Raw genomic sequence first — 72,089 nt, forward strand, 5'->3', positions numbered from 1 at the left:
CATGTATGAGCTGGTAGATCGGCTATATTTTGGAAATACTTTTACATTGGTAGTATATTTGGTAAGTATATTTTGATGGCAGTACAAGTACAATTTTGAATACAGTCATTATACTCTGAGTAGGCTACTTCTTCCACCACAGAGCCAGGCAAACCTAGAGATTAAAATAATAAATCCAAGTTTATGATTGATATGATTTGAATGTAACTGTATAAAATAATGACAGAATAATGAATCACTTTTCTATCAGATACCATATTATTACAGGTGTGTTTTGCTCAAATATTTACAAAAAGTCACATTACAAAAGAACATGTATACAACTTAAAAAATACTCATATTTAGCTTTCTCTATAACAAGTGTTCACTCAAAAACCTGACAATGTCTGATCTGATGAATCACAAAGTTATGCCAGCATTAACCACAGAAGTGCCATAGGGGATGCAGTAGTCTCATTATTGGATTGTTAAATAAAAAAATACATTCACCACTGGATTTTCATGTGTATGCTAACATTGATAAATATAGCCTTATTAACTAGAAAACAACCAAAAGAGGCTAAAGTCACCATCTAGTTCTTGTTGCGTCCAACTTTCATGAGGTCGGGTATACGTATATCTTAAGAGGAAGAGATTTTAGAGGAAATCACATTTCTTCCATGCATTGTAAATAGCCTACGAGTTCAGTATACTGTACAGGCATAGTCTACAGATTGTCTATTCGACACTCAAAGCTCACTTAGTGATAAATATAGGGAAAAAGAGGAGTTGTGTGGTTTTAAACCATATTGTCAGTAATACGAGGTTTATATTTTTTAGGCCAATAGAATCGAATTGCTCCAGATCACACAGGGCTATTACATTAGTGATAACGGGTTATTATGATGAAGCTGCCATGCTGGTCCTTACACAAAATCGTTGTGAGCGTGTAGATTCGCTATTTTCAGTGTGCAACATGGCACGCAAACAAGTATAACTCAGGATTTTGTGGGGCTAGAAAGGGAATGTTTTGAGGGAACTATTAGAGCTGGAATTATGTGTACAGGCTATTGTATATTCACTGATGAATTAGCACATACAGTACAGTGTACTCATGTATTGTATATGGTTAACACATAATATTGCCCAAACTATAAATTCAAATAAAGTACCTTGATTAAACATCTACAAAGCAAATTTAAAACGGAAAGCAATGAGCAGATGTAATGGCAATCCCCACAATTAGAATTTGAGTAGTTTTTATCCTTCAATTCAATTTTATTAAAGTGTCAAATCACAACAAGTTGTCTCAACACACTTTACATGTTGAGCAGAGACACAACATCCCACCCTGAGAAAAACTCCCCATTAACTTGAAAAGTCAAGCAGACCCAGGCTCTAGGGTGGGCTGCCATCTGACCATTACGTTACATCATGAAATATCTTGTGCGCAAAGTTGATCTTTTGGCCTGAGGGTGGCACTAGAGGAAAGGTACAGTAATCGTGTAGCTCAAATCGGTCTCCACCATCATAAGGTTCATCCTCCAGTGAGCATGAATGCATTCATCAAAGTTCATGGCAATCCACCCATTCGATTTTGAGATATCTTCTATGCAAGTGGACATTTTGGCCTAATGGTGCTTGCGACCATGCGGTCACCAAAATCTGTATGGTTCATTCTCCGGGTAACAAAAAGGTCTGCAGCAAATTCCATGGCAATGCAGATGGTCGTTTTAAAGATATCTTGTTTGGGACAAAAGTGTTGGACAGACAAACCAAACGAGCAAACACATTGTCATTGCCTAGGCGCTGGTGGGGATAACCTCTTTCATTATTGTGGATTGGATTTGCAAAAGATTCCATATCTGCAATGGTGAGCTGATTTCCAAACTATCAAAGGGCAACCACTTTTATGTCATACAAATATACCTTGTTTATAACATAAACTAAGTTCAACTAGATTCTGACCACAGAAAGGACTTACACACTTAAACAGACTCAGAGATGTATGGAAAGTTTAGATACAATTGGTCATTCAAAACATCCTCCCATTTGGAAGAAAATAAACACATATTTGTGTACAATTGGAAGTGTTCAATATTCCAACTGTATTACCACAAGAACAAGATTTTTGTGCATTTTAATTGGTTTAAATATTATGTCTCAAGTGCTTGGTTTGCTCTATTGGAGACACCAACAGTGGCTTGTGGACTAGCCAAAACTTAATTGTCATGGTGGGAATTGTAGGGAAGGTTTCCAATATGCCGTCCACTCTCAGCCACCTGCTGTTGTTCAGTCTTAATCACAAACTCAGTCCCTGCCAGTGTGTCTTTCTGCAAAGCGTCCTTCAGCATGACACAGAACTCGTACCTACTAATTTGCAACACTTTTGGAACAGTGTCAGCAAATGTCCAAATCTCAGATACTTAATGTCCTGCAAAACATCCCAGTCCTTACAGTGGTCTCTCAGAAGGTGAAGGCGTACACTATGGTTTAAGTACAGTGACAAACTTCTCTTCTGAATCACTTTCATTTGCTCCGGTTAATAGCTGAGATCTGAAAGCATCAACTGCAATGAGATTTATGTCAGGCAAAACATCCATGTACATTATGGTTTATACTGTATATACACAGAGTTGATTGAACAAGACATTGGACTTAGCTAATAAGTGTACCAACACACTAAATGCAGAGCAATAGACCTGTGTCCTGCACGAGATCCCCATATACTCATATTCCCCAAAAGTTAATATAGTGAACCCTAGCATCAATATTCTGGGGGCGAACATTCAGCGAAAATAGGCGATACAAGCTCTCAGCGACATGCTGTGAGCTTGTATGCTCTAGGCTATTTTCGGCGAAGAGATTTAGTCTGGATGATACAACTGGCAGACTATAGCCCTGGGCGATCCCAGTCAACTAAGTATATAGGCTACAGTAGGGTTTATGCAATTAACAAAAAACTAAACAAACAAAACAAACTGCTGCCTTAATAATGTGTGAGATTTATAGATTTTGGGGCATAAATAATGTATTAGAAGCTTTTAATCCAGAATTAACCGATGCCACCATGGACCACATACTGTACACACACACAAAACAAAAAATGTATTAACAAACTGTACAAAAAAAAAAACTTTCAAAGGGGCACATTGCTGTCCAGAGGGAAAAGGGGCAGGTGCTCTATCACCACCTAGTGTCTATCTGTGCACGTCCCTGCGACCAACCCTCAGAATGTGAAAGCATACACCACGCCCACAACCACTATGTTGCCGATGGTGGCAGTGATGGCGATCCAAAGCCAGATGGCGTCTCGAGACATGGGCTGGGGCTCCTCCTGCTGGCCATGGACGGCCATGGACGCGGCGTGCACGCTGGCCGAGGAGTTGAACAGGGAGTGGTCAGTGCTGTAGTCGTCATTGGGGGACGAGTCCATGAAGGCCCCCGTCATCACCGGAATCTGAGGAGATATGTTGCTATATCAGTGGTGTTCAAACCGGTTCATGTCAAGGACCCCCAAGAGTAGGCCTAAAATATGTATTTGGCTGCGGACCTCCATCTCAATATGTTGTTCCAGGGACCCCAGAAGCAAACATTTCAGTTAAAAATGTTCGCTTTAAAATATATATTATATTAAAAGATTTGCACACATTTTCAAGATTTTTCAAAAAATAGCAGATCGACAAGCTCAGTGACACGCTATATGAGCTTGTACAGTATATCTGCTATTTTGGAATAGCTAAAGCATAAAATATGGTTAAAGTAGTTAAAATCTAAAATGACATGCTTTCCAGGTTTGAATGGGTATTGAGCCCTATTATACTTTGTACAATAAGTATCCAAATGATCAGCTACAAGTTCACAACGCGTCACGTTTTTAGTTTTAGTTTAATTAGTTTTTTCCATGCATGGACTTCATGGATTACATGCATGTCCTTACAGAAAATATTAACATAATGGAATAACTCATCAAAAATGTAAGTGCCATTTCATTAGAATCAGAATCAGTCTCCAATAGCTATCAATGTGTCCACACATGGAGTTTGAAGATGAATGGGCTTAAATACTGATTAGGAGAGTGGTTGGTGGTGTGTGATCAAATGAATATCAAACATATAAATATTGAATCAAGCAAATTAAAACTATCTCGGATGAACACAAAAGCCAGAGTAGACAGTGAAAATTACCCCAAAAGTAATTTAAAATAGAAAAAGGAGTTAAGATACATTTTAAATTGTATAATGATATACTGTCAAACATATACGATGTCTACATGTATGAAATTCATGTATTTAATGCAGTCTGACCAGAGGCAGAGAAACCCCACCAGCGATAACAAACAAACCTTATAAATCAATAGTTCCGGTCCTTGATTACGAATACGATTGACTGATATGAGCATGTGTTAATTACCACGTGTCAGTTTTACTGCACCAAAGACAATTGACAAGACAAACAACACTTTACGCAAGATAGAGGCCATGCATTTGTTAAATATTGATACATTTTACATTTACATGTTTTCTATATTCATTGTTCAGAACTTTCCATGTTTTTACATAATAATGAATTGCATTTTTATAGCGCTTTTCCAAGTGCTCAAAGCGCTTTACAATGGTTCATTCATTCATACATTGGGAGGTGAAGCGGCGAACAGTCAACGCCAGCGTCCTCACTTCCCACATTCACACACCAATGGTGGCAAGCTCACACCGACCGACTCATTGGAGGCAATGTAGGGTTCAGTGTCTTGCCCAAGGACACTTCGACATGTGGACAGGAGGAGCCGGGATTCGAACCGCCAACCCAGGGATCATTGGACGACCTGCTCTACCTCCTGAGCCACAGCCGCCCAATATAGCAACTTTCTTGTTTGAGCAGGCAGTTGGGGATTACTATTCTTGTAGATATTATTCCTACCATCCGACCTGCATGGAAAATGTCCCCCGCACGTTGTGTACTGTGTATACGGCACACTGTGATATAATTAGCTCTTCGCTAAGTCCCACCCAAGCCCGTTGTTGGCCAATACCACGTTAGCGACGGTTACTAAGGTAGAAAACTGGTCACGCTTGCAATGCTGGTCAAAATGTTTAAGCAGTGTCAATAAATATATTTGCTGTACAGCATGTGTGGACCTCAGAAAGAGGGTTTGTTTTCTTACCTTGTTATGAGCAAACTAGTCCGTTCCATGAATTATTTCGCTCCGTTGTGCAGTTTAATAGTACATATTAGAAATAAAAATAGGCTCTCATTGACTTCCATTGTAACGGGGGAACAGCTCTCAAAGTCACTCTTTTAGAACACTAAGCTGATTCTGACCGTTTATGACATCAGGAAAACTCACTCACTTTTATTTTTAATAAAAAATGTCAACGTTGTCTTGTCTGTTTTTGTTTTGACTTCAGTGTTGCCACATTGTGTGAGAGAAATAAGCCAACCCACCTCCAAAAACAAGCCAACTCTTAAAGCCAAATCAAGAAAAACAAGCCAAAACAAACACAATAATATGACCATATATAATCATAATAAAAAGATTGTATGCATTTATCATTATAAATACTATGTAGGCCTATGTCTATGATAATGAATGTTTTGGTAATGTATTACATACACTAATTATTAGCCTTAAGCCAAAAGTAGCGGGAAATAAGCAGACCTGGCAACCCTGACAAGTTAGTGTGGAAAGAAGTTCCGGTTTGCCTACAAAACGATCTGATTGGTCCAAATCTGTACACACACTTCTGAAGTAGCCTCGGTCTCAGCCTTCCATCCAGGCCGTTGGATGTAAACAAATGTATTTGATCTCGTCCACTTGTCGCAAACACCATACACAATTTTGGACGCGTTTGAGGGAGACACTTTAGGAGAAATGTCTGGGACTGCAGCTGGGTGCTCAAACAGCATGGAGACTTGTTTACAAACGAGAGTTGGGAACACCAGAACCGCTTCACTGTATATCTCCAACCAAAATAGTTACTTTATAAATCTATCAAAAGACGAAAAGTTTTCCTGATGTCATAAACTGTCAGAATCAGCTTTTGTTGTGTTCGCTTATGTGCTAACTGACTGACTTTGAGAGCCAGGTATTTGACCAGCATGCAAGCGTGACCAGTTTTCTACCTTAGTAACCGTCGCTAACGTGGTATTGGCCAACAACGGGCTTGGGTGGGACTTAGCGAAGAGTGAATTGGCTGGTGTTCCTAAAATCTTACAAGCCGATTAAGGCCCCCTAAGTTGCCATAGCCTCTGGCCTCAGCCACCTACTGCAAAATGGCTTAACATCATTTAAAATGGTGAAAATAGCAGATTTACAAGCTCACAATGCATAACAATGTGACACATTGTGAGCTTATGAATTGAATTCTAGTTCAAAGCCACATCATGTATGTAACCAATGTGTTTGCATTTTGCATTATAGAACGACTGATATTGTTTGGGTTCATTTACTGGTTAATGAAAGACCTTGATATGTTGCACTAGTTATTCATTCTAATGTTTCTCACTTGGAGCAATCTATTATTGGGTAATGAAGTAGACTGGGGTTTGGTTCCAACATGATTCACACACTGTTCTTCACTGCAACAGCCCACAGTCACATGCCTGAATGAATGAATGAAATGTGAGACTGAGGTGCCATGGGATTATAATCGATTTTCATAACTCTTAAAGAGAAAATAATTAAAATTATACTTATCTTTACAATTGTGTTTTTAGTTACAATGACTGATATAACACATAATTTGGTTAATCTTCCCCTCCCTGGTTTTATTGACTGTTTGTGAGGCGTGACATTCTGAAGCTGCTCCTCAACACTTTCCTTGATGAGGTCATTTTCTCTTTTCACACATTAACAAAACAATCAGCTTTTAGCTCACTGTTTTGTTGATGTGCTGTCGCTTTGCTTTTCAAAGCTCTTCAAATAGTGAAAATAGCTGACTTCTGAGCTTGTAAGGGACTATGTAAGGGATAATATCTGGCTAGGCTAGGTGGTCATTGTCGGGAGATAATTCACAGACGGAGTTTAACCACCGAGGTGAAGCCGAGGCGCTCCTAGGCTGTGGAGCGATGCGATCGGTTGTGATATCAATAATCTTCGTCTTTTGGATAAAAGTTCGTCCTGGGCACTGGGTGTTACTAATAGAAAGGACGGTGAACTTCGTCCTGGGCGATTGGGGTCAAGATTCTGACTTCCTTGCATTTAGGTCCAACTAGAAAAACATCCTGACATAAATGTAGGTTAAATCCCTGGTTCTCAATGTGGGATCCAGTGAAGCCCCAGGGGCTCATGGGGGGTTCCATGGGGTCCCAAGTAAAAAGAAAAGAAAGACATAATGTCAAATCTCTTATGGGAGTCCCTGGCACAAAATCTTTTCCGCAGCCATGCAGATATTGGCCCGGTTTCCCGGTGTAAGAAGTGGTGTTGCACATGCTCAGTTGCTCCTCTAGGCCGCACACAGAAGCCTGTGAACATAGACATTCCGTGCATAGATGTGCCACGCATTTTTTTTTAAGAGTAAAGAGAGCCTACTGTCAGCTGTCCAGCAGTCCAAATATTATTAAATTAAATTTCAGAATGGTAGACCTGACGCCTACCATACCAGGCTTCAGGCCTGAGGCCTGAGGCCTACCATTGCGTGGCACATCTATGCACAGAATGTCTATGTTCACAGGCTTCTGTGTGCGGCCTAGAGGAGCAACTGAACATGTGCAACACCACTTCTTACACCATGGTGTCCTTTGGGAAACCGGGCCATTATTAATTTGGAGGTCCTTGACGTAATGTTTGAGAACCACTAGGTTAAAGTAGGCTATACTGTTAGATAATACTGTATGGCAACAGCCCTATATAAGCGAAGGTGAAACAAACATTCCCTTCTGAATGAGAGATGGGGACGTGTATTCACGCTCAATCGCTCACGCCACAGTTTCACTCCGACTGGCCATTAAAAGCGCTGTGTTCTGTCCTGTTTAATAGAGGTGTCTGTCATGGCCAATAACAGCTTTCTGAAATGGCTTTTCTAGGCAGAACAAATGGATCTCACATATTGGCTCCCCCAGTGGGGCAAGCCCAGCAAAGTCACAGCTGAGCCAATAATAAAGTGGCATCAACAATATCGCAAGGCCGATGGGTGGGGAGGGTGTGTGTGTGTGTGTGTGTGTGTGTGGGGGGGGTATTGGAATGGGGGGAGGTTCGACACAAATCTGGATAGAGGACGTGGATTTATGAACTCTATTCCGCTGATTTTCTGTCCTTTTCTGTCCCTTCAACCAACTCTCCACTTCATCACTGTCAGCAGACTAACTATGCAAATGCAGGTGGTAAATAGCTTGTTAGGGTACGCCGGTGGCTGTCTGATACATTAGTTTATTGGATGGACATGATCCTAAATTACAAAAGTTGTCCTCCCCAAATTCCTGTAAAAGCCTGATTGTTTCCAACTTCCCACCATATGTGCAGTGTTATGACACCTGTGTCTGCCTTGGAACAATCCCCTCTCTTAATGAAGTCCTTTGTTGCAATATGTAAGTTTCATGCATTGCCTGTCCCTTCGGAGAGGTAATTGCAACAATGTCCGAACTAGATAGCTGCCTGAGCCTGCGATAAGTAGGCCTAGCCAGGGAAGCCATTGTGCTATTATTTACTGTTTATTAAATAACAGATACAGGAACACACTAATTGGGTATCCTTATTGAAACAGCAATCAAAAAGCAATAAGTACAGTACCAAACAAATCAAGTAGCATTTGATACATGAGCACATGCAGTAAACATCTCCATGTCCAAGTGCTCCGAACGCCCACTGGGAGTCTGTACCGCCCCCGTTGAGAAACACTAACGTAGATGGTGATGACAGAACAGGAAAACATTTACATGTGAAATATATATATATAATATAATTTTTGGATACTGTTTGTGGTGTTTCATGGACCAAATATGGCTACATTTCGATCTGTGGTATCAACACTGTGATAATAATTTTCCCTTCCCAATACTGAGTAACAATGACTTTGCACAATATATTTCTGTGAAATCCCAATTTGACCTGCATCATACTGAGTGTGACCCTCTCCATGCCTCAGTTGTCTCACAGCTTAACGTTCTTTATCTAAAGCAGCTTTTCCGAGGTATAGATTTCACAAGTGAAATTAAGGAACCGTTTTCGGTTGGATATACATGGTCCGTCGATTGCACAAAAAGGTGTGGAGGTTTGTATGTGCATGCCGCACGCATGCACTCACGCACGCACGCACGCACGCACGCACGCACGCACGCACGCACGCACGCACACACACACACACACACACAAAGTATGTACCCCAAGGGTTAAAAATCCATCTTCAACAGCCTTTCATGCGGACTCGTATGGCCACTGAAGGACCAGGTACTCCTGATATCTTCTCTCTTTTATTACAGGCTTACAAAGTTACAATGTCCCCTGTCTACATATCAGTGTCTTATAACCCTCGCAGTCCGATGCACATGGGGACCGAGAGCACTTTACACAGCAGCTGTCACAATGGGTGAATGTCTCTATGTTGCTGTCGGCTGTTGCATCCACTAAGCCTGCAGTTGCATGCCAGTCATAGGCATGTGTAAGAGCTCACAGTGTACTAAATGATATTGTGTCCCATAGCCCGCGGTTTCCAGCACAAGGGGGAAATAATTCACTGTATTCCATAGATGTCTGTCAGAAAATAAAGAGTTCAGAGCTGATGTTGGTTCACTGAGACTGAAATGAGCATTCACATGTTCTTTTTTTAGTCCTAACAACACCATGTTTGTTTAGCAGCTAGGAACTGTATCCCATAATGTAAAATGTAGCCTCTGCATTGTAGAGACTAGAGAGTAATACCTGAATTATACGTGCCTGGAAATAGACAATTTTCAAGCTTGTACAAACTGTAAATCTGCTATTTCCATTTTCCGACATGTGACACCGTCGTACGATGGACCATAAATTAGGCATCATAGTATAAGGGCAGATCTTTTGCATTCATGGACGCATGGGCTGCTTGGCTGTTGTGTGGGATCAAGTTGGTATTCAAATCACATGTTTTCTCTAAAGACCAGACACTTTAACAACACCTTAAAGTGAATTAATGAACAATATAACATATAACAAGCATAATCTGAAAGAGCAACATGCTGCTTATGTGTATTCTCTGGCATGCTCTCTCCAGGGGCAAAGCGACATTTAAAGCTGCGTGGTGTTGTTGTTCTCCTGGGTGCTTTTACATTTAATGGCTCACATCACATCTCACGCAGCTGCTCTCTGTTATATCTGTTTCAATGTTACCTGCACAGCCCAAACTCTGACTGAACACTAAACGTTTATTCACAGTGGCATGGCTAACAGGAAGAGACAATATTTCCCAGGGTGTTCCTCCCTACAATATAGCCATGCTAAACGCATGAATGTATTCTACGTCCGAGCATAGACATGGTAACGCCCCGCCTGCCTCTGATTGGCGTTTGCTTTGATTGAATAATTGATTGAACAGTGAACACATACTTTGTACTACGATGTATATGATTTGGGTGTGTTCTAAATAAAGTGTTAGTGTTGATTATCGTGTATTAATCTAATTATAATAAACTAATACTATTATACTAAAAAGGATACAGATCAAGGGAAATGAGACCATTTTACAGTACAATAATGTTTCAAGTTTACACATACAATTACACAGTAATCAACACAAGCACTTAATTTAGAACATACCCAAATCAAATTATATTATGGCGTACGTGTTCTATCAATTATTCCATCAAAGCAAACGGCATAAACAATATTAGTTTGACTCTTCTACAAAAATAAAAATGACAAGTTAGAAGGCTGCATTCTGGAATTTCCCACCACGGAGTAACCTTGCATCAGACTATCCAGCATACGTAGCTACATCCACCTCGGAGGAAAGTCTGGTCTCGGATGTAGAATAGATTCACGCAGGCTAAAGGATAGGCCTAATGCCTCAGTGTTTATTCCATAATACATCCATTGTGATGTGTGTTTATATCACAATGGATGGCATTAGGCCTATCCTCTTGGGACATGGCGTTCATGATTTGTGGCATTTTGTGCAAAACGGGCCTGTCACACAAACTTTTAAACCAAACCATATTGATCACATATGTGTACAGATGTGCATGAGTTGTGGTCGAGTGTCGGAGTAGGGAGTACTAGCAAAAAATGTGTTGCCCGGCCATTCAGGCCTGGCGAGAATGTCAAATATCTGCAAGCTCAAAATACGATCTTTTTAAAAAAAAAAAAAAGAAAAAAAAGCCTATCAACTGTACTAGGGAAGTAGAACCATGTGACAACTTCAAGCCAGAATGTTTTGTAGCCGTGCACACCCCAATATAGCAGGATGATTTCCCATGAACTGAAAGCGTTAACAGTCACATTTGTCCTCACATCCATGTACACTCCATGTCCCGTATGTTGTGCCACACGTCCCTAGTCCCTCCACTGCACGACATACGGTAACAGGGCAAGGGCTGGGCGTCTCCCTCAGCCAGCAGCCTGCTCAGGTCACGTGTGGCTGGTCTCAATCAGCTCAGCTGCTCCACAATCACCATCAACAGAAGCTGTCAATATAAGGGCCGATCTATGGTCCCGGGTGCGCACTCGGGACCACTTGGAAGATGTGGAAATGTGAATGCTGCGGACCGTTCCCGGGAGTGGATCACACAACCGTTCCCGGGACCACATGAAGGTAGTCTCGGGATTGATTGAAGTGTACTCGGATACGGATCGATGCAATGTGAAAGCATTTAAGGGGCGATTCACACTATGGTCCCGGGTGCGCACTCGGGACCACTTGGCAGATGTTGTGGTAGTGTGAATGATGCGTACCGTTCCCGGGAGCGGATCGCCCAACCGTCCCCGGGACCGCATGGGGGGGCGGGTCTCTGGACCGTTGAAGTGTATTCAGATACGGATCGTTCCAATGTGAATGCATGCATACCTAAAGAAGGAAGTGGACTGTTTTTTTAAAAGAACGTGACATAATCTCTAGTCGACGAGCCAAGCGTCAACAAAAGAAAACACACAGACGCTGCACGATGCGTAACACCAGTGCATTTCTCAACGCCGCCCGTCTCCTGTTGAATCTGCGTATACGCGCAGACTGGCGCAGTACGCACTGATCTTATTCTGCGGACTACATGTGGCTCTTGGGCTTTGCTTGGCATATAGTCTCGGGCCGAGCAAAACAAAATAATAGTGATGCTAAAGTAGAATCCATAGCAAACTAATCAAACACGACACTGGAGCACAGAACTGACGGACACAGTGAATAGCAGGCAGGCTGACAGTGAAGTAGTATAACGGCAAAGAGGCAATGCAGTGTGTCTGGATTTATTGGAGACAATGTCACAGAGTTGATGGTCAGTGTCATCCATCAAGCACACCGCCACCTGGAGGATCAAAGTGTGTTATGTAAGTGTACCCGGGTGCGCTGTTGAATCTCGGGCAATGTGAATCATGGCCAGCGGCGACCAGGCAACCGTATTCGGAAACGATTCGAATGAAGTGTACTCGGGTGCGGAACAATCAAGGCCAATGTGAATATGTAGGCTCCGGCCCCCCTCAAACCCAGTGTCTCCCAGCACTGCTCCTTCCACCCTCTCCCCAGATTTCCAAATCCCTCTCACCACTTCCAGGATTCCCCTCACGCTTTGGGAAAAGACCTCCCCACTAATAATAGGGGATTCACACTGAGACGGACTGAGTCTGTTTGATTTGAACCGTTCCCGAATACCGTGTGCTGGTGGTCAAATCTGGTATTGCAAGACGTCCGCATTTAAAAAGCTATTGAGCATGCTTCTATCATCTGAAACCATAGTGTGCTGCATGCTTGGTCCTCGAATCTTCTGCATTTTTAAATGGTTATAGCCATTTAAAAGTCTAGTCCCCACAATTTCTTGGTGTGTTTTACTGCCTGGCTTTGTTGGCTGCAGTGGATTGTGTAGTAAGTTATAAGCCTTTGGACCAAGTAGGCACTATCTTCTCATTGTCTATTCCATTAGGCATGAGGAAGTAGTCAATGAGCTCAGTATAAGACCTCCATCGCTCTATGGTCTCATCACAGGGCCCGATTGAGCCAATAACTCCATCCTGGCCCAGCACAGTCTCTCCTTATCAATACATGTAATACACAGCATGCCAGGCCAGTGTGGCATATTTAATAACCTATAGCTTCCCAAGGACTCATTTTAAAAATTATTATTGAATTTCCACCCTGACAATCTATAAGGATGGCCATTTCATAGGTCACAAGATGAGAAGACTTAACAAGCATGTTTCACTTACAGTGCGAACATCACTTTTGAGATCTATGTCCGTGCATTCATAACCTCCCATGCATTCATAACTTCCCGTCTAAATGACTGCAATTGTCATTATTCTGTCATTTGTAAAAACTCTCTGAATGCCCTTTGGATGATCCTAGAATTGATTTAAACATTTTATTGATTGCTTTTAAAGCATATGAGTCTGGCCTCTATAGCTACAGGCCTCTAGCCTGAAAAGGTTGTGAACCACTGCCCAAGACTGTACCTACTCGGGAGAATATGTCAATTTCAGCATTTAATATTCATTTAATTCACAACCATGACAGTGTAGTATGGAACCAAATTTGTACATTCTGACTTACAAATGATACATACTGTAGGCCTGTATGGGGATTTTACTTCTTGATTCTTCTTCTTGTTTTCACATAATTTTGAGAGACGGCGAGATCCTGTAGCGACCAACGACCAGGTCTCGCCCTTCCTGGAAATGTTACCCATAAGCGTGTCCTAAGGAGCAGTGAGCACGCTCAAGGACCAACAGTTGTAATGCCAGTACAATTGGTCAAGCGCCCAGGCAGTATATCTAGCAATAACATGCATGTCTAATGGTGTGAGGCACTGGGAGGAAACCGGAGTGCCTGGAGCGGGAAACGCAAACACGGGGAGAATATTATGCAAACACAGAAACAACCCAGGACTGAGCCTACTCTCTCATTACTCTGGTGTTCTTAAACTAGGATTGTTGTTTTGTTTTAAACAGTTTTCAAATGATTTGAGTCATAATAAATAAATTACTGAAAATGAAGCAACTTCATGAAGAAGAAGAAGAAAATCAGCTACTACGTAGCAACTATTTCCAAATCAAATACTTCCAGCCACCTCTACTGTATATCCTTACATTACTTACTATACTATTCTGTATCACAATTCCCTAGAGAGTGTGTGAACTCTGTACCAATTATAAGCCCTATCACTAGGGCCTGTCTGCCTCTGAAATAATGCAAACAATGTTTCTCTTTGAACTTTCTCTTATCGTCTGTGTCGGGCAGCCAATATCCAAAACCGTTTAGTTTCAGGAAATTGAAAAAAAAGTAACCTACTTGAGTTCCAGTGGATCTAATGTACTCTTATCGTCTGTGTCGGGCAGCCAATATCCAAAACCGTTTAGTTTTAGGAAATTGAAAAAAAAGTAACCTACTTGAGTTCCAGTGGATCTAATGTACTGTAGTTATTATTTAGCCACAATTTCTTGTTAATACTTTAGCATGTTGTGAAGGTCGCAGTTAACTATGAAATAGCGCATTTCCCGTCAGTGTGTGTTTTTGTCACGCCTCCATATATGGTCACGTCTCGTGACAGCACACCTCTACATATGGTCACACCTTGTGTCATCACACCTCCATTTATGGTCACGCCTCGTGACACGTCACGCCACCATATATGGCCATCTCCATACAGTATATGAAGATCACAACACTGACCTCATCTAACCCTGGATAACCATACATGGAGAAGACTGGATCATCACGATCATATATGGAGCCAGCCAGCAACTCTATATCTGACCTCAAACCCTTAGATCTCCATGTATGGAGTTGACCTGTTTTGACAATCCATATGTTGATCCTACCCCACCTGTCCTTCCTGTTCTGACATTCCATATGTTGATCTGACGTCATCAAACCCTGTACACTCAAGACACGCTCCATATATAGCCAGTACATAATTCATTCAATATGTTGATCTGACCATGCCAAAGCGCCAGCACTCGTCTGCCGTCACTCAGGCGAATGCGTGCATGCGACCTCAGGGCGTCTTACTGGTCATACAGTCGTACAGTGATGATGTGAACGAAGCAGCCGATGAACTGAATGAGATTTACACAGGACAAAGCAAAGTAGCCCAAATAAATATGTTTGGATCAAGGTTGGGGGTTGTGGAAATATTTTATTTAGGTTTTCCTCATCTGTCAAAGAATACTCAAAGCACTGAATGCTTTAGGGCAGTGGTTTTCAACCCTTTTCATATCAAGGTCCATTATTTATTCTGTATAGTTTCATTATATAGAGATTCCACTGTTAGGTTCTTAGCTTACGCATGTTTCTTGAATACTACTTTTTATGTATGTGATGTATTGCCATGCTTTTTGTTCTTTCTTAATGTAAATCGCTCTGGATTAAGAGCGTCTGCCAAATGCCTAAATTGTAAATTGTATCATGAAGCTGCCTCTCAGAGTCCCAGGTCGTCTGGGACTAGGTCTGCAAGCAAAGATGCAGCGTTCACTTTTAATGCACCACATATCTTGAATAAAAAATGGAGCTCTGATACAACTCTCAGTACTTTTAATTCAAAGCCTGGCTTTTCGCTGTTGGCTTTTATTGAGGCTGGTTTTATCCCCTAAACATTTCTTGCACACTGCAATTTTATACTCAAATTTTCTCAAATATCCTATATATTAAGTGTAATGATGACAAAACGTTCCTGCAAAACAGTCAGGGGAGAAAAAGGACTTTGGCACCAGAACTTGGGAGTAAAGTATGAACAGAACCAGTTGTGAAGGCTAATCTATGCTCACACAAAGGAAGAGGAATCAATACTGCCTGACATGGACTGAAACAGGAGGAGATATGAAGGTAGTGAAGAAGACAGAATGTGATTGGATGATTATCCACAGCCGTGGATACAGATAGCACGTCGCCAACATCAGTTAACACTACGGCAATAACTATTAACACTACTGCTATTCCTGCTATCACCACTTCCACAGTCCACTTCCACTACTGGGTAAAAGAAATACAAATGAAATAATGGATACTAAATCACTTACTCCATTTAAACAGAAGACTACTTCACAACTTTGATAACGACTAAAAACAGCCCCCACATACTGTGAACAACAGTAGAACAATTAAATAAGATGTATTGATATTAACTTCAAGTCACTATACTCGACTCTCTCTGCTCTCTACGTGCAGTAGCTGAGCAACTTGGCAGATTGTAAATCATAATATGAGAGCAAAAAAAGCAGGGTGAAGTCGATCCTGCTCACTGTGGCTCCTGCTGTAGGGGTGCGTTTCATGCCACTCTGAACCTCATCACAGAACAGCCCACTTTCATGTGAACGCACCCTCAGCCTGCAACCTCTTAGTCCCTCAGGAGCACAAAACCATAGAGTTAAAAGAATAGTAAAGACTGCTGCAGCATACTCCAAATGAAGTCAAACTTTTTTTTCGGCTTTGGCAGGTCAATAAGAACAAAATGACTTCATTGCAGACCTAACGAACCAATGCAATGACTTGCCGAAGTTCATTTAGCTGGTTCTTGCATCTCTGAGATTTTCACAGAGAAACTAATGTGAACGGTCAGACACTCAACACGCTCGTTATTTGCTTTCTGCAATATACCAGCTTGAAGGTCATGAAGAAAAGTTGTCTGAGGATGATGTAATCCTTCTCTGACGTTGTAAACAAACAGCGGGGATCCATGGTAAAAATCACTGACCATTCCAGCACTGTATAGTGAGCGGGTCAAACATTCTGAACTCGAAGCAGAGACGAAAATGTATAACATACTAGTCATAAAAGGTCAGTTTGGAGTATGCTGCCATGCAGCTTAAAATGCTCTCACATTCAGCGCCACTAGGATGGGTTCCTGTGAAATCAATACAAAATAATTCAATGTCAACAGCCTTCTCATATGCACAAGGGGTAATTGGCTTAACAATCGGGACAAACACAAAGGCTGGGTATAGCCTAGAGTTAACAGACCATACTGCTGAGAGACAAAGGTTTGATCCCTGTCAAAGCCAATGTGTCAGCAGCATCCATGTGTTTCGTTGGTGGTAAATATATGAACACGCAAATGTTATGTATACATTCAGAATGCTATCTTCCCTTCTTTGTAACAGAATGAGCTTAATTTCCTGCATGAGAAAGCAACCTGCAGTATGGCGTGCAAGGCCCAAAACAACAAAAGAACGGAATGCAAACACAGCAGTATTTTGTGGAAATGTAACTCCTGAAAACATTGTTTTGTTAGACAGACATTTATAGGGGCTACAGTATGTTGCCTTATTGACACTATTGGTATATTCTTTGACTAGAGCAGAGTCAGCAGACACAATGTATTTTGCACAGATTTGAAACACTGAACCATGAAGTGCTATTTGAGGGAAATAGACTGACATGCAATGTGACATGCTACGTCACACGATGAGGAAATGTTGCTGTTCTGTTCTGTTTTTGTTTATTGCTTTGTACATAAAATGTTGTATTATGTGTATCTTGACGACACTGCAAATGAGGGTGACATCAATGTCTTTCGAGAATAAATAAAGGTTTGAATGAATGAATGAATGAATGAATGAATATGATGGAACATTCACCTTTCATTTGGTCCTTGACTCAAGTGGACAGCTATAGATTCGGTGATAGAACAGGCTTGGCACTAAGGAGACAGTGCAGTCACATATATAACACAGAATGACATCCTTCCACTGCAGATTGAACGTTTGAACGTAGGCTACACTGCATGGGCCTGATAACAGCTTGTCTCTTTGTAGCAACTTGGTGCAACAAATATTAGTACACTTTGAGTTTGTCTACTGTACTTGCCACATTGATATGCAAACAACCAATTTTCAAAGGTTCTGTTCTAATGTATATTTGGAGAGTCTCATTAAAAAGAGAGACTTGGGAAGAGATGCATTAAAGAATAATACCTAAATACATTTATGCTGACTCTGTTAAAACATATCTATTGATAAGAGGGAAGCTGAACTAAGATTTATTGATATGATATGCAGTGTATAATAATGAATAGTTAATAAGTTAATAACCCAAAGACCACAGATGGAACTTGACCCTTTTCCTGTTTGCATAATCATAAACCTGCATCTCAATGAATGCAAAAATATAATAGACACCAGTGAAGTGTATTATCTTAAGTCCTGGTTGGCATAATGCAGTTCTCTTCAGTTTTTGGAGAAAGGGTAGGCCTATAATAATTTGTGCTTGATAATATCATGAGAGCGTCAGATAAAAGCGCTCTGAAAAGAAGTCTTACAGATTACAGTACTAAAAAAGTTTAGGTGGTGACTTAATGCAGCCACTTATTTAAATAGATAAAAACAGTAGAATCCTCACTGTTAATTTAACTCTCTGAATTAAAAACCTAAACCCTATGTAAATGGTAAATGGTAAATGGTGCATTTATATAGCGCCTTTATCCAAGGCGCTTTACATAGATTGTGCATTACATTCACCCATTCACACACACATTCATACACCGATTGCGGCGGAAGCCATGCAAGGTACCAACCAGCACATCGGGAGCAATTTGGGGTTCAGTGTCTTGCCCAAGGACACTTCGACATGTAGACAGGAGGAGCCGGGATTCGAACCGCCGACCCATGGATCATTGGACGACCTGCTCTACCTCTTGAGCCACAGTCGCCCTATGTACTTCCCTGACGTCCCCCAGGGCTCTATACTAGCCCCCCAATTATTTTCCCCTCTACAACAACCTACAATCTACAATTGTGAACTTAGTAGCTGTTAAATGAACACAGTACCTCTCAGTGTACTCTGTCTCCCCTTCACCATCTCCCTCTCTGATTTCAGCACTGCGTATGCTCTTAGCACAAAGACCCTCTTCTCATCTATTCAGTAGACCCGTCGTACTGCTGCTCGGGAGAGATATTTCACACAGAGCTGGAGGCGTCCAGGGCGACGGGGAATGATCTCTGCACTCCTCATGTCTGCCCCGAGCCTCTGTCTCGTCCCGCAAGCAACCGATCAGACAAATGACCTTTGACGAGGCCTGACTGTGCTCTGCGGGTCAAGCACCCGATGTACCAGTCTGAGAAGGCCAGTGGGTATAAGACTAACTCACTGCTCTCTACACTGTACGAATGAAAAGGTTCCAAAATAGCCTATAGGCGTGTATAGTTAATTTATACACGCCGGTGGTGTGCATCGAAAATACGCTTCTGCACCGCTTGTAGATTTGCTAACTTTGGTTAAAAGACACCCCTGCCAACATCATTAGAACCCCATGCACATTGTAAGAAGTAGTTGAAGGCTGTCCAAAATCCTTCACTCATTCACTACTTGTACTTAAGTTATTTCGGACACAGACAATGTTATGGATCTTGGTTGAGTGACAGTCACAATGTGTGTGTGGCCTGGTTTGATGACATAATCAGAGTAGCAGAAGTTCCTCTGAATCTCTGCATGTCGGTAGATCACAGGATTTATAGACTGTGGGGGGTTACTACTTGTGAGCTTAACTAAAAGTTTTACCTTATCCGTCCCACATAGAATTTGGTCTCTTTGCTCCAATTTAATGGGTCTAGGGATATGAACTGCGCTGTAGATGGCTGTCTTATATCTTCTACTCAGTGTCCTTTCTAAGGTGGCTCCCTTTTGTCTCTTGTTGTCTCCATGCTCTATTGACAACGCTGCCATCTTGCCAGCAATGTGGTAACTAGGTACAATTTCCCATTGACAACCCATTCATCCAAATAGAAAATCTGATTGTATTAAACAACGTAAAACTCACCTACAAAAATAAAATAAAAATAAAAAATAATCATGTGCAAGAAATTTCTTGACAGGAAGTTGCTCATAACATTCTACATAACAGTGGATTTTTATGAAACAAACACTTTGCAGATAGAAAGAGGATACGAGGATTTTCGTACAGCTGCAATGTTGGTGAGTTTGACGTCGTTTAATACAAGACTTTTCTGTTTGAATGAATGGGCTGTCAATGGGAAATTACACCTTGCTGGCAAGATGGCAGTGGTGTACTTAAGGTCATACCAGTGGTTCTCAAACGTTTTTGTGTCAAGAACCTCCAAACCTATACATTTTATGAAAAGGTTTTGTGCCAGGGACACACAGAAGAGTAGATTTATGATTAAAAAGTATACATAGACATGGAAATGATCAGTATGTCTACGCCCATATCAGACTAGAACGGCTGTTTTAAAGTGAATTTTATCAGTTTACAAGTGTGAGGAATTAAGCTGATATCCAAACCCAATGTCTTTTCAATTTAAAATATACAAATTTGCTGTAAATCTGAATTCTGCAAACATTAACTTAACCATGGCTGTTCATGTGTTACTGTCAACCGTGAAGAGAACGAGTTTTCAGAGTCAGGAATTACTTTTTTGCTCATGATGATGAGTGGGGCCTTAGAAGTTGCTTTTATTTCCCAAGAAACTGTTTTGTTAGATGTGTCCTGTTCCGCTGTAGCCCTGCCATATCTGTATCTGTCCAAGAACTCCCCACTCTGAGAGAACTCAGTGACAGGTCTGGAATTCCAGTCATCCAGCCAACAATTGCTTAAGCCCTATAGGCCAATACTTTGTTTACCAGCGGTCTAGACAAAGCCTGCTCCTTTTTCTATACCAATTTAAGCAGAGCTTGTAGATCTGCTTGTAAAAAATCACACCCTGTGAAGTAAGGAGCGCTTACGTCTTCAACGTTTGTGTTTACATAAACATTCAAAGCTGGCCATTCATTGTCATTGGCATTCAATGTTTGTGTTAACACAATGTATGTATCCTCAAAGCTGGACATAGGCCGCTAGCGCCCCTCAAAAATGCTATTTCCGCTATACCTTCGCCTCCAGAATAGATGCTAGAGTTCAAGTGGTTAACATCATCGCTGAGGTTTTTGACGTAGTCCAGCCCTGACTTGTAGGTATGCTACTGTACTTTTGTGGAATGTTCACCCTAACAGCAAAGCCAAAGTTTTCTATTCTCCATGAAATCACAAGCTGACAAATCTGCTAGCTTGAATTAAAATTGCTCTGGTCTGGTGATGCTAGGCTAGAAGTCACGACCCAATTTACTTCTCCTACCAAAATTGCTGTGAGTCATGACGCTAGGCTATATCCACTGGATGAACAAAAATGATCATCGATCATGAAGTGAGATTTGCCACAGAGACTCGGGTAGCAGTTACACTACAAGGGAGAATGTCTAGGAACAAAGACAAACTTCTCCCCTAGTTAATTAACTATACATTCAGATGTATTTGATTAATGGTTTAAAATGCATCATGAATACATTGGAAATTAACATAAAACTCATATCATCGAGGGGATGAGCCATGGCTGAAATGTTCAGTGTGTATTTATGCATAATGACAATTAATGCATGATGATTCTGCTTTTAAACGTGTCTATATCTACATGTATACTATGCAAAATAATATAAAATCAATTACTGATATTTAAATTAAATCTCAGTGAATACTGGAACAGGCTATAATTATTCTGCATGTTAAATTAATGAGCAAGGTAGATTTAAATATAAACTTGATTTGAAGACATTATACAAGAAGGATATTGCACACGCTGTAAATCACTGTGCTATCACACAGTGTGCATTGCATATATTTTGAAGAAATTATAATAACCCACTAATTTAAAGAACCACTTAATGACTACATAATACGATTTACCCGCATTTTAATCAAATATTCTACGCTGCCTAGATTGTTTTATTACCTTTAGATCATACGCTGAAGTATCTGGGCTTTTGATCAGCGAAAATCCGCCTAAAATAGGTTCCCTGGTGTCTTGCGATCAATCGCACCACCCGCCATCTTGGTACGCCACAAGCCGGGTGCATAAGACCACATTCCATGAGGCCGTGTCTTCCGTTCACTTGCATTGGACTCAATTTCCCAGAAGCCCTAGCAGCCCAGCGAATGTGTCGATTTCCGGTTTCGACATCATAAGAACAAGCTCCTTCCACCAGCTTCGCGGGAAAGACGGACTTTCTTTTTAATTATTAAAATAGGGCGATTTAGACACATAAAACAAATAGCGGGGATGTCGTATTAAGCAGGGCATATCGTTTGATCAATCAATTTAAAGCAGGGAAACTGTTTTAAACAACAACATCAGTTTTGTGAGGATATCTTTTGCGGAAAACACATCACATACACTACAGCACTACAACAGTATAGAGCCCAGAGGGACTACACTCAACAAGTGTGGGGTTTAAGTGGTTATTAGTCAATGAGAATTGAATTCTCCTCTTTTAAAGTGGCAAATGTGTGATATACGTGCTTTGAATGAACACAAAATTCAGTCAATGTCCATTAATTCATCTTAAGTAATGCCTGGCTGGTTTTCAAGAAAGAAACTGTGCCCACAGAGTCAGTGACTATACAAAAAGAGACTATAAGAGATGTGTTTGAGAACAGATTGAGGACACCATTTTGAGAACCTTTAAGAAGAGAACCTTTAATGCTGTGCGTTTTTCTCTTCACTACTTAGCTGCACTAATATCTGCCAAATATTGGTATCAGCCCATGAAAGTAAATTCAATCAGCAGTAGTGATCACTAATACTGGTGCATCCCTAGACAAAATATATCATTTCTAATTAATAGACGGGCCCAAAGTAATTAGTGCAGCCGCACCCGGCCCGAAAATTAAGGCCGGCCCTACCTGGGCCCTCATCAAACCATGTACACTCAAGACCATATATGGCCAGTACAGAATTCATATGTTGATCTGACCCCCGATGCCAAAGCGCCAGTGCTCGCCCAGTGGGCGTTGCGTGGGCATCAGGGCATCTTACTGGTATTAAATATATCTGTGATATATCCACTATACTATAGATATTTGCGACCGCGTATCGGTCGCAGTTACTACGGTATGCAAACATGCAGGGACACTGTAACGCCAACTCAAGCCTGTCACAGGCTCCTGCAGTGACACTGTAACGCCACGCAGAAAGCTTGTTACAGACTCCCGTCACAAAACTGACCGTTAAGCAGCATGAGGACGTTTGTTAGCAGCTCAACCACTGAATTGTAAGTTCTCATGCTTTAGTTCTGTTGTCAAACACATACATTATTCTCATCTCTGTTCTTTCTACTTTTCACCATGATTCTGAATTCATTTTACCCATTCTTGACATTATTCCGGTACGTGTCTCAGCCCTAGCGGTCGCTTTATCGCTTTAAGGCGTATTACTGGTGGTACATGTGTCTGTTTTTGAGGGGCGATAGCCCCTCTTATGTCCAGCATTTGGTGTGTGTTTAAACACAAACTTTGTTCTAACACAAACATTAAATGCCATTGACAATGAATGGACAATTGTAAGTGCTTGTGTAAACACAAACATTGCATAACACAAACATTGAAGACGAAGGTGAGTACACAAATTCTGATTGGCCGGAATGAGATGATGTACCGTGATAAGAGTGCCCCTCACTTCACACAGGTGTGATTTTTCCATTATTAGACAGTTATTAGGGGAGAGCCGCCACGGTTGTAACACTTTGCACGTTTCATTTTTTTACTCAGAGATCCGTTTATCTACATATGTAATATTTTCAGGCAACGGACCTACACATGTCTGCTACCATAAACCTTTTTTTTTTTCAATGGATAAAACAGGTCGGGAGTTATTAAACCGAACGTGGACGCTGTTCCAGTGTTACATTTGCTGCGCATATCGGATTAATTGTAACGGCATGCGTGATAAATGTAACAACGCTAAAAAACACCATTAAACATATCGTTTTCAGCTTAAAGCAATTATATTTCATTGAAGCAACTCCTTAACATTGTTTTCATACCATGGATGTGATACGAAAATGTATCAAACATAAGGGAAATATTAAATAGTACCGGGTGTACCAGTTTGGGCGTTTGAGTCAGTTCAATGGGAAAATACATTGATTAAACAAACGTTTGATTGATTGAGTTGTACAATGTTATACAACCCTAAACTAATTTAGAATACAATCTGTAATGAAAGACAACTGACTGAACATATAATATTGGCCAATATGTCAAATATGGAAATATGACTTATAATGGTATTTAATGGATAGGCGTGTGTTACAATTGATCCACTTTTGCAAGTTGTTCTTTGGCGTTGCTACAGACCAGAATGAACGTGCATTCCGTCTAAACACGATGCAAACTAATGAAGAACATAAACATGAAGACATCCATGTGGATTTGTATTCACCAACATCAAAGAAAAGAATTGTAGCCCACATATACTCCAGGTGTAAAATATTACGCATTTTGAGAAAAGTCAGTTTTTCGCCAATAACTCCCCGTAGGATGAAGGTAAACACTTCAAACTTCCTGGGCACGTAGAGTACGTTGCTGTACACATACTGACGCGATGGCGTCATGATGGCGTTGACCAATCAAGAGATAACGTGCATGTTACAACCATGACGCGTTACAACCGTGGCGGCCCTCCCCTACTGCCTGATTACGGTTTGCGAGAATGCTGTGCTGCTTTGAAAACAGAACCTTCAGTACTATGTCAGTCATCTATGATGTCTATTATGACAGTAGTAGTATGATGAAATCAGTCATCTCCATTATTTGGACAAAGTTAGTTCAAGCCAACTTCCATTGACTTCCAGTATAAAAGTAAAGTTGTGAAAATGATTCACAAACGCTCAAATGCTCAAAGATGAGCATTCAGGGAGTGGAGTAAGATCTACGGGTGGGCCTGGATGAGCCAATATAAGGCCCAGCCAGATTGAATCTAGTCCTAACCAGATTGACAGCTTTCCCTACCGTCTGAGCTAGCGTGCTAGCGTCGCATTCAAGCTGCGATGCGGCAGCCACACCTCATGCGGCACTCTAGAAGTGGCCCAAAAGCACATATTGTCGTGTTCCTCAAAAATATGACTTTTCTGAGTGCCACTCGCAGAAAGCAGCCAAATGGAGAGTGAGAAATAAATTCATATTGACATCATCCACGGGTCAGATTTTTCCAGGCTCAGACGTTAAGACACTTTTTGTATGCTGCCACTGCAGGGATTTACTTCTTTGGCCTGCTGGCAGGGTGTACAAGAAATTAGGCACTGATCGGTCCAGCAGTTTGCTCGATTAGCTACACACGCACACGAACACACACGCACGCACGCACGCACGCAAGCACGCACGCACACACACACACACAGAAGTTCGGACCCTAGGAGCCAAGACATAAAAAACAAGACATAGAATCTAATAACGACATGGCCTCCCTGTCCTATCTGTAAGTATCAATAGTATGTTACTACTCAATATGTGAGCAGTTCGTGAAATAAGCTGCACAAATCACAATGCAATGTGCAATGTTGGTGATGGCTTGTTGCTAGTGAAAGTCAAAGTATTTTGGCCAAAATAGTGCTAAATTAACAAATAGCCAGTGAGGGCTTCTTATATATATGATAAATATATATGTGGAATTAATTAGGAGTACCGACAAGTGTACGGTGAGAACCTCATTTGAACATTTGGCCATAATCTGGAAACAAACATTAACACCTTAAGTGTCCAAGTCGGAGTTCTCCGTCCAAGTTCAAGGTCACAGTCAAGTGCCCAACACGGAGATTAATAAACAAGACGGAGATTAATGAAAACAAAACCGTTCGCATCGCTCTAGAGCCTTGGAGCGCTTGTTGCCCGATCCGATGACGTGTCAAAAAGTGACACGTCATCGAAAATCTCCCCTGCCTGTTTAGCTGACGAAAACGAAAATCTTAAAACGATCATAACTCCCGATCTAAATCATCCCGTCTAATTCTGAAAAAAGATCCTGTGTTAGACGGCGCTCAGCGGTCCAGTCGCTAGTCGCGATAGATTTATTATTACCTCCCGTTGTTGTCGATCGACTCGATCGTGGTGTGGCTATTGTTAGCTGCTACACAGACATGCACACCAGCTTCCGGTGCGCCGGTAAAAGTGGTCCGTGCGCTACAAATGATGGGCACCCTCGATGAAATGGATGAAATAGTTCCGGGCTTCTAAGGTGCCACCCATTTATATTTTAGAGTGCTTTTATATCAATCAAGTTACAGGCTCACCCACTCTCTCTGTCCGTGCGTACGTGTGCGTGCGTGCGTGCGTGCGCGCGTGTGTGTGTGTGTGTGTGTGTGTGTGTGAGTGCGCGTGCGTGTGTGTGTGAGTGTGTGTATATGCATGTGTGAGAGAGATAGAGAAGGAAATGGTCCTCTAGCTAATGCCTATGACTCACTCACTTGTTCTGTCCCCCACCCCCAACACAGCGATTTTCAATCCTTTCTGTCCCTGTTCCATCCTTTTTATTCTTAAAAGCCCCATAAGCATATTGTGTGTGTAGCATCATTCACCCCTCCACATAGATAGGACATGAACCCGTGGCTTTCAGGACCTATACTACATTATCACAGATGCTCCTGTCACATAGGCTTGGTAATGTTTTACCCATCTAACATCATCTTTCCTGTTTTGGAAACATCTCCCAGAGAATGAAATCACTAGCAGTAGCTTTGTCTCTGTGACTGCATTGTAGCTGTGAAGGTTCATTTTGCTGGGGGAGATATGGTGTGGTGGAGATCTGTGTCTCTGCTTTTGATTCCATCGCGGGTCATTCATTGTTACGGCCAGGATGTTTTATCTCTGTTTCTGGTCAGACTCAATTAAATACATGCATTTCCTTTTGGGAAATGTAGACTGTCTGGTAGGCTATATGTTTGATAATATCACAATTTAACAAAAAAAATGTATATAAACCATTAACCCTGGCATCCCAATTTTGTCAAAATGTGTCAAAAAAAGTTGTGAGCTTGAAGATCAGATATGTTCGCTATGTGTTGTACAAAGTCATACTGAAGGGCTTTTACAAATCAAATCCCTGATTGTAACATAGAGTTGCTGACATGACAGCTACTTGTAAAGCTAGCAGAATGTAAGCTTTGTGAAGTTGATGAAAATTCAATATGCATTTAATTAAAGCTGCAATCCATGTTTTCCTATAAGGGATTCACAGCCGGATCTCCTGCATGAGAATCCACATTTCAGATGGAATCCCCATTGCCCAGCGGTGATATTGTGATTATGAGCTTCAGGCAGTACTACTTGTCAAGTAGGTGTCCTACCTGACACCAGTGTCTAGATTTAAGTAGAAGAGTTTTGGAGCCTCCAACCACTGCAAAATCGTATTAGTTATATTTTATTAACATATACTGTACTAATGTAGGCTAGTTGTGTTCATTGTAGGTTCAGGAGTAGAGACTCAATTGCTTCCCGACCTACCACGCTTGCCTTCACTAATTATTAATGTGTGACTTCAGGAATAAATAAATAGCATTATTGATGATGGTGATGATGATGATGATGATGATGATGATGATGATGATGATGATTTTATATGAATCCCACACCCCAGGGCCATAGTGAAGTTTTAGTACAATCATACTGTACTGTACCACTTCATTGCAAAATTAGCTGAACAAAAGTCACAATCATTGCTGCGAAACTAATGATATTTAAGCCTTTTTATTATTTTTTGGTAAGAGTATTAAATTTGAAGGGGGGTGGGTATTCCAGTGGGAGCAGACACATTAATTTTCAAAACCTTGCCAAGGGCACAAAATGCATCAGAACCCAATGCTGTGCGATTGTTGTCAACACTAGCTAATTACTGTATCCTCGTCCTCATGCTCGTGGGCTAAACCAGAAGTAAATGAGCTCGCAGTATATATAATTAGATTAATTGAATGCCTGAACGTGGGTGCCGGGGATACTACAGAGTTGGAGAGATTATCGACAGGATTGTGACGTACGGTCTATGAGCAATTAAACGAGAGAGATGTGTCCAGTCTAGCGTGTCCGAAGTGATAGAGCCCTTGTGATACCTTTCTCTAAAGTGTGGGAGACGTTGTTACTGTCTTTACAGATGGTTGACCTGAACAGATGCTATTTTCAGTAACAAATCCTCCTCCATTGCATTAATACAGATACAGTACACAGATACATACTGGATGGATGGATGGATGGATGGATGGATGGATGGATGGATGATTTGTTTATCACAAACCAGTAGCCTTATTTATTCACAAAGACAACAAGAAAATATTTGATTCAACACTTGAATAAATAGATTAGCATTACTGTCAACGAGGTACTGACCTGACATGGTTACCAAATTACATGGTTAATCCCACAGGGATTTCCCCATATTCTGAGTTTTTCTGCTCTACTGAGCAAGACAGTACAGGGAGACAATACAGAGATGGAAGAGTCTGATTCAAACACAGATATACTTTCTTGCCTCGTTTGCAATTAGAACTACAGTCTTCTACTGTCACTTAGCAACACCATTGGTATTTCCCCATATTTTTTAGGCTTTTCAGATCTTTTGGACAGGACAGTAGAGACAGGAAAGCGACAGAGAGCTGGAAAGAGCCGGATTCAAACACATATATACCTTCTTGCATCGTTTGCAATTTTAACTGCAGTATTCTACTGTCATTGAGCGACTCCACAGTGGTTTCCCAGTATTTTTACTAGGGCCTTTCAGCTCTGTTGGACAGGATAGTGCATGTGACTGTGAGACAGCATAGGAGTGGACAGATGGGAAGAGCCCGTTTCAAGCAGATACTTTCTTGCCTCGTTTGCAAAATATCACTACAGTTTTCTACTGTCACTGACGGTTACGCACCGCCATTGACCAACTCCACTGCAACCATTTACATATATCATCTGCAGATATTTATTTTACGACTTGAAGTTCATTTAAAGGTAATACAGTAGGCTAAAAGTGTTTTTTTGTTAATACTAAAGGTTTAGATTCTTAGGCTAAAAGCCCTATTCTGATAGTAATCACTGCTATAGGGTGTTTATACCGTGGGGTCTGAGGCCTCATTACACGTATCAAACACCAATCAAGCAAATGTTAGGTCGTTTTTTTGTTTTTTTAGGCCACCACAATGCTTTTCCAATGAGAGTCACATGGTTTGACCAAACATTTGTGTTTGATTGCTGATTGCTGGTGGTGTTCTGCTCAAACCATGTGACTCCCATTGGAAAAGCATTGGTGGCCTAAAAAAACGACCAAACATTTGCTTGATTGGTGTCTGATACGTGTGAATGAGGCCTCACCGTGTCTTCATGCAGCTCTTTAAAACATCAAATACATTTTCAGGAGGGTAACACATTTCATCCAATCAGGAGAGAGAACCCCTCAAAGATAATTTGCAATTGTGTCTGCTTATTTGTTTGTTTCATCACTTCCAATTTCAGTTTGTCTTGTATTCTGTATGTGTTCTCTGTTCTCTCTCTCCTGATTGGATGACATTGGTATTTCCGACCTGAACATTTTCTGTTTAGCTGGAGAGTCTGTTGCTGAACAATCACTATAGCAGTGATTGCTATGGGAATATGGAGCTATTTAACACTTAACTTTGACACAATATTGCATTGTCATCTTCCTTGCCCCTTGTTCTCTCTCTGTCTCTGACGTACGCACGCACGCACGCACGCACGCACGCACGCACGCACGCACGCACGCACGCACGCAGTATACACACACACACACACACACACACACACACACACACACACACACACACACACACCAGTTTGCATTCTTACAACCATGAGAAATGTGCAGGACGGCTTTCAAATTTTTCGTGGAACAGATATTCTGTAAATAATTCCGCAGTCACAGAATACTCAGACCCCTTTCCACCGGTTGGTTCCCAATGGGAACCGGTTCCGTTCTTTTTGGTTTTTAGTCCATGAGCCAGAGCTCCAAAATTGGTGGGCAAACTAGACCTATATTAAATTGTTTATAGGATCAATACAAGTAAATTAATACATGATAACCCTTCCACAGTAGTAGCTTTTTCATATTTTCGATTATTTTGCATATTTTCCTACATAATGCCTCATTTGCATATTTAAAAATGTAAAATTTGTAATACAATAAATCATTGTCTTCGTGTAAGTACTCAATTGGGGAAGTTTCATGGTGATAACAATCTAATATAGGTATGGTTTTGCCCACTCAATTCATAATTAACGTTCCAATTTCGGAGCTCTGGCTCATGGACTAAAAACCAAAAAGAACTGAACCGGTTTCCATTGGGAACCAACTGGTGGAAAAGGGGCCAGAGAGTATGGTGTCATAATTTCACAGGACTCTCAGAGACACCATGAGTTGAACACATTCACCAAGTATCTATGCCATTAGGACAACCTTCTTTCCATGAACTGACTGATGGAATAAATCCAGGTGAAGACCATTCATCCAGGGGTCCCTGAGGGTGTTCCCTAGAATTATGTTAGTATCGCATCCTATTTTATACTTAGGATTTAATAAAATAGTTGATCTACAAGATCACAACATCGTTTTTTTATTTCTGAAAATGTCTATCTTGGGAGATTGTGAATAATAAGAAGAAGAAACTTTCTCTAATGGTGGCCCTCTGCACCATTTTCTTTTTCAGCTGGGGTCCATGGCTGAATACATATTTGTTTGAGAAAAAATGTCTGAGAACCTCTGCAAACCAGAGACTTGGATTGCACAAAACAACAACAACAACCCTGAATCTTAATGCTAGGGCAGCGTTGCCAAAACTATGAAAAACAAGTGTCCTATTTGAATGTCCCTAGAGCAAGAGCATACAGCTTAACTGAAGTTTAGCATCGCATTGCAGCTAAAAGCTACAGTACACCATTTCTTGGGAAAAGACAAATTGCATTCGTCACAGAAAAGAGAATGCAAATGAATTAGCAAAGAATAAGAGGCCTTGTCGTCCTGTGCATCCCTTCATTTTAATGTGATATAGATGGGAAAGCAATAACGGAAGCCTTGATTGCAATTATGTGCGAAAGAATTGCCCCTCAACTTTAGTTAAGCACCCTTCATCGTCTGTCAGGAGCAGTAAGTGCAGACGTTAATTTGAACGAGAGTTCCAAAATGAAGGATGCGATTTAAGACGCAGTAATTTGGCGTCACCGTCGGCTCTCATTATACTGTAAGTTGGAAGGACAGCCAAGTCTAACAGAGATGATAGCACATTGTTATTCGTGCCCTATGTTGTCTCTCTGTTCCCAACAACAATACCTTTGAATCGTACAAAAGAAATGGTTCTATTTTGTAGTATACTGACCGATACATCGGTTTGGCTGATAGAGTATTTCAGGTATCGGTAATTATGCAGCTGTCACGGTTTTTAACCACTTTCAACATGGCGTCCCTAATATGGGCATGCTATTCATATGGGAAAAACTTCCCATATGATACATTAAGAGCTCTACAAGCTCTCAATGTATCGCATCGCAACGCATTGTGAGCTGGAATCAGCTTGAAATGTGATGAAGCATCGGGATTGCCAGATTCGTCATCGGACTAAAAAATCAGTGTGGCTCTGGCATCAAATAGACCTGTAGAGTTATTGCATAGGTGCTATCCCTTTTGGAATAAGTGTTTGACTGTACTCTGTTGCTGTTTTTACATTTATGTCTAATAAACTATTCAATCAATCAAATTGGTCTATTTGATTTGGTTCCATTTGAGCAAACTGGATACATTAACACCAAGGATTGTACTGTGACGAGTTGGATATTGCCTGTTCTCTCTGCCGTCTCCCTTCTGTCTCTGTCCACTAACCATATTTACGGACCGGCCATTTTGCTCGTACTTCACATTCAGACAAAATAGCCACCATGTGAATATGGTCGATTGTGCCATTGAAAGAGCTGCCATTGGTTTGTCAGAAGTGTGACGGCCATGGGCACGGAGCATGGCGAGAGGTGGATAGCAGGCAGGCAAAGAGAGGGTGCAGTAGCGGAACACAGTAGTGTGAAGACGCCTGCAAGTAAAGCAATGTTAGCAACTGTCTGGCTGCCCTGGAATCATCTCATCCTGAGACATACTCATCATGTCTGTGGGCTTGCTGCCTCATACGCTCACTCGCCTCATGCGCTGTGCACGCACTCACGCATGTATGCATGCACGAGCAGACACCCTTTTTTTCTTTCTTTACTTACGGTACTTGTACTGCCATTTTGAAAGTAATCTAAATGAAAGCACTTTCCTGTCAAGCATGGGCTGCATGGCGAGAGAGAGAGAGAGAGAGAGAGAGAGAGAGAGAGAGATTGAAGTTGAAGTTGAAAACCAAAGTTATGTCAAATGGTCCTATGATGGACTCTGTCCATCGACGGATGAGTAGACAGGCAGTTATTTCCTTTTAGTGTGGCTCTTCATGTGGGAGCGTATAGCCCTATCTATCCCTGGGACCCACAGTCCTCCACAGATCAAAAGGTCCTATGCACACATTTAAACATCACAACCACTCCACAAGAACGCAAGATGACACGGTGACTTTGAACATATTGGATTACAGATTCAGAAACATAGCTTAAGATTTATACCGGTATAGTGGTGTGACCGTGTCAGTGTGTCATTCAAAGTGCAGTAGTGCATATCGGTTCACAAAGTGAGGTCTGTGGACACCCAGGGGTCCTTGAAAGGAATATGTACTTCACCCAATAAATTAGAGAGAATTTCCGTTTGTAAAACATTCCTTAACCGTGAATGAAGAATCCAAATATGACGAAAATCTAGATGAATGGAATTAATTAGAGATCTGATTTAACAATAACTAAACTATTGACAAATTATTGACAAATGTTGACTTATTGGGGTCGCTGGCACAAATATATTTTCAGATGGAGGTCTGTGGTCGAATACTTTTTTGATTAGAATTTGGGGGTCACCACTGAGGTAGTGCATATTACTTAAACATGTACGTGTATACTTATATCTGCAGACATGAACATGGACATCCAATTGCATTATTAGTTTCATCTCACTGGGTGTTTGTAGGGATCTGTTATGTCATGGATGCATCATCTGCCTCTCTCTCGCCTCTTGTCTTTCCAAAGCCTGAGTCAGCCAGGAAGGGCCAAGTTATGTCTGTCTGTCTGTCTGTCTGTCTGTCTGTAAATGGTAAATGGTGCATTTATATAGCGCCTTTATCCAAGGCGCTTTACATAGATTGTGCATTACATTCACCCATTCACACACACATTCATACACCGATTGCGGCGGAAGCCATGCAAGGTACCAACCAGCACATCGGGAGCAATTTGGGGTTCAGTGTCTTGCCCAAGGACACTTCGACATGTAGACAGGAGGAGCCGGGATTCGAACCGCCGACCCATGGATCATTGGACGACCTGCTCTACCTCTTGAGCCACAGTCTGTCTGTCTGTCTGTCTGTCTGTCTGTCTGTCTGTCAATCCATTTGTATGGCAGATTGTCTATCAGTCATGCTGTCACACTGATATTGAAACGCATTTGGGATGGCGAGATGGGAGAAATATCCATGAAATCATGATGTACGACTTGCAGATCCCATAGTTTATTATCTTAAGAAAGGTATTGTGAGAGACGCATTGATGCACTCCATGTCAAATTATGCCATCCCCTTTGGGCATTACGGGGAATGCAAATTGATGTATAGCCACTCTGGGCTTTGGATATGAATTTTTTATAAGCACAGCTGAGCGTATTCTCAGCTGAGACCTGAGTGATGTCTGATGGACAGCCTCAAGTACAGAAGTGCCTATTCACACGGTGGCTAATGAAAAGTGACAGTCATAGGTCAGCAGTTGTATTTATTTCAGTGGTGATACAAGTTTCAAACTCAAGGCAACAGCCATTCATTTTACTCTATAGGGCTGCAACTATCGATTATTTTCTTAGCGATTATGCTATTGATTAAATTTTTGTTTAATCAAATCATTAAATATTGTTTTTTATAATTGATTAAATTGAATGATGACTTATTAACTATCACTGTTATGTCTCTGTTTCTCTATTCTCTCACTTTCAATGTTTCCATTTGACAGTTTATTTCTTTCATGTTGCTGTCACCATCTGTTTTTCTGTTTGTCACTCCTGTCCATGTATTGATTAATTTATGCTGTGTCCTGGTGTTAAAAATAGCAGATCTATGTCTCTGTCACCCTTATTATTTCTCTCTCCCTCTTTCACTCGCTCGCTCGCTCGTCTGAGCACGCACGCACGCACGCACACACACACGCACGCACACACACACACACGCACACACACACACACACACACACACACACACACACACACACACACACACTCTCACTCACTCACTCTCTCACTCTCACTCACCCACTCTACTACTGATTCTCTCTGTCTGTCTTTCTTTCCCCCACCCTCATCATGCATGCACCTGCTGCCTGTCTCGTACAGTTCCACACAAACCCACTGCTGATGATGGGTTCTGGAGGAACAGCTAACCCATATGGATATTGGGCTGTCGGTCACTTTGATGCAATTGGAGACGTCTTGTAAACTCTATTACGATTTACGATTTATTATAGGCCATAGCCTAATAATAAGTGCAGACCTAATCATGAAACCAGGAGAAGACTTCTATATGTTTTCCATGGAGATCTGATCTGGAACTCAATTTACTCAAACGAACTGCACTTATAAACGGTATTAACTTTATGACCATTCTAATTGCATACGCTAGAAGCGGCTAGATCAAATCGTATTATATACATGCACATTTTTTTTAATGATTGAGGAATTCCTGCTATGGAGTATGGACATACGCCTATAAATAAGACATAATCAAAAACATAAACAAACAGAAATTATTAAATGTATAGGGCTTGACTAATCAAACGAATGCATGTAGCTGGCTACAATATTATGTTTTGCCTATAGCCTACGTGAGCACATATCAATTTCGAGTCGCCATGATGTTACCATTAAGTTAGCCCATTATGATGGTATAGACGATATAGACTTCAATATGTTTTCACAATTAAGTTTAACAAGGATATATATACTGTAGCTTGGGTAACTTCACCAGTCATGCAGTCAGTGTGCCATCTTGAGCAATACAAATGTCTGCAATTATTTTTCTCTGCAAACATTTTCGTCAAATGACCTGGACACGCACGACATGACTTTTAAAACACCCCATAAAATGTTACGGCCACTTACTTGCGCTGCCATGAACGAGAGATCCATGCTGATTGGGTTTTGATGACAGTCTAAACTAGAATAGTGTCGATTTCGATTCGTCCTGGTCGACATTAAAACTCGCTCGCAGTCAGAAACAGCATCCTCTAGTCTAGCCTGCGCGTCGCCTTGTAGTGGAATAAATAGGTTACCGTGTCTTTACCGTAGACTTTACCAGGAGGCTGCCAGCAGGCTGAGAGCGCAACAGCATCTCAGAAAGAGAGATGGAGCGCGCCACCGAGGAGAGAAGTGAGAGATGGAGGGGGCCAGGGGGGAGAGAGCGAGAGAGAGAGAGAGAGAGAGAGTTGAATTTACTCCATAAGTGAATAGTCTTAGTATGACCCACAAGCCACAACAGGCATGTATTGTAATTTGTTCCCGTTAAAGACTATAGGTCTATTATTGAATTGTGAGGTAAGGAACAGCTATTTGAAAATATGGCTATATTTAATGAAGGTATTTTCACCTTCACCAAGTAATTCATCATCGTCCTGTTCCAGCGCAGCTGTTAAACGCAAGACAACTGTATGATTAATGACTGTTTGATGAAGGAGTAAATGTTTAATGTGTCTATTCCAGTCTATTTCCAGACACGCAATGATTTTTCTTTCTCTATATCCTCTCACTCTGACGCACAGCAACAAACGCACGGCTCTCACACACGCACGCACGCACGCACACTGCACGCCCGCCCGCGCGCGCGAGCACACACACACACACACACACACACACACACACACACACACACACACACACACACACACACACACACACACACACACACACACACACACACACACACAATCCCCATCAATCATCATCAGGTTTGTTAATTAATGTAATGTTTTATTCTCACACAAATCTACACATATTTCTATGGATCTGAGCTTTATACCACTATACTGTGTTGACCCTGCAGGGGTCTGTACTTGGCCTCTTCGTTTCCCCCTCTGTACACCATGCATTTGTGTGTGTGTGTGTGTGTGTGTGTGTGTGTGTGTGTGTGTGTGTGTGTGTGTGTGTGTGTGTGTGTGTGTGTGTGTGTGTGTGTGTGTGTGTCGCTTATCCCTATAAACTTCTTTGGGGTTTAACACTGACGAAAATAGGGCCCCATGTCTCTGCGAAAATAGAAGAGCTACAAGCTCACAGTGCATCGCACAACATGTAGATGTGTTATTTTCTGCAAATAAATGTTTGCCTATTTACCCCAAATGTTCCCCTAAAACGACAGCAGGCCCAGCAGGGATAATAGGGTTCATGCATGTGGCTAAGAGCGACAGGGTGGCCTAGAGGTTAGAACATTTTTATAACACGGCTAGTCGGCTACATACCATAATGGCTAATGTGTGCTCAGCGCATGTCTCTAAGCAAGACCTCCAACGTTGCTCTGGGTAAAACCATCTGTGCAGTGAGTTTTGAGTCTGGGTCTGTCTGTGTATGTGACTAACTTCAAGTTGTTGCCTTCTTTGTCTCTGCCCTGACTAATTGTCAATTTCTTGTCATTCTAGTGCCGTCACTCCCACCCATCTGCTCACTCCCTGCAGTCAGCCAGTCAGAGTGGAGGTTCACACCTGCACTGCATTTGTTTGTCCCACTCAGCCCTATTTAAACCCTGCTAGTTTGACTATTTGTGCCTGGATATTGACAGATATTGGATTTGTTTCCCAGGATTTTTTGTGGACTCTGTTTCAGTCCGCTTCTGGTTCCAGAAATCATATCCTAACAAAGTCAAATCACCTTTATTTATATAGCACATTTAAAAAAGATATATACTGCATGATGGTTGTATACGCCTCTCTGCCAACCAGCCACCGTTTAATTTCATACTGCCCAGACTCAGTATATGTAGTGCATGGAGACTTTGAAGGAATTTAATGGACTTTTTTGTTACGTCACAGTGATCTTGACCTTTGGCCACCTATAATACTTCTTCTAATCAGTTCATCCTTGAGTCCAAGTGGACATTTGCTGCCCAATGTTGTGACCTTCCTTCACGGCGTTCCTGAGATATCGTGTTCACAAAGTTGGGACGGATAATCAGATGGACAGCCCAAAAACATAATGCCTCCGGGCATGGCAGTCCGCCGATGGAGGACTTCAGCTAAAGTGCTTTCCATTCAAGATTGAAACATGACGACAAAAGCATTGAGGTACTTATTATTTCCTTGAACTCCTGTGTGCAGAAGAAATTTGGCGCCGCTCAGTCCAGCCCTGGAAAAACACATTATCACACATAATCTCCCTTCTTTCCTTCGGCCTAGCAGAGATAATTATAGTAGAGACTACTGGCTAAATAATGCAGAAACAAACAAGCATGTGATGTTCTCTGAGAAATCTATATTTTACTGTACTCTATATGTCCAAATTATATTTGTCATGATCCGTATACAGTCAGACACTTTCACCAGGATAAACCATGTATTGCAATGATATTGCATTCAATGTCATTTTCAAATAATCTATGTGGGGTTAAAGGGTAACTTGATGCTTAACTCATTTAGCTGGGTTAGGTACCCCCTGGAACCCTCCCAAGGACACCTGGGGGTCCCTGTACCTCTCTTTGAAAACCACTATATTACAACATCCATCAGATTTGTTTTGCATGCAAGGATTAATTTGCCAGAACAATTGCAGAGACACCCATTCTCTTAAAATCATCAATATTTCATGACGTGCCACTTTTTATTCTCAGACGCTGGGTTCTTTGGGGTTTGAAAAAGGAACCCTGCTGAGTTACGAATAATCCTCCAAAAGGTATAGAAACTTTTGAAGGAGAACTAACCAGGGAAAATGACATTGATGGATCTCAACATCTTCATTGTGTCACCAGGGGGGCTGGTTGAAGCATGGACCTCTTGAGTTGTTGGTGCTCTGTAATGCTTTTCAGCCATTAGCTGTAGCCAGGGCAAAGTAGAGGTTCATTTTGGAGGAAAGTTTGATTCACTTTTTTCCAGACTTTAATGCCCTTAAACTCTTTGTCTGCCACCTAGTGGCGACAGAAAGTACTGCACCAGTATACCAGGCATTTTCTGTGTTGTCGGGCAGATTCATTTCCGTGTTACCGGCATGGAAAGCGTCATTGTAACGACTGGCTATTATTAGTACTGTACTGTACTGTACTGTACTGTACTGTACTGTACTGTACTGTACTGTACTGTACTGTACTGTACTGTACTGTACTGTACTGTACTAGCCCTCCTCCCTGACCTGTGTGTGTCTGTGTTAGGCCGTGTAACAGTGACACTTGGTGGTGAACAAACGCTATAACGCTATTTTCGTGCTTTGACAGACAGACCCAGGGACAGACAGACCCAGACCCAGGGACACACATAGCTGTCTATAGGAGTGGTTGCACCACAAAAAACGCGGGTCTCATTGAAAATGAATTACTAGGCGCGTTAATCGCTGCCCGTTTGAAAGGACCAGCTTAACTCTGACTAAATTGACCCAAGTGGACCTATTAAGACCAGCATGTTAAGACTCAATGTATACACTCTCAGAGTTAAATAAACACTGAGGACTTTACTGTGGTCTTATTTCCACTAGTTTTTCTAGAGCTGTTATATATCAGAAAACTGCATTATTGCATCTTGCACAAGAAATCCTTTTTAGTCTGTCTCTTTATTCCTCTTCCAATGACTTCCTGACTGTCTGGTTAGTAAATAACCTCTTTTCTGTGCTATTGGCATCTCAGCAACTGTCCCTCGTAAACACGGCTAATCTTTGAAGCAACAGAGAATGTTTCTGACACACACACACACACACACACACACACACACACACACACACACACACACACACACACACACACACACACACACACACACACACACACACACACACACACACACACACACACACACAGTTTGTTTACTCTATACTGATTCAGTTTAATGACTACACACATTCCTACTGTTCACACTGGCAGTTGGCAGCTGCACCATGGAGCACAAGGCGATTAAATGCCTTGCTCAAGAGCACCATAGTGGTAGTTGTTGAGTTGGTGGAAAGCATTGGTAATGGTTCTCTAACCACTTTAACCCTCTAGCCTTAGTGGAACTGACCTGAGTTGCAACTGTACTTGGACAGTGTTGGAGTTCAAGTGGCTAAGTATGGCTAATGTCTGTCCATCCTCCACTTTGGTCATGAAACATCTTGAAAACGACTGGCTGTGCCATGGACTTTGCTTTGCAACTTCATGCTTCATGGCACAGGTGATTTTAGTGACCAAATATGAGTATTGTCACCATTACGACAATAGTTCCACTTGCACACAAGATATCTCAAAATTGAACTGGTTGCCATGAGACATGCTGAGCGCTTTCATGCTGCCTGTATGATCAACCCTACTGAATTTGGTAACCCTCTGGCCTTTCCTCTAGATTCTCTCTTGAAATGTCCACTTTCTCAAGTTATATTTCAAAATATACTGGGTTGATTGACGTGAGTCTTGCTGAACACATTGTAGTGGCAGTGGCTCAGGAGGTATAGCAGCCGCTTGGGAATTGGAAGGCTCCCGGTTCCATCTCCTCCTGGCTTAGTGTCAAGTGTCCTTGAGCAAGATGCTTAACCTATACTATAACTATACATATAAGTGCACCATGGCATGTACTATATTTATACTCCCTGGAGGATAAATCCTCCTTTCTTCTAGCCTTAGGCCAAAAGACAATTTAAAAAGCATGGTACTTCACTTGAAATATTTTGCTGTACAAAACAATGTTGGCTATTGTCATCGTGCGACATGATGTGCAAACCGGGAATTAATCAGTCTTTATGTCCTTCCTTCCCTAATCCCTATAGTGTATAGTATGTGTTCCTCTCCTGTGCCAGCTCGTCTTTGTACGCAGTGTCAAGCCTTCCAGCCTTTTTTCTTGCCTAGTTCTATTGCATTACGTACCAATTGTCGTCAGTTAGCATTGGGCTACTGTAGCTTGCTTTAGAACTGTCAACTTAATGCGGTGGTTTTGCGAGTTTAATGTGCAGTTGGGGGTTTTCTGATTCACTGTCCTCCCAGTGTAGGCTAGCAACAAATAGTAAAAAATAGCTGATCTACAAGCTCACATTGTGCAGCAAAGACATATAAGATTTTCAATTTTCACTAATACATTTTATTGCATTAAAAATAAAGTCCCTGCTCATCACCACGGAGGTTGTGGGTTCAAATCCACTATGTTTCATACGAAATGTAGTCTTACACATGCCATGTTGAGGACAAACACAGGGGGTTCAATTTGTCTGAACAGTCGTAACAGCAATGAATTTGTTTGCAACACCTGTTTGGTCCTCAACATGGCAGCTTTAGAACTACATTTGCAACCCATTAATAGAGGGTATGCACTATGCACGTGACATCATCATCATACCCGGAAGTTATATGCGGGAACACATGACAAACAGAAAAGTCCTATCTGATTGCATTAAACAACGTTAAAGGATGTTAAATTCACTTTGCCGCTCACTTTGTCAGTTGATTTGCCACGCACTTAAGGCATGCAAATTCCTTCTATTGGCCCGTGTTCGGGGGAGGTAAACCGGGCGACGAGGGTGATATTGGTCATTGCACATACTCCTGTGGCCTGCACATACTCCCTGTCAGCGGGGAGTGTTGGGCAGGAGGACTAGGATGAAGGCTCTACGTCCTCCTGGTGGAGGCTCCTCACTGGCAGGTGAGTCAGTATAGGATACAACAGCAGTGAATGAATACAAATGTGTGTGGGGAGGACTTACAGTATTTGGCATAACAATTAAATTGGGGAGAAAAAGGGCTAAAAATTAATTGGCTACTCTACATTTTATTAAAAAGAATAATAATAAAAATGTGATTTCTCTGCTAAAACTAAATACAGTACAGTGGCCTATAAGGACCACTATAAGAGTCTTCCTTGGCCAATTGGCAGCTGAGAATGAAAGACCTGTTGGTGTATACACCACATTGCTTTAGCCAGAATACTGCCACCTGATACGAGACACATTCTCCATGCGTATATTAAACCTTGGAACTTGTCGTCTTGCTGTCTGGGTCTGCTGTTTGCTTACAGACGAATACTTAACCTTGCTGTCTGAGCCTGCTGCTTGCTTACAGAGGGATGGTGGTTTAATAACTGCACCGAGGGTCTACAAAAGCCACAGCACAAACGATCAGCCTTGTTTACTTTCCCTGCACACTATCAGACAGACATATATCAACATACAATATGAACAGAACTGAAGTAAGGTGAACACTAAAACAATAAATTCAATAAATCAAAAAGGAATATAAATTAAAGTATGAAATCCAAAAAAAATCTTTGGTCCGACATCTAACAGTCCAACACGCAATAGTCAGAGACCCTACCCAAAACCCTAACCTAACCCTAACTGCACGCGGAAGCACACTCACACTCACGCGGGTGAGTCTTAGCCACCCATGTATGTTGCAGTTGATGTATATGGAAAACCATAATTCACATTAATATAGTCTGATTTAGCTAAAATGTAAACCCGGATCTTTGTCTCCCCTGAGAGAGAGACCCACAGCTGCAGGCCCTGTAGGGGTCCTTGTATGCTAATAGATCAGCCTGCTGATAGCAAGCCAGGACACCTACTGTGCCTCCTAGCACTGGGCTTCCTGGTGACCATATATGGGGACAATTTGGTACAGGGGGGTTGGGACCACCTTTGCATTCTTCCTTTGATGTCTCTGTCTTTGAGTTGTATAAGGTCTACTGAAAATGTTTGTAACAGGTAGTCAGTGGCTCACACGCCGTGAGGCGGGTGGCCTAGGCCCATGCAGGAGAGATGATCTGTACTTTGTGTCGCAGAGTAACTTTTGTGCTCACCCGTACTAAGCTGATTCGAATATGCGTGTGCGGTGACTCCATGGGCCATTGTCCCCGAAAACTGCCTTGTAAAGCTGCATTCGTATCTCTTTCAATAAAACTTGGATACAACTTTAAGACAAAGAAAAACTCTCCGTTTGGACTTCCTTGACACGCCGACACCACTGCAAACTACACAGAACCGTCTTAACCGGCCACATGTGTCTTAACTGGCCGTGTATGTCGGAGCCACGGGTGTGTGTTAACCGGCCACGTATGTCGGACTATTGGTACACCCTAACTTATGCCCCCCAGCCCCTTGAGATGCAGCATCTAATTTTCAAGGGGGACTCATAAAACATGAATGAATGAAGATTCATAGAAACATACAGTACACAGATACAGATTACTACCAAAACCTGCATTTCATGTTGATCTGACCACCCTGGCCTATGCCAAAGAGCCAGCACACACACACACACACACACACACACACACACACACACACACACACACACACACACACACACACACACACACACACACACACACACACACACACACACACACACACACACACACACACACACACACTTGCTCACCCTCTTATATACAGTGTATATGCCACTGCTGGTACTTTTCAGTTTGCCGTAATAACCAATGCGAGTTGCCGTACCGAACGTTGCAAAGTTCTCTTTAGCCGACTCAGCACTGTTAGTTATGTACGATACACACAGAATCGTAAATCATGTTTTGGGTTGAGCGTTTGCCCCAACTGTCACTCAAAGTGGCTCAAAGTGACTATACTGGCCAATCTCATTTGGTCCTTGATATGAAAAAGGTTGAAAACAACTGACATAAGGGACAAAACAGGGGCGCCACATGTACTTACACCGCCTCCAACTAGTGCAGAATGCGGCTGCTAGACTGTTAACCAACACACAAAGAAGGTCACACATTACTCCTGTGCTTGCGGCCTTGCACTGGTTACCAATCGACTCTAGAATTCAATTAAAAAAAATATTAATTACTTATAAATCTCTCCATCGGCTGGGCCCAATTTATTTAAGTGAACTGGTGCACCCTAAGGTAAATATGAGACACCTTAGGTCTTCAGACAAAGGTCTTCTCATTATCCCCGCCACTAAGCTGCGAACCAAAGGAGACCGAGCTTACTCATATGTTGCTCCTACGCTGTGGAATGACTTACCACTCTACTTGAGAAATGCAGTGTCTGTTGAGATTTTTAAGAAGCTACTTAAAACTCATTTGTACCGCAAACATTTTGGTTTGCTCCAGTGATTGTCTCAATCTTTTGTTGATTTCTATGTATTGTTCTGTTTTTATCTATTTCTAGGTACTGTCTTTGCTGCTCTGTTTCTTATTTCATTGTTGGTTTATCTTTGATTGTGATGTTCTTGTTTTATTCCTATTATTTTTATTGTACAGCGCCTTGTAAGAACTGTTTTGAAAGGCGCTTTATAAATAAAATTACCTTACCTTACCTTACCTTACACAGACAGACACCGTGATGGATGACACCATGCACTTTGGTGAATTTGACTTGAATTCATATACAAAAATGTAATACAGGTAACTAATCTTAAACTCTAAAACTGCTCTTAAGGTAATGACAGGGCAATAGTGCGCAGAGCCAAAAAGTGTGTCAAGCCACACAGGTGCCTTGGGATTTTGTGTAAAACTAATTCAATCAGTCAATATACTGTATGCAACTATACAAAAAGTTAAAAAGCTTTTAAAAGGTTTAACTTTTTTTTATCTAAATATTAGTTTTTTTTATTTTTTATATAGACAAGAGATAAAACAAACACCAGACTATAATGCATAATGAACGAGTAACATACCTATCATGATGTTAGAATAAATACAAAAGTACAACAGTTTTGAAACATTAACAAAAAATCACACCCGTGTGAACTGAGTGGTGTAAGGTCTTATATAGACTGATCAGCTGTGGTCTGACGTAATGTCTGACGTAATGAAATCACACCCGTGTGAACTGGGTGACCATAGCAACCGTGCTCATTTTTTGAGCACAGGCAGACAGACAGACACGTAAACTAACAAAGCCAGTTGTAGGAGTGGTTTACACCACTCAAAAAGCAGTTACACAGTCGAGATGACTCATAATAGGGCGCCATATGTGTTCATATGTTGCTAAACTGTTCAGCCCATTACAACGCAGCCGTGTATCAAGGCTGCTGAAGTATGGCAGCGCAAGGGAGGCAACGGAGCAACCTAACAGAGCATCTGGAGCGTCTGGAAGGATATTACTACGGTATACTCTAGTCTACTGTACAGTACAAAAATGTTATGCCAAAATGAAACAATCTTTGGGCAAGACCAGAAGGTGTGACCCAACGTGCCCTGGGATATGTTGCATCTGTAGCAAATGTCGTAAACAGCTGGATACATTGAGTTCATTCTGACCTCAGAATAATGTGCATGACTTTAAACTGGACAATCTGCAATCTGGCATTGACTGAGCCAGAATGAATCCTCCTCAACCGCGCGCTCCAGATCTCATCAGACAAATCTACGCCAATGTCATCCTCCCAGGCAGACTTGATATGGTTTGTTGACGGCACAGTGAGACAAATTTAGAGATGAGTTGTTTGGAATTAGGATGCTGTTTCAATAATGCATAAAAACAGTGCTCCTGGGGAAAATTATTAAAATGATTTTGAACAAAGTGTCTAACTCAAAGTGAGCTTGTGGGAGGGAAAATGCTTCTTTCAGCTCAGTAAATGATGCAAAATGATTATTTATAAATAGATCTGAAATTTTGATCAGGCTCTTGTCCTTCCAATATGCAAAGGCTGCATCAGACTGAGATGGGATAATAAACAGATCAGGCACAGACAGATCAGGAACTGAGAGTAGCCTCTTTACCTTTGAATTTGAATCGAGTTTACCAGGACGAAGTTGTCTCCCACTAGGTGGGCTGGAGACTCCCTGGAGGAGAACAGAAGAGCTGAAAGAGAGTTACCCAGTTTAAAAGTCTAACTTCTAATATGAGTAAAAGTATCATAACCAAAGTAACTTTACCTGGACAATGCTGATTTGTTTTGTTTTTGTCTTTTCCTATCCCATGAGACCATGCAAATCTGAAACTATGTTGTACTGAGCCATGCAACCCAGATTTCTTTTAACACTTTCTTAACTACAACATAGTTAAGTCCTTTAGTCCTTCAGTCTAATTTGGAACAATCAAAATTCCCAAAACAGTCTGACAAAAGATGTCAATAGACCTCAAAGTAGAATAGCCCAGAAAAGTTTTTAAATTTTTCATTATGATTTTTCAATCAACTGTCAAAAAACTTTGCATTGACAGCATACCATCTCTAAATTTGACAGTAAAACCTAATTAAATCACAACCCCTGTGTACTGTCTGTTAAAATGAGAAACCCAACTCCATCTGGAAAAGCAATTACCAGGTTGTCTTATTTAACCACATTAACCCTGTCATCGCAATTCTGGGCATGTACTGTGTAGTTGGACATTAAAATTCAAAAGATTTTAGAAAATACCGAAAATAACAGATATAGGCCTACAAGGCAAGCTGTAGATTATCGGCTTCTTAGGGCCAAACACTGGAAAGCTATAGCCTAGAGGGTTAAACTAATTGAGGGTATGTGCATGTATAAAGTGAGTGGCTTGTAGATCGGCTATTTTCGGCGTGGAACACTTTAATTGCCCGGAGTTATTTAATCCATTACATTAGCGTCCATTCGATTTATAAACACGGACCCCTTTTCCGGACGGACCGGCGGAAGTTGTTGATATGTGTGTAGCAGCTAACAATAGCCACACCACTCTAGAGTCGATCGACAACAACGGGAGACAAGAATAAATCTATCGAGACTAGCGACTGGACCGCGGAGCGCCGTCTAACACAGGATCTTTTTTCATAAAAAGACGGGATGATTTAGATCACGAGTTATGAACATTTTAAGATTTTCGTTTTCATCAGCTAAACAGGGGAGGGAGTTTTTCGATGACGTCTCACTCTTGCACGTCACCGAGGATTGCCCAGGAGGCGCGCCTGGGATATAGAGCCATGCGATCCGTTCTCATATCAATAATCTTCGTCTTTTGGACAATACTTCGTCCTGGGCATCGGGCGTTACTAATAGAAAGGACAAAGTACTTCGTCCTGGGCGATGGGAGTGTTAAGATGGTTAAACTTGAAATAGACACATCTCCCTAGTTGCAGTTCTCATTGCATGTTGGGTCGCACAATGACATTGCTTCATTGTTCAGAGTTTGTTATGACCAAATGGATGGGACAATGTATGAATGGAACATTCAGCTATGGCCGGGGAGGCAATAGCTGAATGGTAGAGAGCCTGCCTGGGAAGAAGGTCCCAGGTTCGAGCCCTGACAAATTAAGTCATGATGTCTCTGAGCAAGACACTTCTAATTATTATTGTTGTGTGTGTTTCAAGTGTTTGTGTGTGTATTAACCCCAATCCAGTATACTCCAAGCAGATTCAAATAAATGAATATTATCATATTATTTGACATTATTAGTGCAAGTGTGACTTATACAGCAAGGTGCTTGTCATTCCTCACCCCCTTGTGCCTATTTTGATGCTTATGGTTTTGAACTTGTTTTAGTTCCATTAAATGGACTGTTTGCTTTTGGAGCAATAGAACAAAAGTCCAAGGTTATTAATTCATGTGTTGATTCACCTGGTTATGTGAGGTAAACTGAAAAGTGTTTGGAAGCACTCCCTGAGGAAGATATACAGTAGTACTTCGATTTGCACACTTCATTCATTCATTCATTCATGCATGCATTCATTCATTCATAAGTCACACTTTGTATTGTTTTCGATTAAATCATAGGCTATAATGTTTGATATAATATTTCACTGGTGTATTTGTCACAATATACCATTCCACAAAAACAACTGACAACTTCTCTAAATGCTAAGTATCTTCCCCTACACTGGGCCCAAAATGTCATTGACACCATAAATGTATTTATAATTATTTGCTGCATTTCAAAGGTGACTACTTATTGGCCAGTATAGTCACTTGAGTGGCAACGTGACGTAGCGAGCCTTCCACTCTTCCTGCGTACTTCCTCCCCCAGTGTAAATTCTTCCACCCTCCCGTCGACACACATGGCTTCAACGAACTGCAGCGGCCAATGAGGCATCTATGTTTTTAATATCTATGGTTAAAACGGGTGCTATGACAACGTACAGTATATCATTAGGTTCCCAAGTTGCATCGTTCCCATGTAGGCCGGTGGCCGACTGCGACGGGCACGTCTAGTTAAGATAAATTGGCCTTCTTCACTCCGTGCATGTGTACTTATTTCCATTATATGGACTGTTTGCCTCTGGAGCAATAGAACAAGAGAGCAAGGTTAATGTGTTGAGTCACCCAGTTATGAGAGGTAAACGGAAAAGGGTTTAGAAGCACATCCCAAGAAAGATAGCTTTTGGATGTACACTTATTTGCTTGCTTTCTTTCTTTCTTGTCAAAGCCCTCCACCCCAAAAATAAAATAATAAAATAAAATACTTTCAAAATTAGCAAAAATATGTACTCATACAGGCTTACAACACATCGCCACTTCTTTTCAGAACGTGCTTTGTTGGTGACAATGCAGGTGAAGTTGAATCTGTAGGAGACTGGGAATTTCCTCCAAGTGGGGTTCCTTTCCCACTGAAGGGAACAAATTCCCTGATGTACTGTAGGCCTAAGCCAGAACTTGAGGTTGTGTCAGGGCTCTCACTTTTTCCTAGAGATAATGCAGGTGAAGTCGAGTCTGTCAGAGATTGGGAATTCCCTCCAAGTGGGGTTCCTTTCCCACAGAAAGGAAAATCATCCCTGATGTCCTGTAAATCAGAACTTGTGGTCATGTTGGGGCTCTCACTTTTTTCTGGAGATGATGCAGGTGAAGTTGAGGATGTAGAAGACAGGGAAATTCCTCCAAGTGTGGTTTCTTGACCACTGAAAGGAATATCACTCCTGATGTCCTGTAAGCCAGAACTTGTAGTCATGTTGGAGCTCTTACTTTTTCCTGGAACTTGCTTCCCAGGGATCTTCTTTCCTTTTTTACCTCCTGCCTTATGTTTCTTCCCGTATCCCTCTGGCTCCTTCACCTTGGTGTAGGTACCTGCGCACCTGCGTTGGTGGTCCTTCCACCAAGGGTCAGAGGCAGACGGTGCCCGGTTCATGGCCCTTTTCACGTAGCCAAAGTAGGGCTCGTTGTACTGGCAGGGTCCATCACACCGCCACCAGTGCTTCCGGTAAACATCCATCTCATCATGGAAGCTGTGGTAGATAGTGATTTGGGCTCCACTAGCCTGGCTGATTCTTTTCCTGTGTTTGCAGAATTCCAGTCCATGGTCCTGTCTGTCTCGATTGTTCTGGGTCACAAACAGCAGTGCGTGGATCATTTCATGGAGGAGGGTCTGCACCAGGTCACGCCTGGGTCTGAGCTTCAGTAGGGGCTCACTGAGTCTGATGGAGCACAGTCCACCAGGACCTTCATAATTACAGATACCTGCACATTGTGTCATTTTGTGGCTCCATTTCACCTCAATCCCGTTGAGTTTCCCCCAGAAGAACATCTCATTGAACGCCAGGAACATAGCTCGGATGTCAGGGTTGGGGTCCAGCATCTCCCACGTCTCGTCCACGATAGATAACGGCCTCTCTAGGTCTTCTGTGTTTGGTGGTGAGTGAGGTCCAGGGACACTGCTGTGACCAGCTCTTGACTGCACTGTGGGGTTATTACTAAGGTTACTTTGACCAGAGTCAGTCGACGACTCTGCCTTGTGTTCAGCGTCGAACTGCTCCTGAAGCTGGACGGCGAGGATATAATCTTCATCCATGTTCAACCGAACCAGAGGTGTATATGGGTGTGTTGTGTTGGAAATATGCGAAGTAGCCGTTAGCTAACTACGGTAGCTAGATTGTAGGGGTGGGTTAGTGTCAAACATTGAAAGACACCACATAACTAAATTAAACAAAACCGAACCACCTCAGCCGACTAGCAGCACTTCTATCCATTTGTGATCGAAACAAAAACCCTGTCATTATCAGTGTTCTGATGTATCAGTATTGATGATGTAACTATTCCCAAATGTGGAGATGGCTTGTCTATAGCCCTCTTTCTCTCTGTTTCTCAAAGGGGGTACACGGTATTGTATTTTACTTTTATTATGTTTAATGATAAAACATTGACAAACTTTATGTAAGTTTTAAACCAAATAAAGTACAATTATAAATGTACTAGCACAACAATGAATGGAGAACAGTATTTCATTATTGTTATACTGTTACATTTGCTGTTATACTGTTAGGTCGGACATCAAAACAAGACCTACTGAAATCTTATGTCACAGTTTAAAATAAATCTGCTTAGGGGGGTCACTAATTGCAACTCCTTCACTACATTTTGAAGTTGTGATGTTATATTCTTCAAAATGTGGATTATCACTCATTCATCCATACAAACTATAGTTTTGTCCCGTGGTTTTCTAAACACAAAGTTGTTGTCGGCTGAAGGGTATTAGGGGCACTTGGCTTCAGAACTCAGGGAAAGGCATACTGAAGCCAGAAAGTGTTTAGATTAGAACCACTGCTCTACTGTACAATAACATATCTGCAGTGGTTGCATCTGATAACATTTCTCCCCATCTGATCACTCAACTGGTAACACTCTGTGTACTCACCTGATTGTAATCTGACCTAATAACGGATCCTTACCTCGCTCATACATATCGCCAGTCCCTCTTCCATCTGATAACAACTCCTCCCTCGTTCAACTGTCACCAATCCATCCATCGCTCACCTGAATCCAATCAACTTTGAAAGCTACTGCTGCCTTTTCTCCTCCCCTCTTGTTAATCAGTGAGGTGTATTCCGTTACTTGTGCTTTCCTCCTCACCATTCTTGTCGTCCCACATCCTCCCTTCCCGTTCCTCCTCTCCTCTTCCCAACCTCCCTCCATTGTTCCCCCACTCCCCTTCTTTCTCTACTCTCATCATCATCCCCTCATTCTACCCTCTCTTCATACACTTCTCACCTCACCCCTTTATCCCCTCAAGGCCTATACCCAGCAAGCCAAATGATGTCATGATGACGTTATGATGACGTCCTCCGATGACATTCAGGATGTTCAGGACTAGGCCAGATCCCAGCTCATATGGCGATGATCTTTACATCATTTTCAGGACGTCTTTAAATAATATAGTTTATTCTGGGCCAGATTTGACTAGTTGACTAGTAGACCAGATTTGACTAGTATATGACTTAAGTTTATTTGTCCTCGTTAGGACTTTCTCTCATCCAGGACGTCCGTCTTAGTGGGCAGAATTTATGTTGAAATCAGGTGATGTTCTGGGCCAGATATGACTAGTCTTGATTTGAATTGATCTGGCCCCAAACGAGACATCACCAGGTCCTGACCGTGCTTGCTGGGTACTGCTACAGTAGAACATATGTCATGAGATAGACTTCAATATCAATTAGCAACCATGTAAATCACAATCATACAGGTGCACATCCTGGTTCCTCAGCCCCTCTCTTGCAGTGCTATACAATAATGGCTAAAGAATGCTTCTGCCACACATTCCCCACTCCCCCCCCACCCGCCTCTGAGCTCTGCCATAGAAGACCTGAGTGTTTCTCCAGAGAAGAAGCAACTCTTGGGGAATGTTTTTCTTCACAGTGACTGCACAGCCGTGTGTGCGTGTGTGCGTGTGTGCGTGTGTGTGTGTGTGTGTGTGTGTGTGTGTGTGAGAGAGGTTGTATAGAAGGAGCGAGACAGAATTGGGGGTGTGTGAGAAAGAAGGAGGCATATTGAAAGAGGAGATGGGGGGCATCTGGGAGAGAGAGAGAGACAGAGGGATTTTACTTGAGATGTGCGTGTGTGGCACTGTGGCTGTGTGCACATATTTTTGTGGATCTCAGTGCACCTATATGCACTCTGTGTGACAGTGTGGGGGCGCCCTCGTGTGCAATGCATGCACCTCATGCATAATTCTCCTGTCCCTGCTCCAGTGTCCGTGGACGTTTCTGAACGATTTAGATTTTCCGCCCCGGTTGGTCCTCCATCGCGGTCACGTGCTTAGATGACCTCTGCTCTCTGAACTCTGCAGCGCTATAGACCTCAGCTGATGCCTCGGAAGTCGTTCCCCCTCCTGATGGGTCAGTGTCATTCCACAGCAGACACTCAAGGCTGATTGTGTGTATGTATATATATATATATATATATATATATATATATATATATATAAACGGTGTATATATATTTATTTATTTATATTAACATTATATTAGGGTGACCATATATTCAGCTCCTCAGTCCAGGACCCTTAATCAAATTCAGACAGTAGTTCAAGGTTCAAATAAAGAAACCTTGAACCTTGAACTACTGCATTTTCATGTTTTCTGATTGGTTAGGTGAGCATACATGAAAAGAACGTGATAAACGTATATGCAACCACTAAAAAATCACACACTGTGAAGTGAGTGGCACCCAGATGTTTTGGAGCATGTTGACATTCTCACGTTCGTAAAATTACATAAATGTATTAGCTACAATATATCAGCCAGATGACGTCTTATGATGTCCTTTATTGCCCTAAACAAACTTTAAAGTCCATAGACTTGGCTGGCCTATGACATCATTTTGGAAAGCCTTGCATTGGAGGGGCTATAGTGCCCCTCAAAAAAACTATTATTATTTAAATTATGGCGAAAACCGGGACATTTGTGGGACATATTAGTGTTTTTTGTTCGGACTCGGGACACGTAAGCAAGCTTGACATCGGGACAATTCCGGCTAAACCGGGACGTCTGATCACTTTGGTCACTTGACTTGACTTTTTGCAACAAAACATTTGTCATCATACGCTATGCTCTCTTTTGTTTCACTTCAGGTAATGAAACTAATAAACTATGAATGTGGATGTGTAAACAATTATTACAACAGTGTTTTATTTGAAGAGTTAGCTGTTCCCAAAATGCTACAGTGTACACAAACCCATCCCCACTGAATATCTTCATGAGGAATAGCCCTTACGCTGTAATGAATCAATATGCGAAACCAAAATCAAATCAATTGTATTCATTTAATATCACAGAAAGCACAAGTGCAAACTTTAACAATGTATCTATGTCTCATCTAATTGCCACCCAGACAGGTCAGTGTGGTGAACAATATCAACAGAGTCTGGAGAAACCTCTGCTATTATTCTGCTGAAAAAGTTCCCCTCTATGCCCTCCTTAGAGTCAACAATGTAATGGGATTTGGCATGTCAAATAACTCTACCTAATCACTGTGGACAGATGCTATACCTCACGCTAATGCACAACGTGCGCAAGAGTGAGAGTGAGAGGACAGAGAGAATTTATTTTTGTGTTTGTGTGTGTGGCCGAAGAATAAATCCCACCCTTTTCACATTGGCCTGTTATAGCGCCACCAGCAGGTGGATTTTTGCACAATACATTTTTGGAACAAAATGCTACAACTCGTGAATTTGAACATCCAATTGCCGTATGAAGAAATGGCGTACCCTTTTCACATTGGCCTGTTATAGCACCACCAGGAGGCCACAATAACCTACACTACAGTATACCTGACCTGGCGGAGACCTGTGCTCCGAGAAACACTTTCTCTAGTTTATGCTCTGTCGTACGACAGTGTCGCACACCGGAAATGGCAGATCTGCAGGCACTCAACACATCACATCTGTGATGCGTTGAGTGCTTGTAGATCTGCCATTTCAGATTAGACAGTGTTAAAGGGACAAAGGGAGAGAGAGTTTGCGGTGTGTTCCTGGCATCTACGGGTTGAAGAACAAAGTGAGATAGATACATTTTGATGAATTGAACATGGTGGACCCTCTTGTAAACAAGTGTAATGCTTAATTGGGTCGTCCACTCACAGTTAACAGTCTTTGTATTGAGTTTGTGCTTGAAATGTACTGTAATTCTGCAAACTGTTAATAAATATTTCAATCAGAGGGAGAGATAGAGGGAGAGAGAGGATGAATACAGAGAGGGACAGACCCTCTCTTTCTTCATCAGACATATAAAAGTGGTCCCTGCCCTGCCTAAACTCCTGGCTACAATTTTAGGGTAAATCTTTGTCATTTTAAGATACTTTGGTTTCACAATTTCTGTGGGCTTTGTTCAAGACTGTGCTTGTGTTTTACCACTTAACCCCTATATGTGCTTGGATCCCTGCTTTTTTCCCCTCTACGAAAATAGCCAATCTACAAGCCCACAAATAATGCATGTGTGACTTAAGCTTGTAGATCTGCTATTTTTCCCAGGATGTTCGCCTAGTTCTGTTGAATTTTCACACATTACGACATGCCCAGCATAGTGACACTAGGGCTCATGTGGTTTTAAAGCACTTTCCCCATAAAGGATCAATGTCTGGATTTTTTATGTATTGTATCGTTCTATGGTCTTGGTACTGTGGCTCTGGGCATGGCTTGCTTGTAATGCTGGCTTAGGAATTTACCAACATAAGTCTTGATTTGATTTCAGATGTAGCTTGTACATTACGTACATTGTAACTTGAGAATGAGAATTATATCCCTTGACAAATTGACATGTTTTTGGCACTATAGTCTTTTATCCAACCGCTGTAATTAATTACTTAATTGCACGGTACAATGATAATGATCTTTGGGCTGGCAGACAGGTGGAGAGATAATAGACTTTTAAAACGATGTCGCAGCTGGCTGCATTATCTTAAATAGTCCTCAACTCAGCATGTGAGTGAGACCTTGATGCGTTACTTATGGTCTATGGTTGGTTACAAACCTTTACAACACTAATGCAGACTATAAGCGTGTAGGATACATTCTCAGTGCTAGAGAAAAATTCATGAATTCAGTTTCAAAAAGTCAAATCATGTGGATCTCGAGATCCACAGACCCTCAGACTCCTGCAGTGCCATGCCTTGAAAGGGAAAACAGGGGGAAAATAGATGCTATGTATGATTCTAATATCGCTATTCATCATGCAATGTATAGGGCATAAGTGGCTAACATGCACCAATGCTTAGGATTTACATTTTTGATTACAATGTTGTATTTCTGGTTGTTTTGCAGCACAGTGTTGTTCCTGTAGTGTATACAGTCCATTAGTTGAATCATCAGTGGGTTTTTGCAAAAGACGTCAAGCTGGAAGGGGAACTCAATGACATGCAGATGCTGGTCAATTACATCCACTTTGCATCAACATCCCTGCTTGAATGTCACACGGCAAGATAATCAATGGCATCTTCCTACACAGTATAGCCACGTGGTGCACTGGGACAGTAGAGCCAAGGTAACATTCATCTACTATCATGACATCCACAACGTCATTAGAGCTATTTCTCTGAGGTGACCCCAATGTATTAGCTTTATGTCCCCCAGGCGGGCAAGCATTTCATAAGATAAACAAAGTCAAGAGAGGGAAGTGAGGCATGCAGCTGCACAGATGCACTTTCACAAAACTACTTCACTATTTTGGAATTAGGTATAACTTGGATTATGGACAGTTCATATGTTGCTCGAAAAATGCTACAGAGTTGGCTCTAAAGTGATACTGTATCATTTGTAGTGATACAGTAGCTACCAGATATGTATGCTATATGTACTATATGTATGTTTGAAAGTTAATCAGACTGCTGCTACTGGGATCTTGGACTAATTTTGAGATTCATTACACAGTGAATATTTAAATACATTACTGATACTATACAGTATGAACAACAATTCCTTTCTTACAAGCACTGTCTGCTGCAGGGGCACAAGGGATTTCCAGAGCCTCCCTCAGCTGGGGTTGCTATGGCAATCAGTTCGCCTAGGGGGATCAGATCAACAGTTATATGCGTCCCTGATTGGCCAACCCAACCCATCATGTTAATATAAGAGGTACTGAGCAGTGTGCTCAGTGATCCCAACTTACAGTAGCACCTAGTAACAGAACTTTTTTATGTATTTGGAACTTTTTGCAACTTTTGACAAGTGACCAATACGCTAGAATGAATGCATTTCCCATGACATGAAAGCTATTACTTCTCAGTCACAACACATGGTCTGTTGTATGCCTCGCTGCAAGAGCGCATTGTAGTGATGGCTCAGCACAACAGCCAGGCACAGGCACCAGCAATCACTGCTGACATACTGCAGCAGCAGTAGAAGATGAATATATTGTTTTTTTTCCCCCTGTTTTCTACAATTGTTTGGTTAGGAGAGTCACATAGTCAAAAAGATGTGGAGCTTGGAATCCACATGGGAACTGCATGGCTCCAATGTGGAGCTCTCAGACTTATGACTTATGATTATAGATTTATTATGATGTACTAGAGCAGGGCCCATACATACACGCCTAGAAAACCCAAAAATCTGTACATATGACACTGAAATCCTCCCCATAGACAATGACGGAGGGGCGCCGTCACGGCAACGCTCGACACGGCAACTCATGGCCCTTTGGGGCCACTCGGTGGTGTCTCCCGTGGCCCTTTGGGGCCGCTCGGTGGTGTCTCTCGTGGTCCTTTGGGGCCGCTCGGTGGTGTCTCCCATGGCCCTTTGGGGCCGCTCGGTGGTGTCTCCCGTGGCCCTTTGGGGCCGCTCGGTGGTGTCTCCCGTGGCCCTTTGGGGCCGCTCGGTGGTGTCTCCCGTGGCCCTTTGGGGCCGCTCGGTGGTGTCGCCCGTGGCCCTTTGGGGCCGCTCGGTGGTGTCTCCCGTGGCCCTTTGGGGCCGCTCGGTGGTGTCTCCCGTGGCCCTTTGGGGCCACTCGGTGGTGTCTCCCGTGGCCCTTTGGGGCCGCTCGGTGATGTCTCCCGTGGCCCTTTGGGGCCACTCGGTGGTGTCTCCCATGGCCCTTTGGGGCCGCTCGGTGATGTCTCCCGTGGCCCTTTGGGGCCGCTCGGTGGTGTCTCCCGTGGCCCTTTGGGGCCGCTCGGTGGTGTCTCCCGTGGTCCTTTGGGGCCGCTCGGTGGTGTCTCCCGTGGCCCTTTGGGGCCGCTCGGTGGTGTCGCCCGTGGCCCTTTGGGGCCGCTCGGTGGTGTCTCCCGTGGCCCTTTGGGGCCGCTCGGTGGTGTCTCCCGTGGCCCTTTGGGGCCGCTCGGTGGTGTCTCCCGTGGCCCTTTGGGGCCGCTCGGTGGTGTCTCCCATGGCCCTTTGGGGCCGCTCGGTGGTGTCTCCCGTGGCCCTTTGGGGCCGCTCGGTGGTGTCTCCCGTGGCCCTTTGGGGCCGCTCGGTGGTGTCTCCCGTGGCCCTTTGGGGCCGCTCGGTGGTGTCTCCCGTGGCCCTTTGGGGCCGCTCGGTGGTGTCTCCCGTGGCCCTTTGGGGCCGCTCGGTGGTGTCTCCCGTGGCCCTTTGGGGCCGCTCGGTGGTGTCTCCCGTGGCCCTTTGGGGCCGCTCGGTGGTGTCTCCCGTGGCCCTTTGGGGCCGCTCGGTGGTGTCTCCCGTGGCCCTTTGGGGCCGCTCGGTGGTGTCTCCCGTGGCCCTTTGGGACCGCTCGGTGGTGTCTCCCGTGGCTCAAGTTCAGTAGATCCAACTCAGCCCTGTCCAAGTTGTAACCTGATATGACCCGAACTCACCCAGCCCGACGGTGAGCGAAATAGCACTTCCGTACTAGTGAATGCCACAACTAAGAGACTCCAGCAACAACAGACAAGAGGAAGTGATGAGAGCGAGAAAAAGTGGGGCAAATAATCGTATTCGGCTTGTGGTGGGGCCGCAGTGTTTGACACATGAGACAAACTGCTGGCTATGCATGCCTAGCTTCTGCACAGCTTCTTCCATAACAGATGATTCTAATGAACTGAGTAGAGGAGGAAAGTGAATGCAAAGATGGAAGTGTGTGTGTGTGTGTGTGTGTGTGTGTGTGTGTGTGTGTGTGTGTGTGTGTGTGTGTGTGTGTGTGTGTGTGTGTGTGTGTGCGTGTGCGTGTGCGTGTGCGCGCGCGCGGACATGCCCATGCTGAGGTCCCCCATTTCATGATTTTAGTTTAAAGCCTCTGCCCGGGATCTGGACCTGATCACCCCTATATCACCATATATGAATCTGGCCTGTTCGGACATCACAACACACGGGCACCGCTCTAGTGTATACAGGGAATAATGTCATGTTTATCCCAGGGATACACTGCTTTTTGATGTGTTCACTGTCTCTCGAATCAGCGTGTCACTCTGGTTGCACCATAATGGCAGTCCTTATATCCAAGGGCGCCAGCCTTCGGACCCATGCATGTCCTATACCCCTGTTATCTCATGAACTCGTACCTATTGCCAGCTCCACATTTTGCTTGTATTGCTTGCATTGTGCTTTGTATGAATGTTGCTTCCGTTCGCTTCCTTCACCATTGACCATAGCTCTTGTAATGTCTGTCTTTATAGGGTTTAATGGCAGTGGTTTGTGTTACATTACCGACTCTTCCTCCCCTGTTATCCTCTCCTGCGCTAATTATCTTTTTACACCACTCAAAAAGTCACCTCTTTAGCTCCCACCTCGCTCAGCTCATCCACCATGCCATCTCTTTCCCTTTGGTAGTGAAGTAGTAGAGTTCATAATAGCATATTCCACAGACTCATCCTCCTGGCAATGATCACATAAACCTATAGGGTGTTTGCCAATCAAATTCAATGTTTTATTAATACACTTTCCCAGTCTTAACCTTGTTATGATGACCTCCTCTCTCCTACTTTCCATATTGTACCTTCTGCTGTCAACTACTTTTCTTTGAAAATGCCTTCCTTCTCCTCCATCCCGACATCAATGCCATCACATTCAAGGCCCTGTTTTGTGTTATGAGCACTGAAAGCGTAACCTTGCCATAGGAAATGAATGACAAAAGCATCAGTGCTACTTTGCTATTTTGTGAGCGGTAGCGTCACTAGCGTGGCACTGGTCCGACTGCTCATTAGTCGGACCCCAAACCCTAACCATAACTGCATGCGGACGCCACAGGGTGAGTCTTTTTGTTTTAAATGTTTGTTTTTTTGCGGCTTCCGCCTTTATTTTATATTTTTAAAGAGGGACAGACAGTAGGCTGACAGGAAATGGGGAGAGAGATGGGGGAGTGACATGCAGTAAAGGCCGTCGGGATCGGGAGTCGAACCCACGGCACACTGCCAGACTGGATTACCAGCCAAGGTGCCTGGACCGCTGAGCCACGGCCCAGGCCACAGGGTGAGTCTTAACCGGCTTAACCCATTGATGCGTGAGGCCGAATCTCGGAATGCCTTCTGACCTAAGGTTTCTGAAATCCTTCAAAATCAGATTTTTTTTTTTAAATAGTTATGTTACTACATGTATAGCAATAGCTGATGAGACACAGAGAGCGCGCCGGCATCAAGGGTAGAACAGCGTATAGGTTGCACCAGGCGTCAATGGGTAGGAGAATTCCATACTAAAAGGCTTTCTTACCTTTCTTTGTAGTTGTTTTTGTGCAAAAACTCCTTATTGGCTATTTCCCCTACCATAAGCCCTTATGGTAGGGGAAATAGCCAATAAGAAGCTTTTGCACAAAATAAACACCATGGACCTCTTTGGTGGGGACGTAACGACTACAAAGAAAGGTAAGAAAGCCTTCTAGCATGGAATTCTCCTTTAACCGGAGATTGGGCGACGGTTGGTGACTTCACAGCTTGTGACATTAGAGGAAAGGCCGTGTTCAGCAAAATCAGTAAGGTTCGTCAGCAAATATGCCAGATTGATTCTGACATGTTATGATCTGTTCTATTAGTCATCCAAGAGTTCAAAATTTTAATCCCTATTTAAGTGGATCAGATATAAGGTAGTTCAAAATCAAAAAACATAATTGGGATCATTTTGATATCTGATCTGTGATCGTATAATTATCTCAGCAAACATTACATTATGTCATAATATCAGATAATATCGTTAACACCCAAAATTCAAATTTGACACACTCTGATATAGGGATAGTTTTTAACTCTTCGGCCCATGCAGGGATCATAAAGATGCACAGCAACCCAACTGTAGATTTTGAGTTTGGGACCAAAGTTTGGGACTTGCTTGCTGTAGGCATTTCACAACTAGTGAAGCACAACAAAAACTAAAGATTTTCCAACAATGAGGGAAAGTCTGCTGGTTTCAACAACACTTAGAGCAAATAGAAGAGGGCCACTCTATGTCCCAGCAAATACTACATATGAACAATCCATTTGCTTTTAAAGAGTGACTTGTTTGAGTGGCTGAATTTGAAACAGGCCAATTCATGACCCCTTTAGGATGATTTAAACTAGTCAGAGTAGGCTAAAGTCTGATGAATTGCCATGCCATCTGCAATTTGAAAGATGTTTTTAAGAAGCAACGGAGGCGCAAAGTTGATTTACGACCTGACATGGCGACCTTAAGAGACTTGCGAATGGCCTGAGCATTGTCCTCAGGTGAAAAGGCAACATGGCCAGTAAATAAAGCCTAGTCATTCATTCAGTGAAGTGATCTACAGGAGATCAAAACATGGATTGTGCCAGCCAGACAGACAGCAAGTCATGGACAAACATTTGGCACACAAACGGAGGGAAATGTTGGTGTCTCTGTGTCTCTCTGATGGCTCTATATATCACTGTCTAAATCACTGTCCCTGCTTCTCTCTCTCTCATCTCTCTCTTGGACTATTGATCACTTGTTTCATCTCACTATCTCACTCTCTCATCTCTCTGTCTCCCATGTTGCTTACAAAACTCTTTCTGTTGCCATCACTCTCTTTTCTCCATCAGTTTCTCTTTATTTGTCTCCTACTCATTTTCTTACTTCTCTCTCCCCCTCTCTCTCATTCTCTCTCTCTCTCTCGTTCTCAGTCTCTAGTAACCACCTGTCTCTCTCTCTCGTTCTCAGTCTCTAGTAACCACCTGTCTCCCCCCTCTCTCTCATTCTCTCTCTCTCTCGTTCTCAGTCTCTAGTAACCACCTGTCGCCAAAGAATCTGCGTATGATTTATGAGTCTTCCCACTGTGTTGCTTTTAATGGCAGACTTATACCCAGCAACAATAAACAACTAAGGGACTCGAAGAGGAAGTGATGAGAGAGAGAAAAAGTGGGGCAAATAATCGTTTTCGTCTTGTGTTGAGGCCGATCTAATTTGAATGCAAATATACCGAGAGCCTCTCTGGTTCGGGCCTCCGTTTATTCAGGTTTATGTAAATTGTACAATTAGGCAGGGGTCTCATCTCGACAGGATCAGCTATTTCCACATTGGGATGTAATGGATGTTATCAGAGGCTGGTACGTGCCTGATAGGATGGAGAGAAAGCCGTCCAGCCTTTATCCAGAGATGAAAAACTGTTGAAAATGAAAGAAGAAATCATTTCAAACAGTGTTTACTCCTGGTCTAAACTAAGCCAGTGCTACTGTATGGTAACATGAGATCAGATGAGATGAGGTATTATAATCTGTGTTACTACTAATCTAACTGTTCTGATGATAAATAACGAACGCTGTTAGCAGCAGGCCTGCGAGGAGATATCAAGGCGTAAGAGAGAGAGAGAGAGATACTCCCACGACCATAATTATGGTCATACATCCATTCACCTACCTACAGATCTGTCTAACTACTCGTCCCACTTGTCTGTCCAGAACAGACACAATGTCCACTTCTTTTTTTAAGATATGTTTTTTGTGCTTTTTCTGCCTTTATTGATAGGTTGAAAGTAATCTAACAGGAAATGGGGGGGGGAGACACGCAGCAAAAACCCACGGAATGCCATCAGGCTGGCTCAGCAGCCTAGGTGCCCAGACGGTTGAGCTAACCATCCGGGCCTCAATGTCCACTTCTGTACACAGTAGTAATATGTGATTACATTTCTCCCTTTCCCCATAGATATTGTTTTTGTGATGTCTTTGTAGAGTTCTTGCTAATACACTTGTGACACAGTTTGTTCACCTCTTTAGAGATTTCCAGTAGGCGTCTCCTCTGTGATCAATAATCTCACAGCTAATTAACATACCATTCAATAAGCCAGGGGTGATCAAGGTGTGCACTACTAACCCTATATACTGTATGGTCCTAATTATCGGCTTGGAAATACAGCACACTTTTAATTACCCCAAGCTGATGTTACTAAACTAATCGCCATTAATTGTGTGAGTGTTATTGTTTTTTCAGGCACTAATGTGCCACTAATGTGTCTTTGTTTTGTTGTAGACATACAGTAATGCTGGGTTTCTCAAAGTGGATGCCGTGGCGTGCCTTGGATGCAAGTCCAGTGGTGCCTCAGAATACGTTTATAATATTTGGAATGTCACTTTAGAAACAAGCCCAAATAATCAACTACACTTTAGAAACAAGCCAAAATAATAATAACTAGAACTGCACTCTGTCGAGTGCCTACTTGCTTGTTGCACACAAGTAGGCCATAAATGGCCTACTAGTGCGCAAGCAGAGCGCACACTAGTGTTGAAAAATGATGATGGTAATTACTTATAAGCTTGTTTGACGTCACACTGGAACACGTCATCGTTACGTCACCGTCAACTATACCCTGGCACTGGTACATATATTTAACACGTCATTATGCTCATTTGTCCATATATGTGTACATGTATATATGTATGTATATTTACTTTTCTGAGTGGTTGGTGGTATAATGTAATTGGCTGGGTCAATTGACACTGAAACGTATCATCATCGTCAACCAATTATACCCTGGCATTGGTACATAATCTAAATCACGATTCACAGAAAACATACCTGCATGGTCAGCTTCTGTATGTCCGTATGACATCATATCACGTGCATTCTAAGGGACATTTGTACATATCTTCATCACGTCATGGGACATATGCTTCGTAGCATGACAAAAACACACCTGCGCGGTCAGCTTGGGGCCAGCATATGACGTCATAACGTGTGCTGGCCCCAAACATCGCACCTGGCCGAAAACATGACTTGCACGCTCTGCTTGCGCAAGTAATAATAAGGGGACATGGCAACACTGCTGGCAACACTGCCCAAACCAGAGAGGCTCTCGGTATATTTGCATTCAAATTAGATCGGCCTCAACACAAGACGAAAACGTTTATTTGCCCCACTTTTTCTCTCTCTCATCACTTCCTCTTCGACCCCCACACTGTAACTCTGTCATTTCTCGACCACTTCGGACGCGGGCCGTTCGCCGGAACCGGGCCGGCACCTTGGGGGCGTTCCTGTGGGTCTGGAAGTTCCGGGGAAATTCCGGGGACCCGCATGGAGTTGCACCACTTACTTCACACGGGTGTGATTTTTCTACTACTCCTGCAAAACACTTTTCTATAAGCCATATCTCGAAAACTAGTGGGTCAAACTGCACAACCAGTACAGTATGTCAATTTGAAGCTATGATTCCCTGCTTTCATATGAAATGAAAATAAATAATAATCCAAATTAGCCCTGGTCAATTGGTCACATACTGTATGTCATTGACAAAACCCTGTCTCTAATATGAAATATAGGTATTAAATGTTAAATAGAAATATGAAATGGGTGGGGGAAACAGTGAAAGGCTGTCTTCCTTCCTACAATAAACCACACATCAAGCAAGAAACATCCGGTTACCCTTCGACACTGACTCAGATCCCAGGCATAAGTACCAACATACCCAGTCAACATAGGCTATTTAAGGCTCCAGCTACAAACCAAACATTGCACAGACCTGGAGGCTCTGTAAACACAGAAAACACATTAGCCTAAGCAGGCCTAACAAAGATATTAAAAACCCTACCTATACTGATTACGGCAGTGTCCCAGCTCCTCCTCATAAATTGCCACACTTGCCGAACTCTGTAAAGGGGATATAAAATACCACAAAAAAGTCATCATGTTACAAAAGCAATAACAGTTCACACATTTCCTTACCCAGCATTAGACTGAATAATCCCAAGCCTCCAACTCATTCCCCAAACACAGGCTTTGGGCCAAAAGGAAGACTGCAAACTTGGTCAACCCTTTTATGCCCTTCTAGTGCTACATGGATTTTCTCTGTGAGGTGAAACAGTAAGGGCTGCTTCCATCAAGGTGTATTTTTTCCCTCAGTGTGTGGGGATACTGCATAGTATGTTGGAAACAGCAATAACGTGACAAATTGACAATGTACTGAGCATCAATTCTGCCCTGTGTGTTCATGTCTGCCATTTTGATCTGGTTGCCGACAATGCTGAGAGTTAAATGTTCAACTTTGGATGTTTGTATGAGAGTTCAAGAAGTGTAGTGTTTTCAGTTGTTGTCTTAGCCCCTAAAGCAAGCCTGAACTAAGTAAAACAGGGGCCTGTGCAGTACCCATACCCATATTTGTTATTTACTACGTACATTTTAAAATGAGTAGGCCTACATATCCCTATTTATGCTCCGTCGAACGACAGTGTCACATGCCAACAATAGTAGCTTATAAACTTGTAAGCTTAAGTTCACAATACTATGCAAGTTTTTATGCAGTTGGCTGTGAGGGAGCCATGCGGGTTAAGTGTAAATGCATCCTTTTAGAGCCCGACATAAATACAAAGGAGTGATCTTAGCAGATGTTGTTTTCTGCGACAGAAGCACAACACAGCTTGTCTATTATGTCCTCTCTAGCACTCATTAAAAAGCAACATGCTGTGAGACATGCACTCCATCCCACCAAGAGAATGCAGTGACGATCCCTGACTGCTTAGCACACATACAGTACGGTACGGTACAGTAGTTTCATAAGACAGTATGTGAGGATTCTCTATTGCTTATGCTTTCATGACAGACATGTTGCAGTCATAGCCTGTGTTAGCCTGTTTTCCAGCTTGGCTGCATTCCGTGATTTGTTTTGTCACTTTTGTCGCTTCGAAGTGACAAAACAAATCACAGAATGCAGCAAATCAGGCTGGAAACCAGGCTAAGCCTGTGTAGTATGTACCAATTATGTTTTCTATGTGTGTGTGTGTGTGTGTGTGTATATATATATATAAATTGTGTATATATATATATATATATATATATATATATATACACAATTTAGGCATTTAGCAGACGCTCTTAATCCAGAGCGATTTACAATAAGCAAGAACAAAAAAGCATGGCAATACATCACATACATAAAAAAGTAGTTATCATGAAACATGCGTAAGCTAAGAAGAACGTAACAGTGGAATATCTATATAATGAAAACTATACATATAAACTACTATACTATACTATACATATACTATGAAGTGCTATGAGTACACAAAATGCAATTCTAGTGCTGTCTACGTAACATGCTATAAGTCTGTATAAAATGCTATCTAAGTCTACATAAAGTTCTATCTAAGGGGCTAGGGTAAGTGCTGCGGGCCATGATGGAGTCTGAAAAGGTGGGTTTTCAGACTACGGCGGAAGATTGGGAGTGAGGCTGCAGTTCTGATTGTAATGGGAAGTGCATTCCATATATATATATATAATTAGGGCTGTCAAACGATTAAAATTTATAATCAGATAAATCAAAGCTTAAAGATTAATTAATCATGATTAATCACCATTCAAATTATGTCCAAAATATGCCCTTTTCTTGTAGGAACCAAAAGATAAGTGACTCTCTAGGTCTCGCTCCTTCCATGTCAATGTGTCTGTCACCCCGTTGTCGTGCTATGTGATTTAATTGAGCTGCTGGGACTTTCGCAATTCGCACCGCCTAGGAGCCGATGGGCGCTTGTTTTACAGCGCCGGCTACTACTAGTAGGGCGGGGTTATATAGCCTCACACAAAACTAACCCTAACCTCACAAAAACTATGCCTAAAGCTATCCTTAACCCTAACCCTGCCTAACCTGTAAAACAATTAGCGCCCCATCAGCACCCATCGACTCCCAGGCTCCGCTACCTAGGCAAATTGTGCAGCCCACTCGCATGAGATGGTATAAGTATAGCCTATGCTTAAATTCATATTTAGAAAATTCAGATCAAAAATCTGAGATGATTTGAATCGAATATTTAGGAAAAGTCATGGAAGGGGAACCTTCTGAAAGCTTCATGGGCAAGGATAATCAACTTCAAAATCTGAAAAAATAGGTCAAATACCCCTCAGTCATGCGAGTGTTATGGCAATAACTAATTTCCATCCAGCGATGACTAGTGCAGAGTGGATGCACGGATTATGGGATGTATGGGGCGGGTCATCTAAGCATGCATTAGTTGCGTTAAAAACGTGAATCTCATTAATTTCACAAATGAATTAACTCAGTTAACTTAACTATTTGTGTACGATCTATATGTCTTATAAGCTTGATTGTACAACCTGTCGGAATGAAAAATTATATGAACAACAAGATGAATTGTATGTCTAGAAAACTAAAACTAAATTAATTGAAATAGCATTGACCGACGCAGAAGATCAAATTAATGAGGGAGTGAGAGAAAGTGTATGCATGTGTGTGCGGGTGTTTTGCAAGCTGCAGTGATTACTTCGTCATTCAGAAGGGTACTTCAAGTTCAACATACTGTAACTTTATACTTGCCACTTCCACATAGCGTAGTAGCGCTCCTTTATCCCTCCTGTAATGAAATATAGCCAATCTACAAGTTCAGTTTTGAACAAGGTACAATAGATTGAAAATGATTGAGCAATAGTAATTATATTTTGAAGGAAATCAGTTTTAGCAACATTGACAAGTGTGACATGTCACTTCCCTGTGCTTCCCTGGGCTTTAGTCTTTCGGAGATGCTCTAAAGCTGCCAGCGGATCATTCTGCTTGCATCCGAATGCTCTTCAGACTTTTAAGTCTAATGAGACAAGAAGGGAAGAAAAGAAAGGAGCGAGACAATTTATCAATAATGAGAAGGAAGCATTTTCTGTGATGGGATTGTTCGCCAGTGAGAATCTGCTCAATATTGATGATGGTGGAGTCAAAGTGAAGGCTTTTGTTCTTGCACAGATGACACATCTTTTGATTTGACATTTTTGTTTTTTTGGTTATTGCTTCATGTGATACATATCTCCGGCCGACTGGTAGGCCGGGAGACTATAGCTGTTATTACCGGCATGTTTGTGCGTGCGTGCGTGCGTGCGTGCGTGCGTGCGTGCGAGAACGTGTGCAGATAATCTCAGAAGCATCATGTTGCACATGCAATAAGAGGAAATCTTGATGAGAAACAAATTCATGCACAAATCCATTGGGTCAGAACTTGAAGTGAACTTGTAAAATACATCAGGGAAAGAAAGAGGAATCTATAGTACTAAAACTTAATTTGACTGGTAAATGTGTATACAGTATTGGTATATATACATGGTGCATGTGCAAAGGTTTCAGTCTCTGGTAGCAAGAGGCCTGCAAAGTCTGTAACTCTGCCGAAGATCCCCAGCAAAATTACAAATGAGAAAACTGAGCTTAAAGGTAGTGTAAGTGATTTTCTTTGGTTAAAATAAGTGTTAAAAAGCTCTATATTGTGATATTAGTAGTACTCATTGCTATAGAGTGTTTGTTCAGTAACAGGAGTCTCCATGTCTCTCCAGCTTTTTATTAAACTGAAACTGGGATACCAATTTTATCCAATCAGGATAGAGAACGCAGTCAGGATACAGATTAAACAAATAAATTGAATTGTATGATGACACAAAGAAATGAGCATACAAAGTTGGAACTGGAACACTAGTATGAGTATGTAGTAGGCCTACTAGAGGCGTCAAGATTCTAAAGATGGCAATGTCTGTCCATCCAATTCTGCAAACTGTTAATAAATATTTCAATCAATCAATCCATCCAACACTTTGGTCGGAAACAACTACTGGCCTTTTTCTCTCTCTCTCAGATTTCTGGTAGTCTGTGGATCAGCACAGCCTCTAGAGGGCTCTAGAGCCTCGCCTTCTTACTGTATGTGTTCACCACCTTTGTAGTTGACTGACATAACAATGGTGCTTTTACAGACAGACTGATATGAAAGGGATATTGAATGAAATACTTATTCTGTCAGACCTCCTCACCTCTGTGTATGTGTAGGCAATGTAGGCTATATGTATAACTTCTCTTTGACTTTGTGGAGTAGAACAGTGATCTAGAAACAGTGCGGGGATTATTCTTAAACTTCAAAGAGCCTAAAACCTAACGGCTCATATCCAGGCAAGGGATAAAATGCAGAGGCAGGAAGGAAATAAGGCACGACAGGAGAGATATAAAACGTGAGGTCGGGGGAAGAGAAACATAATTAGAAGAGAGGGAAGATGATGAAAGGGGTGTCAAAGAGTGCTGAAAATACATGGTGTCAGAGTGGCAAGGACATTTTTCCTAGGAAGTACCCAACTGGGTAGGAGCGCTTAGTTTTGTTATTTCAGCAATCCAGGTGTGACTTTTGTTGCTTCAGCAAGGCAACAGCGCAGCCCAGTCGAAGGCCTTTGAGTGGCCACATGGCCCACATCGAGCAGCCTATGTTCGTCTGGGTTGGCAAGCTGTGGTAGATGGAATCGTGTAGCACGGTATGCAAAATGAGACACCCTAATGTTTCCCGGTTCAAATCTGCTGTCGAGCCAATCAAACAAAGCTATACTGTCGGAAAATGAACCGTAACAGGAGGGGCTACGGGGGGCTATATGGTTATGTACAGAACTTATTGATTCAGTTCCTTTAATAATGATTTAAAGTGTCACCTCAAAATGTTTTTTGAATAAATGATTAAAACTCGTAAGCATGAATGTCCATAACAACCTTGAAAATAGACAAACATTCACCAAAAATAGCAGATTTATAATCTTACAAGTTACAACATAAAGTTACGACACGTTGTGAGCTTGTAGATCGTCTCTTTTTGGTTAAGATTTTTGGTGTTGAGGCAAACGAGGACAGGACCAAGTATAGACCCCTGGGGGGCACCATTCAATGTATAAGTATACAAGGTTTTAAGTGGCTTAAGAATGTATCGCATATCTATGGAAGGAGGCATAGGGACAACTTGCTGACTCGAGTTGGCAGAGAATGCATTTGTAGCCCACTATAATCCTATACCCTTGAAAAAAGGTGGGTTGTGCATTCCAGGCAGTGGCCCACATGGATTTGTCGAGAATGACAAATCCTGTTTTTAGGTCACTAACTTGAAGCAATGCACTTCTTCCTTTATTCCACTGTACAATGGATGGAGACAAATCCAATGCTGGGTATGTCTCCATGACATGGTTTGGAAAGAACTCAGCGTATCCTTTTTTTATCGTGGGTGTTAGCTGTCACATAAATATAAAACCAAGACTGAAATGAGCTCTGTGTGAGTGCAACATGAACGTATGGTATGGTGCTCTGTCCTGTCATTAGTATTTTCATGACAGATGTTGCTTTTCCTCAATTGCTCACTAAAAAAACAAATTACTGTCACTCCTAAGTGCAATTATTTGCATTTAAAAAACCAAATTATCACGGCTATCTGCCTCATTCAGTGTCTAGGTTTAAGTTTTATATCTGTATAGTTCAGGTCTAGTTATCTCTACATCATGATCTGTCTGATCCAGCTGTTTATATCATTTGTAAATCACCCCCTACAGTTGGAGGCCATCGATATTGTCCTTTTCTTTTTGCTGAGGTTTGTGTGATCTGCGCAAAAGGACAGTTAACCCATTTTGGGCGGGAACCCCTTTTGGTGTTTTAAACATTACGTTATAATTTAGCTATTGAAAAATAGCAGATCTACAAGCTCATAGCGCACCACCGAGTGGCGCGCTACGAGCTTGTAGGTCTGCTATTTTTGAAAAATCGTGAGACAGAAAACTGGAGGATTTAGAAGGATTTTTTAAAATTTTGAAGTCAGGCCTAAATGGGTCAAATGATAAGGGACAATATCGGTGGCACCCAGCTGTATATTATGTTAGTCATGCCTGGCATGTGTCTGTTTATTTATGAGGGTTCCCGTCTTTGTTTACCTGTGTCACCTGCATAATGAAGAATGACTTATATCAGTCTAGCCCATGCTTATCATTATTTGTCTTTTCTGCAGCTGTTGTGTCCCATTATATTTAAATATTAATATTTTTTTGATCTATGAGAAAGTAATTCATCTTAATTTATTTGTTTGCATGTGTTTATTTTTTAAATCTATTAGACAATTGTGCACTTTTTCCAACAAAAGGAATAGGCTACTTCCAGCCGGTCACCACCAAAATTAGTATTATAATATTATATTCAAAATCAGTTGTATCACTTTAACCCCACATCGGCTATTTGAAAATAGATCTACAAGCTCAAAATCATGCCTAGACCAGGCATCTCTTCCAGGTTTTTAAACAGCTGGTGGATGGAAATTATGCGTGACTTTAACTTGTAGCGTACTTGAAGCCGCACACTAGCATCATTACCATCCACGGTGATCCACCAGCTGTTTAAAAGCGAGAAAGGTTGTTCTAGGTGTTTTCTTGACACCTCATCATGCTAATGTTTGGTCATACCCTCAGTCTTAGTTCAGCGATTGGACATGGTGGAGCTACACACTAACATGTCACCTTTTTGCTGCTTTTGCCATGTAATTTTTCCATGCCCGTAACCTTTGGGAATGAATCACTGTTTGGCTGCATTTTGCTCTGACTCAGCTGTGCTGATTTCCAGCCGGGCCAGCCTTTACACTGGCACTCATAATATGATGATAATAATAATCAGGATCAGCATGGGACCCTGATCTGGCATCTCTAATTAAAACACCCATGCAGTCTTGGGTTTTAACCAGCTCCTGCCTCCCTGTCCTCTCCACACCATGGCAACACTAAAGCCCAAATATGCTTCCTCACCTATAATGAGGGCTGCACAGTGCACACAGCAACGTTTTGTACATCCACTGAGTTATCAGAGAGCATAGCCATTTCTTCATTCCATGGTCTCCTGCTAGGACGTTTCGGCCACTAACAGCGCCTGTGGTGTCTGACCTGATTCCTGTGATGTGTCACTAATCCACACGGAGATGGCATAGCATTCCCCAAGCTTTGACAGGACGTAATACAAAGCATGCCGTTGCCTAGCAACCGGCTCATGGGACCTGCAAAGTACCAAGCTGCTTCGCAAGCCTGTCACTGTTTTCTTCCTCTTATTTTTTATTATTATTTTTTAATCTTACACATTTTCTATAGAAGATACAGAATACAGGAAAGTATATACTGTATAGTATGAGAGTTCAATATTTAATTCATCAGTGTGCTCTCGCAATAATATTCAAGGACGTATACAAAATCATACTGATATAATATATCATGCCATATATATATATATATATATATATATATATTATGCCATAGTGAGAACAGAGCCACATGATATTTACTTTTAATAGTTTGTTCAGGAAATGTCATTTGGATATCCACTCACAAAAACAAATATAGAAATAGAGCCTATACGGGAAGCAAGAATCATCTTTTAATCTTCCACTGCCTTGATACACACTGATATACAGTCTAAAATGTTGCGTTGGGATATTAAAACAAAATGGTATTGCATTGTGCAAAGGCTTCAGTATTTAACACATTGTGATGATAATAACAGTGATTTGTTTTGCCACTGTTTTTGGATGAATAAGTATTTATTGGAAAAATATGTCCAGCATCCACAATCGTTATTTCCCCAGTTCAGTTAAAGGGTAATTGAGTTTATTCAACACAGCAAAATACCAACCAGCTGCTAGTGTTGAATTACATTCTTGTAATTGTAAGTGAGGTAATTGTTGTTTACGTCTGTAGCAGTGTAGCACCATCTAGTGTTGTAAAACACATTGTTGTAAAACAAATGGCATTAAAAAAGAATTTCATGAGCTAATAAAAGCTTCAATATTATTTTGTAATGTAAGGGTCAACAATCCATGCTTCTTAACCTCAATTAGTAGTAGTAAGGCTTGGAAGGACTAAAACCTTTACCCATTATTACACCAACATGATAAATGTGTAAAGACTTTGAGGGGTCTATTTATTTTAGGCTACTGCTTCCAGAAACAACACAGAACTGACGACAGAATTGCTAGAGTTGTGAGCTGCTTGTGGTCATACCTGAACAATCCATCAACAATCAATTGAAGTGATGTGAAGACACATGTTGTAACATGTCGATTTGCTCAGACACATATGTCCATTCATTGTCAATGGGAATTTAACAAAATAAATACCCATTTTGCTCAGACACATATGACTTAAATTCTCCATTCATTGTCAATGGGAACTTTATAGGATGAAAATAGCCGATTTGCTCGTCTACTGGTACCTATTCCTTTGCAAATGCATCCACTTCAACTGCCCTTCATACCTGAAACAGTCCCTGAAACCTCCCCATACCCACTTAGACACACACAACATCCCTATCTCATGGTTCCCAACAGAATATTTTCGGTATCTGGACGCAGGTCATTCCACTACAAAGCTCCATCTGACTGGAACAACCTTCCACTTTCACTCAGATCAACTACCTCTCTAGGCCGCTTCAGGACTTCCCTATATTCACATCTCCAAACAACCTGTTCATGCTTCTAATACTACTTATTCACATGTTTACTTCTTCGACACAGGTTATAGTACTGTTTTTCCATATATAAACGAGTTGGGGGTCAGGGGTGGGGTGGGAGAAGGGGAGCAAGCTAACTGTACCTGTATGTGTATGTCCTGTGTATTTGTACTGTATGTCATGTTATGTCTTTAGTACTGTGTACTTGCACTGCTGTAACGTTGTATTTTGTATGTATAGGACCCCCTCTAAAACGAGATGCTACATCTCAAGGGGCCATCCTCTCAATAAAGTTCAAAGTACATATGACGTAAATTCTCCATTCAATGTCAATTGCATTTACTGTTTGTATTAGGACAAAATAGCCGATTTGCTCAGACACATATGACGTAAATTCTCCATTCATTGTCAATGGCATTTAATGTTTGTGTTAGGACACAAATCTACACTATAGCTGTATATAGGGCGCCCCTCAAAAATGGAAATACTCAAGTAGGGTCAAAGTACCTCAAAACTTCACTCAAGTAGGCTACAATAGGCTACTTGAGTAAAGAGAAGTATTTAGATGCTTTCCACCACTGGTGAGGTGGAACAATGAGAATAGTGACTCCATTTTGCCACTTATAGCAAATGAGATTTGAGATTTGCTATGTGGCCAAACTAGGGATGAGTCTCTGTTGATTAGCCAGGGTCCTCCTCAGCTGTCTCTTTCAGCCAGTGAAGCATGAAGACTGCGATTACCAATGTGCCTGTCAGCCATGTTGCCAAGTCTGCTTATTATAA

At 42.0% G+C, this 72,089-nt stretch overlaps 1 protein-coding gene across 1 annotated transcript; it reads right to left on the reverse strand.

The window, feature by feature from the left end:
- Positions 1 to 3,208: 3,208 nt before the first annotated feature.
- LOC306941600 (uncharacterized protein C14orf132) lies at positions 3,209 to 35,121 on the reverse strand (the record flags this gene model as incomplete). The annotated part of the gene is made up of 2 exons (XM_079527139.1): positions 3,209 to 3,439; positions 35,095 to 35,121. 2 exons carry the CDS (start codon positions 35,119 to 35,121, stop codon positions 3,209 to 3,211), a joined length of 258 nt encoding a protein of 85 aa, XP_079383265.1.
- Positions 35,122 to 72,089: the final 36,968 nt, after the last annotated feature.

Source organism: Electrona antarctica (assembly GCF_951216825.1).
Source record: "Electrona antarctica genome assembly, chromosome: 17".
In the NCBI taxonomy this organism is placed as follows: Eukaryota; Metazoa; Chordata; class Actinopteri; order Myctophiformes; family Myctophidae; genus Electrona; species Electrona antarctica.